We start from the raw sequence: 70,408 nt of genomic DNA on the forward strand, positions 1-70,408 counted from the left end.
AGTGCCTAACCGCCGAGAGGAGTACAAGAAGAAGACCTAACTCGATCTAGCCCGGAGGCGTTCGATGGCTTCATCACTTTCGACATATAATAATGGTGGTGTCGTGTAGAATGGTAAAATAATAAAAATTCACCTGCCGCTTCCACCCATCTCTCCCCCCCCCCCCCTCTCTGGCCCGTCCCAAAATGGCGCGTTATTGATGGTCAGTAATTAAAGGCGGACCTTCACAGAAGAAGATGCGTCCTCTGGAGGTTCATCTGTGTGTTTGTTTGTTTTTTTTTAAGCAACCCAGGTTGGAATTTCGGTAGAAACACGCATCGATCGTGCGCTTTTCTGCCCGCAACCTTATCACACACTGATCGTGACCGTTGTCCGTGGGGCAGTTAAGTGCGCGAGTGCGCCATTGCCGTTCGTTTGTATGTTAAGCTGTTGCAAAACACATCCCACTTTGCACAATCGAGCGCCCGATTTTCCGAACGTTCACCCACCAAAAAGGCGTTGCTGCTTTCGGATCGTTCGATGCAGCGGTCTAGTTTTGGTCGTATTTTGGGTGGGTTTTTCGGTGGTGATTAGGACGCGCTAATCCACGGGCTCGCAGGTTGACCCCAATCAGCTTCGCGAGTCTCGTGCAACGAAGGAGTTGGCTGTAGCCAGCAATCCCACACTCGCGGTCCCGGTTGTGGTTCATAAATCATGCACCATCCGTTTGGGACGGAGTCGCGAGCGAGGATGGTGGCGGTGCGGTGGTCACTGTTTGCGATCGATGGAAGGGATCGCTTTTCGCATTGCTAGCATTTTTGAAACAGCGCGCGCCCACCTGGCCCATTGGTCCGGTCAGGAAAGAGATAGAGAGAGAGAGAGAGATGGTAAGGGTCGTGGAAAATGTCACCACCGGATTTGAGCAAGGGTGAATTTATCAACAAAATGTGTACGAACCTTTCGAAGGGTCTTCAATCAAGTACAGTTTTTGGGAATAAAGATCTTAACCTTACCGTTGCGTTGTTTTAAGCGCACATCCAGCAACATCGACCGGTCCTCCCGGCGGCGGTCGTGATTTACATCTAGTGATAACTTCAGTTTGTAGCTATTTTGTGTTAAATAGGTACCCGGTTCCGCCGATATCCTCGGCATAGTTTATGCTCTCACGCGACAGTTTTACAGCTAGAACAGCTGCATCGGACCGTTTCGGGGTGACATTTTATTATGTGCCATGTTGTGCCACGGCTGCACTGAAGATGAGCATATGCAAGCGCACCGCACATACATTGTTCGTGCCGGAGGATCGCATTGCAGACGCAGAGGCATGATTGCGCATTGTGCAATTTGCATAGGCACATTTAGGTACGGCCAGCTCATGTTGCCGTGTACGGACGCGCGGGCTCTTCGCCGGGCGTATCATCGATCGGCACGGTAATGCTGGCCGGGGTTGAAGACTGTAAGAACGTTGCATGGCCGGCGGTACGTCCCCGGTGTCCCGTACTGACCCGGCGAGAGGATGACTTGTTGGGTGAAATTTATGAGCCAATTTAGACCATGTTCCGCGAACATGGCGTCGCTTGTACCGATGTTGTGAAGCCGGTCGTCCATCGTACCGTTTCGGTACGCGGGCGCTCCGTCCCGCTGGGTTCACAACGGCCGGGATGCATTGCATTCTCCATTTCCGGTCGACCGGTAGAAACCCAATGTCCCGATCGGGGTCGGGTCAGTTTGCACCGTAACTCCACCGGCCGTTTGTTAGGCCTCCATCCGAAAACACCGCGTGCACCCCGTAAACCGATCTGACATTTGTACCATCTAATCGCATTTACGACCCCATTGGCTGCGTTGGCAAACTTCTGCCCGCCGTGGCCGAGAACCGCACGGGTGAAGATGCTGCTGCACTCGGTTTCGACGAGGCTAGGCAAAAACGGCAAACCACACAAAGCGGTACCGAAATGTCACGATTTATGGGACAATATTTTCGGGAAATTTATGTACCAGCGGTCCTGACGCCACCGGGGTTTTTCGGTACGGGACTCGAGATGGAAGCCACGTTGGGACACGGTGTGATGGGCTGTCAAGGCGTAGGTGTCGTTAAGGTGCCTCGCTTCGATCGAGTACGGTGCGTTTTATGACGGTTCAGTTCGGTTCACTGTTAGCCTGTTTTGCGATCCGCTCGATAAACGAACGCTTGTTAATTGTAGAACCGTTTAAAGGATTGATTGAAGGTGGCTCCGGTGTGAGATGCGCAATGCGCGTGATGTAAGGCTCCCATATTTGGGCAGGCTTGGCTAGACGCAAGCAGGCAACTGGATGGTTTTGTATTGAGCGATGTGGATGAACCTCGACGTAATTAACGTGATGATGGTTTTATGAGCAGTTTATGTGAGCTTTGTACGAAGCTGCCCTCATATTGCGATCAATGCCATGATCAAGGCATGGCAGAAGGTTCTAAAAAAACGATGCTTAGAAACCTGTCAGCTGTTTGCCGCTTCCGTTGCCCGAGGTGAATCAACGTTGGGCTGTAGATGACATCTCGAAGCGCAAGGATCGAATCATTCGCGTTCGGTTAACGATCAATTAAACCATCGTTGAATCGAAAGATCAATATGCAGAAGGACGTAGAAGGTGTTTTAATGGTGTCATATTGTTCCACAGTTTCCACAATGCTAACGACATTATTCAGAAGCAAAAAATAAGGCCTCAAAAAGGATAACACAACGCATTGTTCGATGGAAGCCTGTCAAACATTATTCTCAATGAGCCATTTAAATTTATTGATTAACAAAAAAAACACACTTCTGAAAGCTTACCAAAGCAAACATAATGTCAGTCTTGTCGGTCTACTGTGCAGCATCACAAGTGAGCGTTAAATACGTGCAGCATCATTTGGCACCGCGCCGTAGTGAATTGATTTCCCCCGTACCGAAAATAATTAGCTCCTCTCGAACGATCGCCCAAAACTGTGCGGTACGACACCGCCGGATGGACCATCTAACGGGTGACCTTTAGGAAGAAGGCGGAAGAGCAAACAGGGTCCGCCTGTAATGGGGGGAGGGTTCAGTTGAAACATTATTTACTGGCTTCTGGTATTTGCTGACCGGTTCGGACGATCGGTGGTGTTGTATTCCCGGCACGGTTGCGTGGTTTTTTGGGGAATTGTAACCCATTAACGCCATCCATTTATTTATTCACTTCCGTTGTGCGAAGTGCTGACATTGTTATCCTGAGCTTTTAGGCACCGCGCTGTGCAGCGATCGTGAAGCCCGCTGATTGGGGCGCGAGTCTCATTTTTCTTTTACGCGGAAGCGAATATTTCGCATATTCCATTTGGAATGTGTTGTGGCGAAACGTGGAAGATATGCAAATGCAGTTTGCAGTTTTATTGTCGATTGTGGTGCGGAGCAACAGTAGAACGAGGAGGAAGAATAAAAAGAGCGAAAGTAATAGGAGACGGCAAACCAAAGGGACTGCACCGTTTAGTAATCATAATCGGTTTGCGATCACTGCAGGGCTGATCGCATTAATCACGCGACCGTTCCAAATAAACGCAACCCAACATCAATCAAACTGTAAGCATCATCGGTGTAGAAGATCGCACCGTTCGGACCATTCAGGCCCCGCGTGCCGGTTGTCACCTAAATTAAGTCACTATCAACCTACCGCACGGCACGTCGCGCGCACGGTTGCTCACATTCATCTTGAAACCCTTCCTCCGGTAATAGGAGAGCGATCATAAAAAAAATCATAAAGGGTTCGTCGCTTGCCAATCAATGGAGTCGTTTGTATCGTCCGATTCGAACTTCGTTTCGAATGCGCACACGAGCGATCCTTTTGGCTGGGCACACACGGGACGTCCACGTCCTGCCCACGTCCACATCGAACTTCGTGCAAATCCGAACATAAACGCCTATCCTTTACCGTACGCACAAGCGAGACACAATAGTCGCACGATCAGCCCGTATGCTCCGTACGCGTCTTTCTAATAGAAGCATATGTAAAATTCAGAGAGGATCTATTATCTTACCCCCTAGTTCCTTTCATAAACATTTTCTTTGCGTTTTGAGAGCCAGATATGATGTTCATTTTGCCTAGTCTAAAATGTGTTCATGTAATTATATTTTTCATGTAGGTTTAAGATAAACCATTGCAAATAAAGAGTTAATAAAAAAAATAATATTGTTCCAAAATATCGGGAACCGCTTCGCAATATGTTGTGGTGTTTAAACATTTCATCACAAAAAAAAACCAATGCTTTTCTTCCTAGTTCTCACAACGGTTCGATCACAACCCATCTTTTTGCAATCTATCCTTTTTACTCTACAACAGCAAGGCTGCGTAAGCGGGTAAGAACAAGTCCACTGATCTGCTCTCGAGAGAATTATTTCCGAATCCTCCTTCACTTCGTGCTTTGTGGACGTCTTGTGGACGCGTCCACGGCAGGACCCAATTTTTTTGAATTTTTGTATGACTTCGTGGATTTTGGACGTCCAGTGGACGTACGTGTGTGCCCAGCCTTTGTGTTGCACCGCACGAAAGTGAATCCGTGAAACCGGGAAGATGGAGTTCCCGTGGTAGATGTAGGGACTGATTGCTATTAAAGCGATTAGTGTTTGGTTTTGTCGCCCGGCGATCCAGCGGTTCGGAGTTAAATCCGTTCGGCTGTGAACTTAAGCAATGTTGTACCGTTGATCGTGGTTATTGTTGGCGAGGGATGGAGGGTTTTGCATATTTTTATGCTTACTCCACCACGCTCGCTTGCTCCGTTCGAGTGCACGTGCACGAGGGCTTTCGTATGGACGGGGGAGGGATAACGCGACCACACCACACCGTGCGAACTGTGCAGATCGTGTACGCGCGGCTGGCGAAGCCGAAGACGAAACCGCACAGAATCTTCACCAAATTCCTCCCATGCCTTCCCCATTCCACCCGAAACAAGCGCTAGCCGGTTGTCGGTGGTGTTGTGGCGTTCGGTCTGGTGACGTCGTCGCCGGCGTGGGTTTAGCGGGTGGGTTTGTATATAAACGGCGTTTCGGGTACGCTGGAGCATCATTCGCAAAGGAACGGAGACCGATCGTGGGCCTAGCGAAAGAGGATTTTGTGCTGTGTGTGTGCTCTATCACCGGATCGTACAGTGAAAGATGAAGCAGTTCGTGGTGTTCGCTAGTGTGTGCTGTGTCCTGCTGGCAGGACGTGTTGTGTTGTCGGCACCGGCCCCCCAGCAGGCCGGAGCAGGCGCCGGTGGGTCCAACAATGTGGAAACGTTGAAATATTACAGCGAAAACAATGGACCGGATGGTTACAGGTTCAAGTAAGTGGTGTGTGAAAGGTGTCGCGGCAAAGGGACTGCCATTGCGTCGGTTGAGGAAGTGTCCGTGCGCTGTCTGTGTGTGCCCAATAACCAAGAAGCGTGATAATAAGGATGCCATTTTCTCTCCCTTCTTCTGCCGTTCTGTACAGTTACGAGCTGAGCGATGGACAGATCCGTTCGGAAGTCGGTACCTACCGGGACGTGAAGGATGCGGAGGGCAAGGACGTGAAGGCGTTGTTCGTGCAGGGTTCGTACTCGTTCGTTGGCCCCGATGGGCAGACGTACTGGGTGAACTATACCGCCGATGAGAACGGTTACCATCCGAAGGTCGGCACCGGTCCAACGGGTGGAATTCAACCGGGACAGGAAACGCCCGTAACCAGCGCTTAGAAAAAGGGTCGGGAGGACCTGTTTCGGGCCGTTCAGCGAAACCGGGGCTGAACTGCCATCAGAAATGCACCTCTCACCTCGCGCTCGGCAGGATGTCTGCAGGGACACAGACACAGCACATACTCACACAAACACCTACCTGCGCACACAGGAAGCACAACCCCCGCATGCCGGTGCGCATGCAAAGTCAGTGGCATTCTATTTCTAGGCTTAAGGAGGATGGTCGATGTAAATACGATGCTTTGTGTGTTCCTTAGGAAAAATGTTAAGGAAGCTCAAATAAACGAAGTGTAGGAAAATGTAGCTGCTGTGTTTATTATTTGACAATGATCGAGGATGAACGAGAGATGATTTTATCTCGATATTCATTTATTCCCACTTTAAGGACTTCATAGGATATGAGTTATGCGGAAGAAGGAAAAGGAAACTGAAAATAAAATTTCTTCAAATTCTTGAATTGAAATGAATCTTTTAACTAAATAAAATACCCTGAATATTCCGAACATTCCTGAAAGGATTTTCGAGGTTTTACTTGTCTGTAATGATTCATTCCTCGTTGAGCATTGCCATTAAGTATTGGAGGATATATGAATCTTTGATGATTCACAAATCTCTTGAGAAACGTTTCATTATTTGAACAACTCTCCATTGAAGATTCATATGAGCGACTTACTCGAAAAAAAAATCATTAAGCAAACCACTTTGCATGTTTATTTTGGTCGTTTTAATTGTGCTTTGTAGTGAACAATTTTCGGGAAAATTGAATCGAGAAAGTGAGCATCCGAAATTTAAAAAAATACCTTAACGGATTCTATATTATGCAAATAATATAAATTATATATATTATATAACTATATATTTATCATAAAATGATAATAGATCAGCGTTTGAAATTTATTCGCATGAAATTAGAAGAAAATAACGATAAAGTAAATTTTGTCTTCTTCAGTTATTACGAGTTCGGAAGATAGCCAAATCAAAATAATGTCCCAGTTCCCCGTTTTTCCTCTTTTCTAGAAAGATTGCAAAGTTTCATACCATTGGAAGAAAGCCATATACAATGGCTTAAAAAAATCAGTGATTTTTTCCAGCTAAATTGTTGAACTGCTGGTAAACTCAACTGCTATTGAGAATTTGTTGACAAACCTGCCGTTTGCATCACTCCGGACGGCAGAAGTTTTACTTGTTAAAACTCTTCATATGCACAGATTATCATATTCAATAGGTTCGAGGGATGGTCCGGTGGTATATACGGTATCGGCACCAGTCTTCAAACGGCAGGACCGGTCCAGAATCCCATCCGGACCAATCACCCGTACCAAGAAAAGACTATCCGGCTACTTTGTAAAATAATTCTAGTATGCCAGAAATGGCCGGCCTAGACCTAGTAGGTCGTTACGGCAAAAAGACAAAGAGTTTCGAGGGCGAAATGGAGTGACCTATGATAGCTAAGGCCAAGAAAAAGCTTATTCAAATGCTATCATTTTTGTTTTTGGCCACGTTAACTAAGGTTCTATTTGCGGAATGATTATCGTAATTACTTACAACATTAAAATAACTTAACAATAAAACTTCCAAGCGTTCTAAACGTTTATAAACTACGGACGAATTTTTTAACTTACAAAATTAAAAATGTTTGAAATGAAGCGTTCCAGTCAAAAGGACGGATCCGGTGGTTCTAGTGTTAATCATGGATTCTAGCGAACTTTGTTGCATGCTTCAATGCAATATTAAATTTTTTTAATTAATACGTAAATAACCTTGCCGGATTGTTAACCTATTTTATGATCGTTTGTTCATTAGGATAATAATGTCATAAAATATGTAAATGCGTATTTTTGAGGATAGTTTCCACCCAATGCAGGAAGTGCTATACTACTTTTTTTCCATATGTAAAACGTCGTCATACTGGACACCGTTCCCACCGGCAACCAACGATAAGCATGAGCGATGATCAATGCCGATGCGCAAAATTAATGATTTAAACATCACACAAAGAAACGTTTTTATTCTTTCTTTTCGTTTGGCTACTTTTTTGTTTATTGCGGGATGGCGCAAATTTCCATCCATTAATCAATGCATCCACTCGGATGGGTACGCGGTGAAGCTAAGCGACGGGGCGATTCTTGCGATCGCTGCTGGAGAAGTCTAGCTTGCGATCGGTATCATAGTCGCCGGTGCCCATCCGGGCGCGATATCCATTCTCGTCTGCGATATACTCCACCCAGTAGGTACGGCCATCGTCACCGACGTACGAGTAGCGTCCTTGGACGGCAACAAACTGTACGTCTTTACCTTCGTCGTCCTTGCTGTACCGAAGCGTACCTTCCTCCTTCCGACGCTGCTCGTCACTCAGTTCGAATCTACGCGTGGGGAAAAGCAAAAAGGATGGATCGCGTTTTCACCACTGCCGTAGCTGCGGTTGCTTCCGGCCGACGGTTTGACTTACTCAAAGCTGTATCCTTCGTTCTGTGCATTGTTGTTCTCGTACTGCACGATGTACGGTGTGGCTACGGGATCAACAGGAGCTGCCCCGGTGGTGCCAATCAACGCTGCTACTGCAACCAAAGCCGTCACGTGCAGCTGCATTTTGGTGGGCGTTTGCTCTGGCGAATCTTTTACCAAATACTGACAAGTTGAACGTTAGCACCGGGAACTTTTATAGCAGAAATTTTACGGTCAAATCGGACGGGGTGTGTGTTTTGGGTGGTTGGTTTTGGTTGCATCTCCTTCAATGGAGATTAGAGATCGACGGATCGAATGTGTGCTGTATAAGTATCCATTTTGGTGGTAATGAACAGCTATTAATCAGAATTGTTGACAAATGCGCCCGTATGCTACGCGCAGCGTTGCAGACGGATTGCATTTGCATTTGCAAAAGTTGTCATCTGTCTAAAAAGGGATTATGATATTGCATCTAAAGCATGTCCAAAACAAGCCAAAACAAGCGAAGGACGTATCCTTTTTTTTTGTTTGCGGGAAAATGTTTGCAATATGTCAACTATTCAACATAAATAATCATTGATTTTGTATAGAAAATGTGGTTTTATTTATTGTTCAAATCATAGAACAACACGGCCGGGACTGTATTGGCAATGTCATGCTGCTGTTATGGTGGGATGATTTGTTTTTAAACTATTTTTTGCCAAAGTAAAAAGTTTTTTCAAAGTGGAAAGCTTGTGGTTTCACTCGCTCGACACGTTTAATGTCGGTGATAAGTTGCTTCGAATGTAAATTATTCAGAATCTCCTTGAAGCCCGTCGTTTCTGAAAGCGAAATTGGGAAGTAAAAGTTAAGAAAAGAATAAATATTAGGTGTGAAAGGTGTGTTAGTCAATAATTAACAATTAGAAACCATTTTTTCATATTTAAAATTAAAACACAATGATTTCGATTTTAGTTCACAAGGAAAACGATAAAAACGCTCCTTGAGGTATGCAATCCGCAGAGCTTTTCGAAGTGCAATCGAAATTCGAAATGAGTGAAACGTGAAACATTTCATGATTTGAAACCTTTTCAAAATGAGTTTGAAATTTTTCGAAGGGTTCAATTGAAACCATTCATAGGAATGAGAGAGGCGTTGGAAAATTAGAAATCTTTCAATTAATTTAACATTTTTTATGGAAATGAATCTTTAGATAACGTTGAACATTTAGTAAGGGGAGTATTTCATGTTATTAAAAACGAAAAATTAGTTAAACTGTGCAATTCATGAGGAAAGAACATAAAGCAATGAATAAAACAATCAACATTTTGGCAAATAAACACAATAAGCATCTACAAATATGAAAATAATTCAAGGAAACTAAATGTTCTTCAATGCAAAGCTCTTTATCTAACATTATTACAACTTCAATGGTGGATCAGTGTTGTACTTACTGTCAATTTTTTCGGTAAACTCCACAAAGTACAAGTAATCGTCGTTCGGTGAGTTGAGAACCCACTTTCCATTCACTTTCAGCGTATCACGATCCCAATCGTACACGTACTGCGAAAACTCCACAATCTTCAGTGGCAATCTGCGAGGAAAAGTAAACAAAAAAACCATCCAGTCAGCACATTGGTACGGCGGCCAGATCGCTCATGATCGCTCACTCATCACTTAGCACGTTGTTCACAAACTCCGTCTGGTTGGAGATCCGTTCCGTCACGACCTGTTTCACGGTGTAGAACGCACTGCACGGTTCTAGCTGGGCGAGGAAAACACCAACCAGCACGAGACCAATCACCGCACCGGTACCGACGTACTTGCCACCGTGGAGCTTCATGTTGACCGTTCTAACGACACCGCACCAATGAGTACGGTAGGCAGCGGTGGTACGAATTTTATATTCTTCATTCACCGAAAATGGGCAGAACCCCCCGAAAACCGAGCATGCGAATGGTAATCGGGTTTAGGAATCGATTTGCCACGTGACGGGACATCGCGGTGGTGCGACAACCTGTTCGAATTTGAGCTTCTTCTACTTCGCGTTCTTTATGATGAATCTTAACCGTAAAAAAGAGAGATTTTTTTTTTGGCGAGGGCCATCGCCCTGCTTGGCGTTTCTGCCACAAGACGGGTAGAGATGCTTTTTTTGCCGTGTGTGCGCGGAACTATTAGATCTTCTTCCAGATAGGCGGAAGGCGATCTCTGCTGAATGGAGTCAATGCGATGCGTTGCATTAAATTAAAAGACGCGCATATTTGCGGTTGGAACTGATCACATAATTTTTTTTTTAAGTGTAGCTTTGATCGTCATCTACTTTATTTTTTGCTATAAGATCAAGGTAAACGTAGCACAATGGGCGCGTTTGGCGTGGATGCAGTTCAATTGGTAATGGGTGTTTACAAGGAGTCGATAGAATTATTACAGCGCTGAAGGTTAGGCAGCTTGTCTTTTAAGTTGAGGGGAGTTGGTAAATTTGTGCTCATTTGTTTTGTGCTGTGAGCAAAACATTTTGCTAAATGAGGAAGTAACATTGTCCCACTGTACGGTACAGCGCGGTCCGAAGCTTGCTAACGTTCATGTGCCACACACTGAAGACGCAAACCTTGAAGTACCATCCAGCTGAAGAAGGAGCGCTACTTGAGCAGTGCGAGAAAAGTTCCCGAAAACAGGATTAAAGAAAGCAGATTTACGTCAATGCGTTTAATTGTTGCTGATGCAAAAACCAGTTTGAAGATAGCCCTAGCGATAAGAAGAAAATTCCACACACAGAGAGCAGAATTTATGGCGATTCGCAAGCCTTATCCGAAACTCGTGCTCGTACTCCGTTACGAAACCGAATCAGTGCATGGGTGTAGATCTTCTAGAAATTGTTCACTTTTTTCGTTCCTTCATTGCTTCAATTTTTCTTCCCGAAGCCGCTCAATTAACACCTACCGCTGCAGTAGAATTTAAAGTGTTGTCAAATATTACGTCAATATACACACCTCCGATCACCTTGCAGGTGCAGGTGGCGCAAACGTATCAAGCACTGGTGATGTTTATCTTGGAGTGGTTTGTTGGTCAATTTTTGTTCGAGCCTTTGCGCATTTACTTTCGTTTTCGTCGTTCTGGCGTTTGAAAAAACCGCTGCAGGTGCTCGTTTATTCGGTAACTATAGTTCCAAGTTCACAGTCATGAAAGCTACAGCACCCGGGAAACGGCAAAAGTATGTCACCCTCATCTGCTAGCCCAACGCTTTACGCGCTGTTTCCGAGTTGGCTCTAATGCTCCAAGAGCTGATCCGGACGGATCCCCATCAAAGCGATCGCTCACACAGACGAGATATTTCATCAGTCATTCTAAGTGGGTACGCGCCGCGAATTCCAAACCGTCCAAACCGTCCAATTGTTCGGCAAGGAATATAAATATTCATCACCGTACACAGGGACGCCGCTGTCCGTTGATCGTCCCAAAGACGGCGGGATGTTTGGAAAGTTCACCGACCATAGAACGTTCGTCTAACGGCTTTCGCGTGTGTGAGAAAGCAGAAGTGTCTTGTTATGCGCTCATCGCAAGATGATATGTGGGAGCAGCTCTGCTTAATCAGCCTGAGGGCATACTGATGTACGGCTCGTTTTCAAGGGTGATTTCATCATGTTACATCAGAAGGGTCTTACAAATGGTTGCTCCGTAGCAGATTAGAATACCAATGTAAAAGACATCCCAACGTTGGTTAGGAACATCCGTGACTAATGATCTTCGATTCTGACTACGGTTGACTTGAGAATCGGGTTGGATTCAATCATTCGTTTTGTACGAACTAGAGCGGATCAGTTCGTTCTTTGGGAGGAACTGAACGAACGGTACAGCTCTTGCGTTCTTTTGTCTCTCATATACTTTTGCTCGTTCATATAGTTCGCTCACCTTACCGTTCCAAGTCATTCACTAAATGCTCCTACATTCAACGGGTACTTCGCTTCACCTACGTTACATTTCGTTCAACTTGCGTTACGCGACAGTTCAACCTGCGTTACACGACAGTTCAACCTGCGTTACAAGCCATTCAATGTGCGTCATTCAATCTGTTTCACAGTTCGTTTAATTACTTTTACGTTTTATGCATAACACACATTGTGAAGATAGTTTAACCTGTAGACTATTTTCACGTTCACTTAAAATCACTGATCGAATCGATCGAACTGTATCGATTTAGCTCTTGTGATACAACTCCACTTATGACCTGTTTCGGTGGTTTTACCCCGAAAGCTCATTCGTTGTTTTTAGATCGTTTTGTGCAATATTAACAACACAGCATGAATGAACCGGTACGAATCTGTGTAGAAATGCGTTTGGGTTCACGTTATCCCCTACAAAAAAAAAGGAAATACACCTTAGTTCTACATTCAGCAACGCGATCAAAAGTGATCCAACCAGTTTTTTTTTCGGACTTTCGGGAGCGTTTCTGGTGCTGTCTCCCTTTTGTGTTTATTCTGAATAAATAATCGCACCGCATAAGCAGAGAACCGTGCGCATCGGTGTGTTTGGTGGACCCGTAAAACCAGTTGCCCCCGTACCATCCCTATCCGATAACCGGTAGAACCAGCTGGACAGTCCGGGACGAAGGGTTGTTGGTGGGGTGGTTGCGGTGGAGTCCGTTGCCTGAAACTGGTCACCCGGCAAATGCAGCCAGTCCCGTCAGGCTGTCTACCGGGGTTTTAGGGGTGTGTTGGCCCGGTGAGGTTGACTCAGCGATTGTGTTACAGATTTGATCTTGACACTCTTGCGCGTGCCGTCGACAGCATCCCGTTTTGTTTTGGGTGAAATTGAACTGCAGCATCATCATTACATCTCATGAGCCAATTAAGACCCCACTGCTAATCGTTGCCGTGGGACTTTTCGATGGTCCCAGTGGTCAGCAACTTTTGACCTAGGGCTAGTAGGGCCGTGGTGATGGAACCCGTCGTGGTCCAGATTTGATCTTAGCGCATCGGATGAATGTTGTGGTTGTCCCATTTAAGAGCTGTGATCTTTCCGGAGGGGAAGCGAGAGAATGGAAGCAGTAAACCGGAATCCTTCACCAGCCTTTTTGTTGGTGAAGGTCACGTTGGTTCAAGTGATGCTGTACCGGGCGCAGGGTAGTGAGATGTGAATTAAAGCTTAGCATGGGGCAGTTAATGCGTAGCGTAAGGGCATGTCGGCATGATGAGCGCATGATGATTGTTAAATGAGTGAGAAAAAATAGCATACAAACACACTTCAGAACGAGTCGCAAAGTCCTCTTCAGAAGGGGGAACCCTGGGCAGGTTGTTGCCAGATTGCCCGGGGGGGGTTTTTTTGTGCCACCTACCGAGCCGATCATGCTCTCGATCGATCTTCATCGCGATGCTTTTGCGAGATGAGGCTTTTGTTTTTCTTGCCACCAAATGCTGTGGCGAGCTGTGGCGCGTTGAAATAGACGGGGGAATTTCAGTTTGACGTAGCAGTACGAGATGGGTTTTGAAGATTGTTGTCCTTTTTTGCTCTTGCCTGTTGCTGTGTTTGAGTCTAGCACGGTTGGTGATCGTGTTGGTGATCATAATGTTTTGCAACCGGACGGATTGGTCCGGTTCATCGAAGCTTCAGCCGTACCTTCCGTTGTAGTCATGAGCGTGAAGTTGAGGAAGCTACTCGCTGCCACCAGTTGCTGGTTGGTCGTGGTGTACGGTTCGCTGGATCGTGTTGCAGGTGCCGATCATGCGGCTACCGTGGACGGTATACTCCGATCGGTCGTTGCTGTGCGGTAGGTGATGGGAAAGGAGTACGACTAGAAGGTGGTTTTGAGCGTGTCCCGTGTTTGTCTGTTGCAGATCTCAACTGGAACCGGTGGTGAAGTTGCGCTTGGCACAGCGAACGACGGCGCTACCTCCGGTGACCAGGATGGGTGGACTGTCTTGTGGTGCAACGATACGTGCCTCTGGTTTGCAACGGTTGTTCAACTGTGTTACAATGGAAAATCGTCCACCGGAGGTTGTACCGACGGTTTCCCAGTTTAATGTACAGGAGCGTACCAACGACACACCCCAATACACTGCGGTGAAGATAATCAGCGCAGATAGGAAGGGCGCCTGGTCAACGAACAGTGATGGAACGTCTTCATCCGGGCAGGATGTGGCGAAACGTCCATATCAGGAAGAACGTCCATCGAATCCTCTCGGTCTTATATTTCCTACACTGCAGCAGATAAATCAATTCAACCAATGGCAACGACCTTACCAGAGTCCCAACCAACTTCCAGCAGCGACCATTCCCACCAGCACCACAACCATCACGACGGTTCGTCCACGAGGGAATGATTTTTATTTTCCACCCAGTGGTGATGATCGCTTCACGGCCGTTAGCACTGTACGGCCTGCTCCGTATTACACCACAACGGTTCCAACGAGTGTCCCGACTGGGGAAACGGGCACACAACCGTCCAGCTGGGCAGGTTCGGACATTACAGAACATCCACCAGAGGAAGGTACTACGGAACCACCAGAAGAGGAAAGTGGTCTTGGGAATCGAATCGATAGTAAAGTGTTGCTATCTCTCGTGGGCTAAGTATGTGTGTGTGTGTGTATACGGGGATGAAGAAATGTGGGCTGTTTTTGTTAATAAACTAAGGTGAAGCTATGTTTCGGTGTTCTTTTGCAAACCATGTCTGGTTTGCTACTGCGCCGTGTTCATCGATATCAATCAATTTATTTCGACTCGCACGAATTGCCGCTGAAGAGGGACGTTTCGTGGAACCGGTTCCGAAACCGGAAAACATCTTATTCTCTCACACACGGCGAGGTGTTGTCGATGTGTGAAACAAAGCGTGACAAAAAAAAACCGCACACGATAAGATTACAGGTGGGGATGTAAATGTAGGTGCGCTGAGTGTAGGAATCGATATTCAATTAGGACGATAATGATGTATGTATCGCTTTTGGAGTATTATTTTGTAAAATTTAATGCAAAATTATATTTTTGATTAAATTTTTCCTATCGAAAAAATATAAGAATCAGTCAAAAGAAGAGGCACAAAAACCTGTATATTAATCATACCAAATGTTAAGCTCTTAACGACGCTAAACGGGAGGAACAACCCATGAATTGGTTGGGATTTTTATTGCTTTTTTCATGCAAACGTGGGAGCATAAAAAGATCTCCATCCGGTGGCCGGGCTCAGTTGCATTACGATCGCGAACGATTCACCATGGCGACTACGGTACGGTTGATGGTACTTGCTGTGTGTTTTACGGTAGCAGCGAATCTCTACTCAGCCTCGGCAAGGTGTGTATTTAGTGATGGAGCATAGCAAAATTCTCATATTGTTTTTTTCTTAACTCTCCACTTTGCCTATGTGTAGACCACAGTTCTTCTTAGCAGGAGGTGTTGGAGCACAATCCCCAATAGGAGGGTTTGGTCTAGGTGTGCCAACGGGGTTCCCGTTTAACTTTGGCCAACCACAGCAGCAACAACCACAGCAGCCACAACTACAACCATACCTACAACAGCAACAACAACCACAGCTGCAACAACAATATCAACAACCACAACAGCAACAACAATATCAACAACCACAGCAACAACAGCAGCAGTATCCGCAGCAGTATCAACATATGGGGGCAACGCCACAACAGCAACCAAATACCGAATATCCCAAAGCTCCCGCCAGCAGCAGTGAAGGATTAGGTACACGTTTCAGTGGCGATCCAGAACCTTCCGGAGTCGAAGAAAATCCGTGTCAAAATGTGGATACACCGACTGACCAAACCGGTAGTACTGACGATGGTGGTAATGCAACGGAACAACCCTGTCTCGGCATTGGAGGAGGCAATCGAATTAATCCGAAACAAGCCGCATTGCTTTCACTAGTGGGATAGATGAAAAGAGGACTGGACTTTCGCTTTGTCTTTAATGGGACAGTCACCACTTTAGCGAGGTTTTTACCATGGATGTCAAAATAAAACACATACTGTGAGTGATTCTGACCAGACCGCTGCTGTAGCTCTTTATTTCCCTTCTTTCTTACATCACTTAAGTTCAGCGAAATGCTGCTCAACGTCATGTTGACGATGCTTCGCTCTTATCATACAACGGACTCCAAACTTACACTCCCCTTCAGAAATTTTGCGAGGGTAGCAAAAGGTTCTTCGGTCGAGATTTCCTGTTCACAGGATGATAAATTTAAAGTACGGTCAAGTTAGTTTAGTCACGAATAAATTTATTATTATTAATTTCATTCAATTAAGTTTACTTCGAAGATTCCGACGCTTCCGGAGTATCCGGCCCGCACTGAGGAACGGCTTACTTCCGGAGTTTCCTTTTGCCCCACGCCCCCCCTTGCAAGACGTTCCCAAAATCGGACCAACCTGTGTGGTTGATATTGGATGAGGAATGGGTTCGGTGATTCTTCACACTCGGGTCGAATGTGATTAGAGATGGAAGGTAGTAGCAGGCGGTAGAAAGGCTCGACCGTGAATGATAAAGGTTAAAAAGCCTGGGCAAGCAATACTTTCGGTTCAATGTTGCGACTTTTTGGTACGCTTCGGACCAGCGTGCGTGTGCGGGTGAGGTCGGTTTTTAGCGTGGGCTAATATTTATTCGAAGTTAACCGACGCTGAATGGGTGGAGAAAGATGGGGTTAGATTGAGTAGATCCTTCCTCAGTGCCGATGTGACGATTTAAGCCTTCTTCTTGCCCCACGCCATCTTGAAAGTGTACGGCTATATGTTATCGCTGCTTGTAATAAATTATAATTGGATTTGTTTGTCTTTCGGTGGGGGTGTTTGGTCGGTTTTGGTCGGACGGGATTAGATGAAGATTAGACCCGGGTTCCAGGTACACCGATAGCTTCGGAGCCAGAGCCCCCAATGTCACCCATCTTTGATGTGAACGTGAAGAGGACTAGGATTTTTTTACTCGTTCCAAACTCTTAATGCGGCCACCGCTGCCACCACCGACGAGCGAAAGGAGAAGCTTCTCCTTCGCACTAACGCCACCGAACTTTGGTTCGAAAACAATCGGTTCTGTACGGGAGCGAAGCAAAGAGATTAAGAAAATAGGGACGATATCTTTCAGCCCGCAGCGTTACCTTCGAAGTCACCGGTACGTTCAAGGGTCAACAGATATTCGCCGTCCGCTGTGAGCAGGGTTATGTACTCTACGATGCGATGTCTTTTTACGGCGACAACACTATGAAGTAGTTAATAGTCAGTGGTAAGGTTGAACAAGTGGACGAGTTCCTCACACACACACACACACACACACACACACACACACACACACACACACACACACACATTACCTGTCGTGAATTTGTTTCACAATAAGATCCGTTGCTTTGGAATCTTCCCCGGTATCGTCACCATCGTCCAGGAACTCACAGCTAGTAGCCTTCGTTACATTCCTGTTCCCCGATATCACCTCGTATGCCTTACTCGGTCGTCCAATTTGTAGCAAAATGATCGACGAATCGGACACCTCCAGTTGGCTCTCTAATCGATCACAGTAACCACCGACGTCCACCGTTTCCAAGGGTACAGAAAACACCTGAAACACACGGCCCAGTGTCATACTAATGACACCGCCTATAGACAACAGCAGTAGCGCTAATATCTGCCAACGATACATCACGACCGAACCGTGGTACTGATTGATCAGCTACGGCGTGAAGTGTTATTTAAGGCAACGGAATTGCTAGGCGCTCCGTTGCATAGTTACGGTTGGTATGTAAAGGGGTTGAACTTGAAGCTAGTCCTACGACGACTATTACACACGTGTCGCGATCGTATGTGATCGTGTACGTTCGTGTGTGGGGAATTTATGAATCCCGTCAGTTCCGGCAAAGAATCAGCGTTATCAAATCGCATCTAGCGTGGCTGGTCATGATATTCAGCGGAAATAATTGTTTGGTATGAAATTCCCTACTCGAATGTTTAACTCCTACAAGATGGTTTTTTAGTTTCTTCTCAGGCTGGAAACAAGGCTATGCAAAAGAGCTAACAGAAACTGGTTTTTTTTTCGTACGTCCACAGAAGAATGCAACATGGATGGTGGAAAAGGCCATATGAGGGTGCGTGTGTGTTTGTGGTTTGGTGAATTTATTATAATACTTGATTATGATTTGCTTCCAACAGGCTTAAAGATATGGGAGATAGAGCGGGCCTCAAACGTAACGCGTTGCGTCATCGCGCTTTTTGAACTGTTAAAGTCTTAATGCGTCCTCCGCCCAGCAGTGACAGAAGAACTTTCTGCGCGTCATCTTCGCTGGGATCGAAATAGGAGACTACCTTCGGCTTGTAGCTTTTGTCTGTGAAGTGGAGGAATATTTAAAGGAATGAGTAATAATACATCACTATAAAGCTGCATAAGCTACTCTTACCAAACGCTTTCTCGGTGCTTAGTGTGAACAGAAACCCATCTTCGGTGGCGAAAAGAAAGTTCTCCAGCAGCAAGTTCTCCGTGTCGCCTTTAATGAAACGGATTTGATGCTCGTCCAAATAGATGCTGATGCTGGAAATGATTGCGGAAGTTAATATTCGCACGGGATTGGCGATTCATGCGCATAATCTTACCCAGTCGCGAGAAGATCCGTCACGATCGTACGTATGTCATCGGGATCGTGTTTCTCGATCGTACCAGCCTGCTGTGGTGCACCCAACGTCAGTGCGAACGTGAGGCAGCAAAGAAAACCAACGCCTGCTGCGGTTCGATGTTGCTGCTTCATGGTGTTTTTTTTTTTGGTGGCTGCTAAAGTCGACGCTGATTTAACTGCGAAGACAACCCGCTTCCGAGTGATGGGACGGCTTGATCGGTTGAAGTGTTTTATAAACACCGCTTCAAGTGGTTGCCAACATCTTGATGGGAGGGGGATTTTCAAGAGATGTTGACCACAAGCTAGGTTTGATAGGAATTCAAGAAAAAAGAAGTTCGAATGCCAGACACGTCCATGAGTTGGATACTGGACGAAATCGATGACGCTTTGTGGGGAATTTCTGGAAATAGAGTACTTACCGCTGGAATTGAATGAGGAAAGTTTTGGATTTTCGGTTAAAAAAAGGAACTCTGCAAACAGTTGGATAACATTCATAATAATTAACCATCAACACGACGCGTTGCAAATGTAGGTCAGGTACGGTGAACGAACAGTGGTAATGAGAGATAATTTCCAGTCAGAATATTATGTCCCTAGCGTGATGCGATGCCTTATTGGTCCCATTGCGCAGCTGTCATGCACGCAGACAGGCAAAACAAAACCCCGCCAACGGATGCAGCGGCTGTGCATCACCCCATTTGCTGACGGGGTTTCTAATCCTTTGCCCGACCCTCAAGGATGCGGAACCGCATGGTGGCTCACTCGCGCGAGGTTAATTCGATTTATGCATGCATCCGCGTACCGGGAATCCTTTGCATATGACATGTTCGGGGTTTTCTGTGCCGCAGGGCCACAGGACAGGGTAGCGCAACCCTTCAGCACTGTTGCACAATGCCTGCCGGCTCGATCAATAACCAATCAATAGGACGCACACACACACACACACGGCAGCTGTTCGTGTCTCCCAGACGTGTTACTTCCTGCTGAGGGAATTCGGTTTTTTTTTCTACTCTCCAATCCTTTAGCAACAGCATAAGCCGAACGGTTAAATCATTCAAACGGGACTGGGGTGTTTAGAATTAAAATTATGCTCGCTGCTAGCAGAACAGAACTGCCAAAAAGCGAGACGGCGGGACGAGCATCGCAAACGGGTTGCCCAAGTTAGCCGATGGTACAAATTGAAAGCACAAACACGATTGGGTTTTCGAAATTTTAAAAGAGGAAAACTCAAACGCATCTGAGCGGTGCGGTCGGGGTTTTTCGGAATCGGTTTGGTTTTCATTTTAATTTAGACAGGAAATAAACAAAGCCCCAAAGTTCTCGAAACCCACAGGCAGAACCGGGACTGGGAGGGTGAACACACACGCACCACGGACTCCGTTCGTGCTCACCATTGGTCAATGGAAAACTCAATGGAAATTTCGGGTGGTACGGTTTTTTGGAATGGAGCGAAACCCCGAAACACACCTCATCATTTCGTCCGAAAAACATACAAACACCCGGCCAAAAGCGGGCGAACGACGTGCCTCGAGGCATCCGGCAGGCCATTTCTGCAATGTTGGGTTTTCGCCACTCGTGAAACGTTTTGGGTTGGATAAGAAAATGGTTGGAAAAACAAACAGGACCACTCGAGACCAAACCGATGTCCAACGTTTGCCATGGCGGTCATGGACAGTGTCCTTCGTTGGTGAACTGGGTAGGAGCAAAACATTCCAACAAGGGAACAACAACGGAAGGTGAGTGTGTTCGGGAGGTATTTCGTGGATCAGACCACATTTAGCTGAAAAGTTTCACAAAAACCGCCCGAAGCTAGAGGGCACCCCAACGGGTGTGGGGATGAAATTTCAGCACCGTTTCTGCCTGTGGCATGTAGAGTGTGTGTGTGTGTATATTTGTGTAGAGCAGTCGACAAGGGAGACCCAAGAACTACGGGGCTTGGGGCACCCAGGGAATCGAGTCCAACATGGTCGCTGTCCGAAACTGAAAAACCTCCGGAAAACGAGAGGGCGCTTATTCGGGGGGAGGTTAAGCATGTTTCGGGATAACACAAACATGGGTCGAATAACTTGAGCTCCTACTCCAAAGCAAACATAGATGCCGGTCGACCAACAGAGACAGCGGCAGAGTTCCAGTAAAAAGGCGTCTAGGTAGTTGGTCTTGTTTTGGGAAGCGCAATGGAAAGGTTTTGCCGATTGGTGACTTATTTTTTTTTTCCTGCGGTCAAAGAAGACACTTTTAGTATGTTGGCGATGATAAGGGGCAAAAGAGGCGGGAGTAAATAGTTCTTGCCTATTGAGGAATATTGATCGGTATATAAGGGGGAGCTGAGAACTTCAAGGAGATATGCACACATACTGATGAAGTTCTATTCTTCTACTATTCTTGGGTGGATAAAACAAAGAAAGGAAGACTTATGTAATGTCCGCAGTGTACGCAATGTCAGGAGATGGGAAGCTCGTTGACCTAACCTCAAAAATTAATTCCCATGTCCCAAGACGTTCGTTAGGGGATTTTAAGCATTGGTCATCAGTAGAAGATGCCCCTTGGCAGTAAAGTCGCCCTTTCGCAACCGGGTTCCTGATCATGGCAAGACTCATAAGCTGGCAGGAATTTTAATCACTTTGATTTATCCATCGCTTTCTTGTCCTTCCCCTGTGACTGTTCTTCGTCCGCACCGGGACACACACACGCACACATGGTCATGGAAAAGAATGGAACGGGGTTTCTGGGGGTAATGTTCCGAACCTTCCGTTCTCGGTGTTCCGGTTTTTGCGCAGCGGTCTCGTAGCAACCGTACGTGCAAAAGTGACAGTGTCACCCGAAAAACGAATGACCAAAAGTCGTATCTACATTAGCATGCCCATTCCCGGGGTGCCATTTTCACTTCTTTCACCCCTGGCAGGACCTTTTGCCGTGCGGCTTGCCGAACCGAACGCAACGAACCGTTTTCAATTCGACCGGCTCCTTTGCCGACGTTCCTGCTCACCATTTGCCTTCTTCAGAGGACGGGGCTTGCAATCGTCCGAAACGGCTCGTGCGAAACCGGGCAGGTCCGGTTAGGTACACGGTTCGCCCCCGGGAAGAAATATGAAAAGTTCTTAAGTCTTTGATTTAAATTTCGGTCACCGTTTCGCTTCCTTGTCACCCCCGTTCGGTCCCGGGGACAATATTCCGCCTGACTGATTCCGTTTGCCCATGTGTGCGAACCGACGAGCCGGTTAGTCGTTCGAATGGATTTTGCAGCTCGGACCGAGAGAACCTTGGGGATAGTAGATGCTTATGGTCATGGGCTAAGTAGGTGACATTATTTAAATTCTGACTGGCGCTGGCCCGGAGTCTAGGGCCCCTATCGTTTGTGGGCCTTTTGTTCAACATGCAGCACCGGTTTGGCAGAAGGATGTGGATGTGTTGTGGATCCGAATGAAGAGTTTTCGATTTTTCAACGTATTTATTAGCTCGACCCGAAAGCCGCTGGTGGGAGAGTATTAAACACTGTACCGTCCTTGGACGGATGCTGTGATATGTGGATGTGTGTGCGAGAGAGTAGGAGGACTTTCGGAGGCAACCATGCATAAAGCGGGAACTTTCTCGGGGAAAATAGCCAATTTCGTGTTTGAAAGCATGATGAATGAGAGCGGTTTCTTTCGAGCAATCTTTTTCCAACCTTCGGCGTCGCTTCACACGGGAAGAATGTCCTGTTGAAGTTCCTGTTGAAGCTGTTGGACAGTTGGCAGTGTGTGCGCGTGTGTGTCCCAAACTGTGTATTGTAAAAGGGGTTCACCATGCTAAAGAGTTTGGCAAAACAGAAAATTAATACACACGGTCGCCTGGATTAGGGCACTATTAATAAGTCACCGACGGCGCAGGCCAATGAGGATGGATAGGAACGTTCGTTCGCAATGGATGGATGAATACGGTTTGGGAAGATAGTCTTGGGATATGTTTATGCTTCGATTAGCTGTCTTTAAACCGGGCGCCGGTCGTGAAGTCACTACCGAAATGGTTCAATTGATGGCGAGAGTGATGACGGTAAGATATGGTGAGACAGTTTCGGTCATTTTGTGATATGGATGGTTGCGTACGGCAGTGGTAATAATGCTGCGTCCTGGAAATAGACAGAACTTTCTAAGACATGCAGTACTGGTGTATGTTACAGTGGTATTTATTATAATTTTTATTTAAGACTAGTTAATCGGCCCGGTTGCAGGGCTATGCAACAGAACTACAATGCTTACGCAGCCATTTGTTTTTATTGTAATTATTGTTTTAACAGACCTTGAGCCTTAGGGCCTTCGTTTATCTTTTAGTCCAATATAGCCATTCTGCTGGTCGGGACACCAAGCGGTGTATTATAGATATTTGGTCACTACCAAACGTAGATAAGAAAAGAAAACTACCAGTGGTAACTCGTGAAAATCTGTACCAAATAACTCAATCAAATAGGGCAGAATATATTATTCGTAGTTGTTACTGAAATTAATTTCAAAAATCTCTTAAGAATACCGGTTAAAATATGTGACCACATATTGCGACAGCGTGCATCTGATACCCAAAAAAAAAACTGTAAACAAACACTCGCAAATCGCCCGTGGTATAGTTTGGATACATGAAAAATAACTTCCAATGATTAAATCACAGTACTCAACGAAAACTGCATCGTTAGCGACAGGATCTGGCAGTAGGCATTGAAAGGGGAAATTTTGCACGAAAATGTGAAATGGTGAATGCACCACACAGCAAATGATCCAAGAGTGCGGAAAAACGATGTTACCATGGGAACGTTACGGCGTTACCAACTACAATTTGTATAGTGTGACAATAATTTCGACATTTTTGGTTGGTGAACAGTTGATTTTATGTAAATTTCTTCGTAGAGTAAAATAGCCGAAATTCGTCCGCGACTTCCACACACACATTCCGTTTAGACGACTAGCTCCCCAAAAACCGAAACGCACGGGAACAGTATGAATAATATTCACCCTGGGAATTGAACGATACTCATCCGATCGTCCGACGAAGGTTTTTGAGTAATGACGTCCCGTTTTTGGGCAAGAAAAGAAATGTACAAACGTACAACTCCGAATTCTACACACTCGGACCCCTCATGTCCGAGGCATGAAAAATCAGACACTCACAGTTGTATGCATGGGCTGCCGACCATAAAACGATTTTCGGGTGTCCTACAGGCATGCCCAAAACCCGGTAGTTTGGGGAATTATTTATCGCTTTGGAAAATATAAATAATCCCACTTTCCGGCGAAGTTATTGCGTAGTGGTGCGTTTTCGGTTCTTTTATTCGACCGCTCATCCTTCATCGGGCGGGCGGGTTCCGACCATGGGAAGGAAAATGGTGTTGCTTACTGCCAAAAATTACACCAACGCTCCCGGCTCGGCTACGTGATCCGTAGCCGTACGGTGCGATTTTCCGAACGATGCGTACCGATGGGCTGGGCGTGTATATGGACGGGTACGTGTATGATTGGGAGGTTTTGAAGTTTGGTGATGAAAAATAGCACATGATAACGGTTTTGGACAGTTACCAGTTACCTCACCCCAACCATTAGGATACCCATTGGCCCCTTCCGGGATGAGGGGTGTTGTTAGCAGAGAGCACCACAACGATTCCAAGTTGCTTCCTTTTGCCACACAAACAGCAACCGACTTTCGCCTTTCGATTGCGAGTGCTGCGAGGGTGGCTTCCTATCCGGTCCGGATAGTTACCATAAATGGACGCTTGTTATCTTGACCCAAGGTGATTAGAATTCCTAATGAATTCTTCCACACTGCGGTGCTATTTGATGGTGATGGTGAGCGCTGTGCTCAGAAGTTCCACACAAGCGTTCCGTTCGTTTCGATCGATTGCCCGATTGAAGATAGAAGAATCTCCTATGCAATGACCCAACGTGAAGAGAAGAGCATCCCGAAGAAACTGACTGAGTAAAAGGACTCTTACATAACCGCAAAAACCACCGGCCTTTTCGGGATGTTGGAAAATTGACTCCCGAGTAAATGGCACCGACACACGATCCACCCGGAAAAACCGTTGATCGTCGCAATGATATGCGTTGGTAAACCGATTTAATTTTATAATAAAATAAATTCAATTTATTCCAAAACTTGCCAGCAAACCGTTGGGGCCGTTTGCTGGGAAGGAAACACAAGGTCTCTTAGACAACAATCACGTGTGCTTCCGTACTGGTTCCGGGGGAATTTTAAACGCCGGTGGTATCAGTCCATGCGAGATGTTATTATGTGCCTGTGAGGGAAAAGAGTTTTACGAGAACGGAGGTCGAGGTTGTAGAAGTTGTGATGGTACATTGTTCGGCTCGGTGGGAAGGAAGCTGGGGTTTACAGGCAGCGAGCACATCTTTAGTTTTTGGACATGCATCACAAAAGGTTCACCATTGACTGAGGATGAAATTGAGAAGATTCAGTTCGATGCACCTGAAGCGCGGTTAGTGTACGGGTTTCGGATAGTGGGTAACGTTCCGGTCATAGGGGTTGTATTCTGTTTAATTCAAATTCGTCATTGGGAATTAAAGTAGTCCTAATTGATTACTTTCGATAAAACAGACACATGCTAAGTGATAAAAGTCGTCACCCGCTAAGGAGTGTCACCTTATCAGTCGAAGTTATTAGACCTTAAAATAGATGGCGCTCAAGTCGTTTGGTTATACAGACAGTCGCTAAACTCATCAAACAATTACATTGTTTTATATATTCTATGCCAATGCTCAAAGATACAACAGTTTGGTTCGTTCCCATTGTGCAGATCCTACCGGACCGTCGACTAATGGCGTCCGGAAACGGAAGCCTGCATAGGTAAGAAACAGGAGTTGTATTGTGCTTGCTGACTGGCTTATAGGTATAAGCACAAGGTTGGTTCCCGTGCTGCAGCTCATTGTTAATGCTGGCCGGGCTTCCGTTCGGTTGTTGCTGTTGTTTTTGGATAGTAGTACGCAACAGCACAAACCGGTATGCATTTTAATAGTGAGTGCACAGGTTCGAAACACACAGCGCACGAGAGCCCGCTTGAAAGTGGATTATATTTTATGAACTGATTGAATCTATTCACCTCAGTTTTTCGCTTAAACGGAAGAGAGCAAAGTGCAGAAGGAAAAACTGATGTTTAGTGATAGAAAGCTTTTAATGGGAAAGGAAGTGGTATATTTTTTGTAATGAAAATAATATGCTATAAGCAAGTTACAACACACGGTAATACGTATCCTTATCTCCCACCCTTCATTAGCACATTAAATTTACATACTTAAGCATCTGCAAAATGTCACAACGATCCTCGCTGAAACGTAGTTGTCAATTTATGGCAGAAGAAAATGGACATTTCTTCTCACAGACACACACGCACACATCCCTAGGGAACGATCCGTTTGCGTCCATCAAAGGAGTTCGGACGTTTTCCTTCGCTCGGCAAGCCAACCATTTCCCTGGTAACGAAATAAAACGCATAAAAAAGAATGTCCGTACGATAAAGTAAAAGCATGCTGAACCCTTGTCTATTTATTTCTATTAAATAAAATATGTGTTGTCCTTCCAAATGTTTTCACCTCCCACCCCCCCATACCCCCGTTCGACCCGGGGGCAAAGAACTAGCTAACCGGGGAGGTTTAAGTTTAGTGGACCTAGTGTGGGCGAGAAGAAAATTGTTGTTCTGCCGTGTTGCTTTCCCCTAAAAGCAGGCAAAAATAGCAGAAAAAAAACATCACGTAAGAAAAATGTTCACTTTGAAAATCGAAGCTACCGGGTTTAGTCGCATGGTTGCCCTTAACAACCGCATCCGTCCAGTGTGTTTGTGCGTCGGTTCATCCCTTTTTCCGTTTGGTTCACCAATCCAATGGACTGCGCATCGTACACTGTGCGGCAGGCTGTGGTCAAGTGGAAAAAAAGATAGTAGCCCTAGAAGCTGGAGGAAGGGTAAGTAGAAAAGACACGGGGGTTTCAGAAGACAATCTCAATATTCATCCATTTCGTCCAGGGGCCAGAAATTCCCAGTATCTTGTTAGCACATGCCAACCATTTTTGCACCGCACAGGCAAACACGCACACACACACACACCCGGGTGGTTGTTCTTTCTCGAGTTTTCCCTTTTTCCACCCTCTCTCTCTCTCTTACACACACACACACACACACACTCCCTACCATCTGTCCGGCTGGACGCCCATTTTATAACCTCATACCGGCAAATATTGACACATTCGCACAAATGTACACACACGCACGGTTTGCCCAGAATCCCTTTTTTCCCAGATCCCCGGAATGTCCTCTCTAAACAAACCCTTCTTCATGCCGGGAAATGCGAACAACCCTCGGTTCGGGCCGGAAAAAGGGTCAAACACCCACCTTCTCCACCCACCCCCACACCGGCCACCGTCGGGGGTTTTTCTTCGGTAGCTTCCGTAACCCTTCAGGGGTGGGTTGTCCGGGTTTTTGTATCGTCCAGTTCGCAAAACTACCTACGGACTTACCGTAACCGTATGTACGGTTTGATGCTTCCGCTGTAGTTCTGCTCTAGGCTAACTCCCACACGTAACCACCCTGACGGCACCTCCTTGGCCAACCCGGTGCGCCATGTGCTGTGCTGTGGCCCGGCACCCGGCACGGCGGATGGTCGGTGGCGGTGTTATGTTGGAAACTGGGCACTTTTTCTTACCGGTCGTTTCAGCTTACCCATCGGAAAGGGTTTTCCTCACCACGCATTTCAACCTTCCCCCTCCTCCCTCCCCCCTTACCAAGCCTCCTCTTTCCGGGGGGCTTTTCCGGGCTCTTCGTAACAAGAAAACGAGTCAATTTTATTAGAAAATAAATGCATAACGAAGGTCCGCACGAGAACGGAAGGGTTTTTCGGACTATTGGTTTGATAGTAAAAAAGGATAGTCCCGCAACCCGGTGGGGACCAAAGGGGTGGTGGGAGGACAGTAAGAAAAACAACCCTCACTCGTATCGGCATCGTAAAGCGATCATTTTTACCCTCGTCCAGCACAGTGTATGCGGTGTCCGCATGCTACACTGCCACAACCCCTTTCGGGATGGGTTTTTCCCGAACACGGTGCGGCCCGGAATGTCAGATGGAAATCGTTCACACATTTTGCAAGGAATGTTTGGTCACTATAAAGGGACGGTGGAGGGCGAACATGGACCGAACACATTGAAACACACACACACATAAACTTATAACTAGCCAACCCACTTAAACCGAGGCTTCGAGTGCCTCGTTTACCGTTGAGTAGGAGAGGATGATGGCCAACATCGCCACCCCGGGGACCGTGAGGGTTCGTTGTTTCAACGTAACGGACGTCCCTTTTGTGTGTTCCCTTCCTGTGTTTCCTTCTCGTGTCTCCTTACTCTCTCTCTCTATGTGTGGCTGTGTGGGTTGAGCATTTCCCTTGTGTGTCCGGTCCGGGAAAAACTATTCCGTTTTTTACACTGTCCCTGTCTCGCTCGTGCCGGACATATAGCTTCCCTCCTTCATGCGCAATAGTATTCGGACGCAACTAATAAAATGGTGGACCGTTTGGTTTGCGTGCAGGCAGGCGCACGATGGCGAACGGGGAGGGACGGTACGGCGAACCGGCGTAGCTTAATGGAATGGTGATTAGAATATGTGTGATATTTAGCTCCAACCGTTGTGTGCGAGATTTGCGCACGAAAGGATTTACACATTCCGTTTGGTGAAGCGATTGTGTGAAATATTTTTGCTATGCTACGATAAACTATTTCATTGTGAGCAAAAGGAACGAACAACTTGTGTAAACAGATTGGTCTTATACGGATTTTACCATGTTGGTTTTATTTTGTTAAGGAAACTGATAAAGTAATGACGCATATTGGATGCAATTTTTGTTTGATAAAACAACGTGATGGATTATTTCATTGCTCTAGATCTTCTTGACTACTTCCACTAAACGTGCTATATAATGTGTCATGCTTTTATGCAACTGGTATCTATCAGATCTGCTATGGTTTCTTTACTAAAAACTTTCCTCTTTCCTACGGTAGAAGCATTTTCGTCAACCGAGACAAAATGAGCAAACAAACTAACTTAAAAATGCAATATATTTTCGCATTTTATGACCGGATTGAATTCTGCACTGTATCTTACCGCGAAATTATTCTTGTGTTGAGTTGACCACTTTACTATTGGAAAATCACATCTCACTGCTAGTTATTCTTTGGACAAACAAACAATAAAATGTAGTGTAACACATATTACGAAAATAAATGATACAACAGTTTTCAGTACGGTAAAATTATCAAAATCTTTTAGACAGACGTCAACAAATGGTATAAAACCATAAGTGAGGAAGAAAAATTTAATCACTTAAAATAAAACAAATTAATTTTCTGCCTATTTTAGGACTACAGAACTTGTGAGAATTTTGTGAAGCGTAGACTTAGATCAGTTAAGGGTTAAGAGATTAATGTGTATTAATTCTCAATTTATGACGTACAATGTAGTTACAATGCAGTAGAGTAGGCCATGACAGAGGAGTATTCTAGAGGAGTAGGAAAATATTCCCAATAAACTAGAACGTATAAACGTAACTTGATAAAATTTGAACCATTTGCAAAGATGAACAACTACAATTTGTATAGTGTGACAATAATTTCGACATTTTTGGTTGGTGAACAGTTGATTTTATGTAAATTTCTTCGTAGAGTAAAATAGCCGAAATTCGTCCGCGACTTCCACACACACATTCCGTTTAGACGACTAGCTCCCCAAAAACCGAAACGCACGGGAACAGTATGAATAATATTCACCCTGGGAATTGAACGATACTCATCCGATCGTCCGACGAAGGTTTTTGAGTAATGACGTCCCGTTTTTGGGCAAGAAAAGAAATGTACAAACGTACAACTCCGAATTCTACACACTCGGACCCCTCATGTCCGAGGCATGAAAAATCAGACACTCACAGTTGTATGCATGGGCTGCCGACCATAAAACGATTTTCGGGTGTCCTACAGGCATGCCCAAAACCCGGTAGTTTGGGGAATTATTTATCGCTTTGGAAAATATAAATAATCCCACTTTCCGGCGAAGTTATTGCGTAGTGGTGCGTTTTCGGTTCTTTTATTCGACCGCTCATCCTTCATCGGGCGGGCGGGTTCCGACCATGGGAAGGAAAATGGTGTTGCTTACTGCCAAAAATTACACCAACGCTCCCGGCTCGGCTACGTGATCCGTAGCCGTACGGTGCGATTTTCCGAACGATGCGTACCGATGGGCTGGGCGTGTATATGGACGGGTACGTGTATGATTGGGAGGTTTTGAAGTTTGGTGATGAAAAATAGCACATGATAACGGTTTTGGACAGTTACCAGTTACCTCACCCCGACCATTAGGATACCCATTGGCCCCTTCCGGGATGAGGGGTGTTGTTAGCAGAGAGCACCACAACGATTCCAAGTTGCTTCCTTTTGCCACACAAACAGCAACCGACTTTCGCCTTTCGATTGCGAGTGCTGCGAGGGTGGCTTCCTATCCGGTCCGGATAGTTACCATAAATGGACGCTTGTTATCTTGACCCAAGGTGATTAGAATTCCTAATGAATTCTTCCACACTGCGGTGCTATTTGATGGTGATGGTGAGCGCTGTGCTCAGAAGTTCCACACAAGCGTTCCGTTCGTTTCGATCGATTGCCCGATTGAAGATAGAAGAATCTCCTATGCAATGACCCAACGTGAAGAGAAGAGCATCCCGAAGAAACTGACTGAGTAAAAGGACTCTTACATAACCGCAAAAACCACCGGCCTTTTCGGGATGTTGGAAAATTGACTCCCGAGTAAATGGCACCGACACACGATCCACCCGGAAAAACCGTTGATCGTCGCAATGATATGCGTTGGTAAACCGATTTAATTTTATAATAAAATAAATTCAATTTATTCCAAAACTTGCCAGCAAACCGTTGGGGCCGTTTGCTGGGAAGGAAACACAAGGTCTCTTAGACAACAATCACGTGTGCTTCCGTACTGGTTCCGGGGGAATTTTAAACGCCGGTGGTATCAGTCCATGCGAGATGTTATTATGTGCCTGTGAGGGAAAAGAGTTTTACGAGAACGGAGGTCGAGGTTGTAGAAGTTGTGATGGTACATTGTTCGGCTCGGTGGGAAGGAAGCTGGGGTTTACAGGCAGCGAGCACATCTTTAGTTTTTGGACATGCATCACAAAAGGTTCACCATTGACTGAGGATGAAATTGAGAAGATTCAGTTCGATGCACCTGAAGCGCGGTTAGTGTACGGGTTTCGGATAGTGGGTAACGTTCCGGTCATAGGGGTTGTATTCTGTTTAATTCAAATTCGTCATTGGGAATTAAAGTAGTCCTAATTGATTACTTTCGATAAAACAGACACATGCTAAGTGATAAAAGTCGTCACCCGCTAAGGAGTGTCACCTTATCAGTCGAAGTTATTAGACCTTAAAATAGATGGCGCTCAAGTCGTTTGGTTATACAGACAGTCGCTAAACTCATCAAACAATTACATTGTTTTATATATTCTATGCCAATGCTCAAAGATACAACAGTTTGGTTCGTTCCCATTGTGCAGATCCTACCGGACCGTCGACTAATGGCGTCCGGAAACGGAAGCCTGCATAGGTAAGAAACAGGAGTTGTATTGTGCTTGCTGACTGGCTTATAGGTATAAGCACAAGGTTGGTTCCCGTGCTGCAGCTCATTGTTAATGCTGGCCGGGCTTCCGTTCGGTTGTTGCTGTTGTTTTTGGATAGTAGTACGCAACAGCACAAACCGGTATGCATTTTAATAGTGAGTGCACAGGTTCGAAACACACAGCGCACGAGAGCCCGCTTGAAAGTGGATTATATTTTATGAACTGATTGAATCTATTCACCTCAGTTTTTCGCTTAAACGGAAGAGAGCAAAGTGCAGAAGGAAAAACTGATGTTTAGTGATAGAAAGCTTTTAATGGGAAAGGAAGTGGTATATTTTTTGTAATGAAAATAATATGCTATAAGCAAGTTACAACACACGGTAATACGTATCCTTATCTCCCACCCTTCATTAGCACATTAAATTTACATACTTAAGCATCTGCAAAATGTCACAACGATCCTCGCTGAAACGTAGTTGTCAATTTATGGCAGAAGAAAATGGACATTTCTTCTCACAGACACACACGCACACATCCCTAGGGAACGATCCGTTTGCGTCCATCAAAGGAGTTCGGACGTTTTCCTTCGCTCGGCAAGCCAACCATTTCCCTGGTAACGAAATAAAACGCATAAAAAAGAATGTCCGTACGATAAAGTAAAAGCATGCTGAACCCTTGTCTATTTATTTCTATTAAATAAAATATGTGTTGTCCTTCCAAATGTTTTCACCTCCCACCCCCCCATACCCCCGTTCGACCCGGGGGCAAAGAACTAGCTAACCGGGGAGGTTTAAGTTTAGTGGACCTAGTGTGGGCGAGAAGAAAATTGTTGTTCTGCCGTGTTGCTTTCCCCTAAAAGCAGGCAAAAATAGCAGAAAAAAAACATCACGTAAGAAAAATGTTCACTTTGAAAATCGAAGCTACCGGGTTTAGTCGCATGGTTGCCCTTAACAACCGCATCCGTCCAGTGTGTTTGTGCGTCGGTTCATCCCTTTTTCCGTTTGGTTCACCAATCCAATGGACTGCGCATCGTACACTGTGCGGCAGGCTGTGGTCAAGTGGAAAAAAAGATAGTAGCCCTAGAAGCTGGAGGAAGGGTAAGTAGAAAAGACACGGGGGTTTCAGAAGACAATCTCAATATTCATCCATTTCGTCCAGGGGCCAGAAATTCCCAGTATCTTGTTAGCACATGCCAACCATTTTTGCACCGCACAGGCAAACACGCACACACACACACACCCGGGTGGTTGTTCTTTCTCGAGTTTTCCCTTTTTCCACCCTCTCTCTCTCTCTTACACACACACACACACACACACTCCCTACCATCTGTCCGGCTGGACGCCCATTTTATAACCTCATACCGGCAAATATTGACACATTCGCACAAATGTACACACACGCACGGTTTGCCCAGAATCCCTTTTTTCCCAGATCCCCGGAATGTCCTCTCTAAACAAACCCTTCTTCATGCCGGGAAATGCGAACAACCCTCGGTTCGGGCCGGAAAAAGGGTCAAACACCCACCTTCTCCACCCACCCCCACACCGGCCACCGTCGGGGGTTTTTCTTCGGTAGCTTCCGTAACCCTTCAGGGGTGGGTTGTCCGGGTTTTTGTATCGTCCAGTTCGCAAAACTACCTACGGACTTACCGTAACCGTATGTACGGTTTGATGCTTCCGCTGTAGTTCTGCTCTAGGCTAACTCCCACACGTAACCACCCTGACGGCACCTCCTTGGCCAACCCGGTGCGCCATGTGCTGTGCTGTGGCCCGGCACCCGGCACGGCGGATGGTCGGTGGCGGTGTTATGTTGGAAACTGGGCACTTTTTCTTACCGGTCGTTTCAGCTTACCCATCGGAAAGGGTTTTCCTCACCACGCATTTCAACCTTCCCCCTCCTCCCTCCCCCCTTACCAAGCCTCCTCTTTCCGGGGGGCTTTTCCGGGCTCTTCGTAACAAGAAAACGAGTCAATTTTATTAGAAAATAAATGCATAACGAAGGTCCGCACGAGAACGGAAGGGTTTTTCGGACTATTGGTTTGATAGTAAAAAAGGATAGTCCCGCAACCCGGTGGGGACCAAAGGGGTGGTGGGAGGACAGTAAGAAAAACAACCCTCACTCGTATCGGCATCGTAAAGCGATCATTTTTACCCTCGTCCAGCACAGTGTATGCGGTGTCCGCATGCTACACTGCCACAACCCCTTTCGGGATGGGTTTTTCCCGAACACGGTGCGGCCCGGAATGTCAGATGGAAATCGTTCACACATTTTGCAAGGAATGTTTGGTCACTATAAAGGGACGGTGGAGGGCGAACATGGACCGAACACATTGAAACACACACACACATAAACTTATAACTAGCCAACCCACTTAAACCGAGGCTTCGAGTGCCTCGTTTACCGTTGAGTAGGAGAGGATGATGGCCAACATCGCCACCCCGGGGACCGTGAGGGTTCGTTGTTTCAACGTAACGGACGTCCCTTTTGTGTGTTCCCTTCCTGTGTTTCCTTCTCGTGTCTCCTTACTCTCTCTCTCTATGTGTGGCTGTGTGGGTTGAGCATTTCCCTTGTGTGTCCGGTCCGGGAAAAACTATTCCGTTTTTTACACTGTCCCTGTCTCGCTCGTGCCGGACATATAGCTTCCCTCCTTCATGCGCAATAGTATTCGGACGCAACTAATAAAATGGTGGACCGTTTGGTTTGCGTGCAGGCAGGCGCACGATGGCGAACGGGGAGGGACGGTACGGCGAACCGGCGTAGCTTAATGGAATGGTGATTAGAATATGTGTGATATTTAGCTCCAACCGTTGTGTGCGAGATTTGCGCACGAAAGGATTTACACATTCCGTTTGGTGAAGCGATTGTGTGAAATATTTTTGCTATGCTACGATAAACTATTTCATTGTGAGCAAAAGGAACGAACAACTTGTGTAAACAGATTGGTCTTATACGGATTTTACCATGTTGGTTTTATTTTGTTAAGGAAACTGATAAAGTAATGACGCATATTGGATGCAATTTTTGTTTGATAAAACAACGTGATGGATTATTTCATTGCTCTAGATCTTCTTGACTACTTCCACTAAACGTGCTATATAATGTGTCATGCTTTTATGCAACTGGTATCTATCAGATCTGCTATGGTTTCTTTACTAAAAACTTTCCTCTTTCCTACGGTAGAAGCATTTTCGTCAACCGAGACAAAATGAGCAAACAAACTAACTTAAAAATGCAATATATTTTCGCATTTTATGACCGGATTGAATTCTGCACTGTATCTTACCGCGAAATTATTCTTGTGTTGAGTTGACCACTTTACTATTGGAAAATCACATCTCACTGCTAGTTATTCTTTGGACAAACAAACAATAAAATGTAGTGTAACACATATTACGAAAATAAATGATACAACAGTTTTCAGTACGGTAAAATTATCAAAATCTTTTAGACAGACGTCAACAAATGGTATAAAACCATAAGTGAGGAAGAAAAATTTAATCACTTAAAATAAAACAAATTAATTTTCTGCCTATTTTAGGACTACAGAACTTGTGAGAATTTTGTGAAGCGTAGACTTAGATCAGTTAAGGGTTAAGAGATTAATGTGTATTAATTCTCAATTTATGACGTACAATGTAGTTACAATGCAGTAGAGTAGGCCATGACAGAGGAGTATTCTAGAGGAGTAGGAAAATATTCCCAATAAACTAGAACGTATAAACGTAACTTGATAAAATTTGAACCATTTGCAAAGATGAACGTTGAGTTATTTACATTGGTTATTGTCAATTATTGCCAATTATTATTGGTTTAGTTATTATTCGTTTTAGTTACTGAATGTTTAATTTTAAGTTACTTTAACTCATTCAATCATGTTTGTTTTGGTTGAACTTTTTATTACTTAATGTTGGCCTGTTCCTGTGTTTTATTCACTTTACTTTTGCTTTTGCTATTCCTTGTGCGACACTTTCTGTTGCTGTTTTACTCACATAACTTTTTATTATAAATCACTTCATTCATTTACTTGTTTTAAGTGTGAAGGATGTAGTTTAACACTGAAATCAATAAATTTTCATTCCAAATAGAATCACATAATCGCATTCAAATCACTAATCACCAAACACAAACACCGATTTTGGATTCCCAGCACAAATTCCTTAACCCCAACACTGCTCGTTGCAAACTTCGTGATCCTGCTACCGATCGTGGCTGTTGTATGACTAAACCCAGAACGACCTGGACAACACCACTCCGGCTGTGCGCAACACATCACACGCGAACATAAGGTTGTTTCCGTGCTCAGGTATTCCCGGACGGTTGAATGACGAGTACGCTTTTTTGACGCAATTACCTTTACCCGTTCGTACTCCTTTTTCTTACACCTCATCAAGCACCCGGGGGCTGTACCGGTGCAAAAGGGTCGAAGTTGAGGATCTTTTGTTGTGCAAGGTCTTGTCGTTTTGGATAAGAAAAGCAAACGAGGGGCTGTTTTTTTTGGTAAGCGCTTAGTTCTTTTGATTAATTCTTAAGGAAGCCAACGGAATGGTTCAGAAAAGAATTAAATTTATGCGGAGTGGGAACAAACAATTGGAGGAATAAAACGTAGAATAATAGAACGGGCATGTTTGCTTTGTTTTCTTTTACGATCATTAGTATGATCTCTGCGTCTGACTTGTATTATTTCAACACAAATTTGTTTAAAAGTTAAGTGCTTTACAGGGCTTTAATTAAACAGATAATTTATTAAATGAAGCAACAAGCGTTCATTACATCAGTATACATCTCGATTCATACCACTTTCACTCTTATTTTATTGGACCATCTGCATAGGGAGCTTGTTGCACTTCCTAGCCTCACCTGCGTAATGTCAATCGAGGCAACCGGAAGCAGCAAAGCTTTTGTTTCACTATTTGTCCCGAAACGTCAACCCATTTAACTTCCGGTGCTTGTAGGATTCGGTGACAAAAAAGGAGGTACTGGCATCAACCAAGTCGTATTGGATTTTTTATGTTGAGGCAGATGCAACAAGCTCTTCCATAGCCTAGCATAACTGCAGAGAAATGCAATGATTTGCTTTTGAAATTTCAATTCCGTTTAAAGGATTGATTTTTTTTTGCGTTGTTGTCTTTGCTTGCGTACCATATTTTTGTTTTCACAACCCAATGTGTCACTTAGAAGAGGGAAAACTTTGATTGAGTGCAGGCTGATGAGAGCGGGGCAGAAAGGGGCCCAGCCCTGGCACGGAGTCGGTCTTTGTTTGGTTGACAAATATGTTCCATTTTCTGATGCCGTACAGGACCGATCTTGACAAGTTGCCGTGTGCGCCACACAAAGCCTAACGCCGACGACGCCGAACACACGAAAGGTAAGGGTTGACTTCACAATTATTGGGCAGCTTTTATCGGTTGTAAAGGTAGTTAGGGAGAAAGTTAAAACCGCTCTCCAGGATACTCCGGCACTCGAAAGAAACTGAACAGGGACGAATAGGGATGTGACAGCACGTGACTGTGGTCAACAAAACTGGCCCCTTAACGATGCAATGTCTGGGCAGGTCAAAAGGAGTATTTCTTAACGATTTTCTTGTACAATTGTGTCTGGTCACCGGTTGGTACCGATGTCTAAGGTTGTGGACAAAATAGTGCCGCTTGTACTACGTGCACGAACGAACTGAACTGGTCGGAAACCTTTGGCGAGAGACACACATGTCAGTACACTGCCAGATTTCCATCGCACGAGCAGAAGGATGCATTTCCCCCCTCTGTTTTTCGATCGCAGAAAGGTTAGTGACATTCAGTCCGCGTTCGGGTCGTATTCTAATCGAGCGAACATTTACATCCTTTAGGGACCTGAAAAGGCGTGCCCTTGGAGGGGTAAAACAGGAATGCACACAAAAGGTGCACCAGAGGGTCCCATTGCGGAATTAGGATATTTATTCATCGTATAAAAAAACATTATATCTATAAATTACCAAGTGCCGGCATTGGACGGGAACACTTTCGCCCGGCCAAAGTGTGCCAACCGTCCTTTGCTAGTGACACACACACTCACACATGGCCCGGACCAAATGAAGCGCCCCAGGAATGGGATTCTAAAAGGTGTTAAGCGACCAAGCGCAACAGGGACGGACCGCGCAGGTAGACATCCCGAAAATCGACGGTTTTAAATTTCATCGGGCCCGAACATTTGCCTAAGCCCATCGTCGCTAAGGGGCCGCGAGATTCGATGCGCAACAACCGTACAGGGGTTTTTTTGTAGTGAGTGCAGAAATTTCGGTTCGGTTGGCTGAAATTACCATAACACACTGTACATGCAAACGCAATGTGGCTGCTTCGTGATTGAACGTGTGGCAGATGTGCAGATGCGTGTTGTTTGGTGGCCGTTTTTGAGAGATCGAGTGAACGTTGATCGGGGTCTTGATTTTAGTTTTTTTTTTTTGTGTAACACGAAAGTGAAAGGTCCCTGGCACGATGAAAGCATTTCACAATCATCGCACCACGGACGGATTATTTATCAATCGCATTTAATTTGTTTGAGAAACTTTATTTGTTTAATTTAAAGTTTAAAATTTATTCTTAACTGCTTCAACACAGTATTTGTTGTGAATTTTAAATGCCTTGGGTTCTTCAGTACCTTCGATCACTCAGTATAAACATACTTTCCCGCTCATGTTAGTATGACAGTCGATTGCAACTGTCAAACGTGGTGTACTAAGAGGAGTTATCGTGCTTAGTTAGTACAGATATGTACTAAAAATTCAAATTCTACCAGACGTGCTTGCTGTACTATCATTTTACACCATTAAATTTTCATTAGATATTGATAACAGGTAGACAATAATGCTGACTATAAATACTTAAAAGCACCTACGCTTTATTCGTGTTGCTTACGTTCAAGACACACATCAAAGCGCTTAGTGGCATCGCTGCGATTTGACCGTACATCCTTAGCTAATCGACCATATAACGGTCTATTTCACCACAATCGCGGTAAGGTGTGTATAGCCAGCAATGAATAAAACATATGTGAACATTATCACACAGCCTGCAGCAAACACACACGCGCACCACCGTGTACCATGGACGGGGGCTTAGGCTTTGGCAGCCGGTAACGAGATCGAACGGAGCAGAAAATCCTTCAACCGAAGCGTGTACCGGTCGCAGCCACACCGGCGTATCGATTGTAATTCAAATTTAAAACTAATCCTCTTTTTGTGGCGATCGTTCGTTCACGATATGTTACCCGGTGCCCGGAAGAGCACGGCTTTGCGTTTGGAAACCGCACGAAGCGAAAAGGATGCTTTCACTTGCCCGCTTCCGGCACGCGGGAAATACCCCGGACCGACGCATCGACGCACCAGGATTATCCGGGATGGGATGGTTTATGAAGTGCAAAATAAATTGCAATACGTCGTGGGCATTGATGCGCAAATGGAAGCGAAATCCTTGCATGCTACGGGAAGAGTTCGGCATTTTTTGGGGCGAAAGGGGTTACGACAAATGATACCCCGGCCGTGGGAAAACTGCGAGAAAGGAAAAGCGCAGAAAGGATAGCGCAAGAAGCACCAGCTGCATTACGAAACTGGGCACCGGTACCGTTACGTCCTAACGGAGGGATGCGCTAAGGGATCCCGCTCGCCCGGTATGAACGCTAACCGTTGATTTCTTCGACGTCCTCGGGCGCAGGTATAAGGTACGAACTGTGCATCCCAGTGCCAAAAGAAAACTTTGTAATTATGTGGCTCGTTTCGTTCCTTCCGTTTACGCTTTTCGAACCTTTTCTCCGTCGTGTAATGTTTTGTGAGGTAACGTCCCGCTGTTTGGATGGTGTAACGGATCGGTACACGTCCCAGAATGTCCCACGGATGAACGGATTGTTGCACAGTTACCTGTGATGGCGTCATCATAATTCAGTTCCTTTTGTGCCTCAATTTACGGAGTACCTACCTGGAAATAAAAATTGAAGATCCGATCTGTGTGGATCCATTTTTCATGGGAAAATTGTTAACCCTTCGACAGCGTAGATCGGGAACCCTTCACGGATTTCAGGACTCGCTGCAGGATGTAACTGCGAACTCATCGCTTCCCGTTTCGTACGGGCATGCAGTGTTGTTTTTTACCACTCGAATCTGATGTTTGGCACCGATAGTACTCGTTCCGATCGCATCGTACCGATCAGTTCGAAGTGGATCCCGTCGGGATGGACTCTTCCAGTGATTGACCTGAACGAAACGCGCTCATGAAACACTTGATTTGATGCCTCAATTCAGGGAGATGGGCACGTCGGATTAAACCTGCCGGAAGTCAACAGGCACTCCGGGTGTGGATTCACACCGATAGCTGATCCGCTGCGGTCTCAGCACCCCGGGTGGTAATGAACGGAAAGTGGTCGAACGGTGAAGGACCATAAAATTAATCTTTCACGTGTCGATGGTGAGGAACCCCTCGATGATGGGAAAAATCAAACGCCAAAAAAAAAAATAGTTCCAAAAAGACCTTTTTTCCCCCAAAAATTCCCGAGCGCAACGTTACGTACACGGAAGCGGAACTCAATAGCTAATAAAAATAGCAAACAGCAGTGCCTACAATTGGATCGATTCGGGTGCGAACAAAAGGCACCGGCAAAAGTACTAACCTAATCGGATGTTTTGTCTGCATTTAGTGTAAATATTGTTGCGTTTTGTAATTGCCTTTCCAGTTCGTTCCCTTTTTTTCTGTTGGTTTGGTGAATTGCCATCAAAGGGCATCCAGAAGCTCTTCTCACATTTTTCTCACTCGACAGAAGTGACTTTTTTGCTGTTGCGTTTTGCTCTTGCGTGTCTGAATGTGGAAGGTATCACGTTCTTTTTTTTTTGTTTTGGACCGAATTTTGAACTCAAACAGTGTTGTTTTGGGTGATTGTCATTGGAGGGAAGGAAAATTTAAGGGTGAAAAGTAGATTTTTTGCACCCAAAAACGATACGATTGTGATGTGTCGGTAACGGTTAATGAATGAGCTGTTCAAAGGGTGTCACTGTTTGACCTTTTATTGGGAAGAATTCGTAACGGGTGAACGGGCTGTAGTGAGCTGCTTCGCATGAAATTTGTCACATTGAAACAGAACTGTTTGCTGGAAGTGGGGAAAGCGTGAGATTTTCTATGGATATTGGTAGGTGAAGTTCAAGTAGGCCTTTGTTGTACTAAATTTTGAACCCAACAGTCTGCTTCTAACGCTGAAAGCTACGTAATAATTCTTACATTTTTCTATAATACTCAGTACATGCCACGCTTGGATAACAAGGAGTCTCCGATTTGACCTCCCTTACAACCGAAGCAACAAACATCAAAGCAAAGCTTTTCCTTCGTAAGCATTGGAGTCGTCTTCTTTTCCATCTGTAATCTGTACCACCCATATCACACATCACGATACCGTGCTAAGGCAACGGATACTTCGTCCAATCCCCGGATATATTAGCCAGTTCCCTCCGTCGGACTTACGGCAAGCCTTCAGCCACCCAAACAGCCGTGCGACCTGGGCGAAGGAAACCGACCATGAACCCATAGGATATTGGAAATTACGATTCTGCGCCACCGATGTGGATGCGGTGGCGAGCGCTCATCGATATTGGGGGATCAATGGCGTACGGCGTTTGGGAATCACATTAACATCGTCGTACCGCACGATACGCCGCCCCGGGTTTTCCGGTCCGGTTTCGAGTATTGCTCTCCTTCCGAGTGGAAGAGGAAAATAACAAACTACGGTGGAGATTCTGGTCGCGCAAAATCTCGTCTCAAGAAATGTAAAAAAAAACTCCTCCTGGTGTGTGGTTGTTGCGTACCGCCTAGCCGAACTTCACACAAAAGGTTGCGGAAACGTGGAAGTACTCTTGGCAGTATTAGCCGCCTTCGCCACCGCCGCCGCGTACCGGGAAAGCCTCTAGGAGGCGGAAGAAAATGAGAAAGAAAAAGGAGATGATTCGCCGAGGATAATAAAAATAAATCCCACGTACTTATCTTTTGATATATATTTATACATTCACTGTCCATTCGGGGGCGCACTCGGGGGGACGCCTCATGTCGGGAGGCATCGACTTTTTTAGTTTTTTTTCTCCCTCGTTCGGCAGCTAAGCAGTCTTGCTACGATTACGAGGGCTGTCTGTTTTGGCCAAAGGGATGGCCTTCCGTACGCGAACCGGACCAGGACTGTGCTGGACTCGCAAGAATGCACGGGTGCCAAGGGTGGGTAAATCCCAATGTTATAAGCAACATAAAAAGAGACCCGAATGCCAATTCCAATCAAACGAATATATCCTTTCGGTACCCCGTTCGTATGTGTGTGTGTGTGCATCCAGCTGGCCACAAGACGCTGAAGCTGGAAGGATATTGGCTTCCTTGTACAGTCACCCTGCACGGGTGCGCCCTGCTTTTTAGTGGGACTGTTTGTGTCTGCGGTGACAGCAGACTGTCCTAGCAACGCAAAGGAACTACAATTCCGTTCCCCCGGTCGGGTAGCTGCTGGAGATGAGCAGGGCAAGGGACGAAAAGAAAAGGGATGATACGGAATGAGAACAGAAAAGGAGCAAAAAAAAGGGAGCTGAAATGGTTGAAGTCGTTGGCGGACATCCCCTGTGTCATTGGAAAATAGCGAACGCGAAAAACGAGTACAAAGCTTATAACGTTCTTAGAAGTTGCCATCGTTTCCTAAATCCCTTGCAAATCCTTGCATCTCTACGTTGGACATTCTTGGTGCGGAACCGGGAATGGGGTGGGGCAGGGAACCAGAACTCTCCGTTGTCCTGGTTGCCGTTTGTACAGCACTACAACGCTCTTCTGGCCCGTTTGGGCACAGCTCACCATAGCTCCCCGGGAACGATATGTATCGACAGCGGAATTCCCAAAGTCGTCGCCGACTTCGATTAGCGATCGATGAAAACGTGTGCTCGACAATGTGGTCTTTCAACCTCCTCCGGCTGGAGCATTGTTTATCTTGGGTGGTTGGATTCTTGCTTTGGGTATCGTATCGCGTGCATGGATGAGTATCGCATATTATGACCGTTTGTGCCGCGAGTTCACCCTTGCGGCGATGGTAGTTGTGGGGTTATTAGTTGCGCATAGCGAAGCAAACAAGGTAAACGGCCATCCTGTCGGAGGGATTTTGTAGTCTGGTGTCGTTTTGTGTTATTTAGTTTCGTGTTATTTTTTGGCTGTTGAATTGGAAATTTTGCATCCGTTCGGAGAAATCATATTTCACTCTTACCATGGAACAATTTTCTTTGGGGTTCTTTATTAAGTTTATTTTACTACAAAAAGTTCTGGATGATAAATCGATTGTTTTAGGGGTTTAGTCGTTGTTTGGTTGAAAAAATACTAACGTCTTTTGAATTATAGTACAACTATATTTGAACTTATTGTTATAATGTTTAATTCTTTTACAAAGGTATAAATTACACTTAGAATAGTTTTGCTGTGATACTACTGTTCTAGATTATAAAACTTTAATCTTCCGCTCAGATTTACCACTCAGATTTACATTCCTTCAGTTGAGTTCAAAATTTGCGTGGAATTGAAAAAAAAACCGAAACATGAAAACAGAGACAACGGAATCATGGTAACAAGAAATACCATCATAAATAAAACTCATGAAAAGTTCTGAAATCATATTGCAACTTCCCCTGGCCAAACGGACACCGAACCGTACCGCATGTCACCACATGTACATTTGTATTTCCCCCGGGGACTCGTAAGCTATGCATAGGAAACCGTGTCCCGCTGTACCCGTATGGGGGTGGGAAGGGGCAGATAGGCTGGGGTGACGAAAGGAGTGGAAGGAGGGGGGGAAGGAGGGCTCGCAACCGTACACGTGGGCCGGAATTGGAATTCGATTTGCTAGCCAATGGTGGTATCCCATCCCACGTGCACATCAGGTCCCACGTGTGGATATTTGCTTTTATGGACCCCATCGAGAGGTCGATCCCTCAGCCAGCGATACGCGAGGCAATTCGATTCGTTCGATCACTTCTTTGTGCCGTTCGTTACGGTTTTATGACAAATCGAGCAGGGATTTGGGCATCCCGGCAAACCCAATGGTGTCCCGCTCTTCGCTGCCCTAAAACCGGCCGTTGCGAGAGGAAGGATTCGCTTTGTGTGCCCATTTCGGTCAGTTGTAGCCGTAGGTGGAAAGCTTCGGAACCGGTTCGGGCACACTGCTAATCCTTTGCACGCGCGTCACCAACACAGAGTGTCCGTAAAATGAGTTTCGCCCCGGTTTTTTTTTGCTCTTTTTTCTTCACCGAGAGCAAACATCAGTCTTTCGGTGGGTCGGATGTGTGCGAGCAGCGTGGACAAGGGTAATCCTTGAGGAAATTAAATTTGCTACCCCAAATTCGAGTGGGAGTCGATTTTATTAGGTGAACCGCAATGCAAATTTGGTCATCACCAAGGGCTTCCGAGATCGAACCGTATTACCCCTTATGGAGCATCGTTGTTGGGGTGAGGTTTTCAAGTTGAAGATGAGGATAAAGGAAAGCCGAAATAAATCCATGTTGGATAATGTGCTTTTATTTTTTCTCTTTTCCGCTGTTGTCACAAGAAACAACACCCACTGCAATCGATTTGGTGGTATTCTGGGCAACCGAGCATAACAAAGCGGACGTTGCTGTTTGCCGACTTCGCTGGCCGATGTTGTTGATAAATAACACCAATGTGACACGAAATTATGATGATGATCAAACCCTCACGCTTGCCGTTTGGCAATTTCCAAGATGTTATTCCTCTGCCGAGATTGAACGGAAAAGAGGGTGACGTTGTAGCGTGGGGGCGCGTTGTGGCACGAGGAGATGGAAGGAACTCAATATTGACCATATGTGTCACCAACGTCTTTTTACACAACGTTTTTTTTTGTTGCTGTATCGTTTATTCGAGTTTGTGGGTTGAATGTGGCTTGTTATAAAACTCCTCTTCATATGTTCCGAGAACCGCCATTACGTTGCGCGAAGTTCTGTTTGCTTCGGTTTGTACCAAACTCCTGCCCGCTCGCTCGCTGACCGTTTGAATGAAAGGGGTTGTAATGCTGGACCAACCAAATGCGTCGAATTAACCATCCATTGGAAGGTGAAAAATAAATGGGAACGGGAAAAACTACCCCTTACCGGAAAGTGGAAAAGAAAAATCCCTTTTGCGTGGCAATAAATACGAACGCACCGTTTTGTTCCGCATCGGCAAACAATGCAAACTCGCTGGAAGGCTAAATGCAACGTGGATTCGGGTCGGGTGTGGCCATTCGTCGCGTAAAATTTGCTGCCTCGGTGGTGGAGATTGTGCGAGGGATTGGAATTTTTGTTTGCTTGTTGGTGTGCACCACGAGTTTCATTTGTGTGAGCGTTTCGGCGGGAGATTGTTTTGGTTTTGCAAAATGGCTGACATCAATGGATGATGATGTATGATGGCCTGATGGCTTTGTAATAAGGCTCAATGTTAGTTACGGATTTTGGACATTTGTTTTGTACCCACAGAACGATAAATAGCTGTACGAAAAAAGAAATTTAGGGATAATAGCTTAATCAGGATACATTTAATATAAACAAAATACACCAGGTTAAAATTATAGCTCAGAGACAAAGTTCCTGTTTTCAGTGCATTATCTGAGATGTACTGCTTGAGATTTACTACAATTTATTTGATGTCTGATGTCTGCTGTTTACAGTTTTACTACACAGGGTTTTGTCACGGCTGATAATTTTGTTTCATTCCCTTACAAACATCCAAGCCGACTTTTTTAAAGAGGATATTCCAAGCCGACATTTTTATAGAGGATTTTCAGTATTAGAGAGTTGTTATTATTTCATTTAGCAAAATTCTACAATAAAGCAGCAAAGACAAATTTTACTAAAATGTTTTAGAATAGTGAGAAAGCCGTGTAACTCTGAATCTGCGTACCTGTGGACGTAAAGACTTAGCATTACAATATAAACCTTGGGTTGGTCTACTCCACAATGTTTGTATCATTACATTTCATCCGTTCTAGCTTTACTTTTTAGTATGTTGCAGGAGAAAAGAGCAAAAGTATGTGTGTGAGTTACTTCTGTTAAATGCAGCAAACTTCTATTCACTGAAATCGTTTGTCTACAATGCAGGATGAATGGATGCTCACCTACTGACGGGTTAATACTAATGATACTAATTCACTCATTGTGTCCTACCTACCTGAGAGTTTAATATGGACTCACCCGATTTTGTGCTTTAGCTTTAAATATATTATCTGTAGACCACTATTGCTGACTTCTCTTGCATTAGCACAATGATTCTAACTGTTTAAAGAGCTCTGTATTCACTCACTGTCGCAAGAAACACGTCTAGCTCCATTGGTGGTTCGCGGATTTCTTATTTAATGTACAATTAGGTTGTAGTTAAGCTTAGGATTTTTTTAATAGAGACTTATTCTCATTATTATCCATACGCTCATGCTGCTGTTTATAGTAATTTTGTTCTAGCGCTGTTTGCCTTTACAGCAATCCAACAGGCGCAAACACTTCCGCTTGGTTCCACAGTATCAGAACGAATATTTTGAAGCTCTTCCTCAAATCCTGCCTTAGCTCCTGATCGGCTATCATCGTCATCACAATATGCTAACCTTAATTCCTCACCACTTCAACCCTTTTGGCGGAAGCTCGTACGTGCAAAAGTTGGGAAAACTATCCTGCAACATAAATCAACCCATTAGGATCCGCTTTTAAAGGAAACCCCTTTTTTCCATTGTGTGGAAATCAAAACGTAGAAAAAGCAACAGAGAACACCATCAAAGGCAGGTATAAAAATTTTCGCAACACAAAATCATAACTGTTGTGAAGCACATCTGTAAGAGTCTGAGAAGGGCTACAAATGCATCACTCACCCGGGCTGGAGGATAAGTTTCCAGGTTCACGGTACACAAATATAACCGTTGGGATGGACTAATAAATAAAAATTTTACACTTCTCACACGCTGCACGCTGGCTGTGCGATTTGTGGCACGTAGCGCAATCGGGTGCTATCGCGTCAAACAACGACGGGGGAAGTATTTGCCAAGAAGGAGAGGACAGACACAAAAAAACGCCACCTAAACCAGACACACCAGCTCGAGAGCGAAATGGGAATCGATATACAATTCCTATCGAAATCGAAACACACCGTTACAAAACCATGACAAGTCATTTTTTCCCCGTACCCGACCCGACCCGTAAAAGCGGATGGTAAGCGAGGGGATGTTTCAGTTTTAAAATTCGTGACAATGTTTCACAGACGACACTCCATAAAAGGACAAAAAAAACACACATACCCGAAGAACTGCTAGACAACTGAACTAGTCGCAAAAATATATAAAAAAAGCACACGACCCTGGATGGGAAGGATCGAATCGTACCGGATTACCTTACCACCGGTGGCCAGTGTCTGCCGTCAGTAGTTTAGCACCCCTGGGGTGAACATATTAACCCCTTTCTCTGTCAATATTTCCAATCGAACTTCTGGCCCGCGACCCTTGGCCGGGATGAAACAAATACAAGGAAAAAAATCGCCTTTACTTTAGTCCTGCCGGAATCCGGGAGTCGTGTCCCAGTTTAAAGTTCAGGGCTCATCTCACAACTGGAAGGCCACCAGAGTCGATTCGTGTATGTGTGTGTGTGTTTCCGTGCCTGATAAATGGAATTGATGCAGGCAAACCAGGGGCACTTTGGCCCAAGTAAAAAAAGGGTTCAATTATTGATTAATGTCATTCCGTGACAGGGAACAATCGAGTTTGCTGGTTGTGGCCGAATGTGCCACAAAAAAGCAGGGAAAGGAAGCATCGAAAGGAAGCAACACTCCGGGAAAAGAAGGACCGATTCCCAACATAACGCGTGGAATGGAAGACAAACAACAGCAAACAAAAAAAAAAAAGAACACGTCCAGAGAATAGAAATTTGGAAGAATGTTTCGTGTGTGAAAACTGGTGGGGTGTTTTATTTTGCAACCAAGTTAGTATTTATGGGCTTTTTCCTTCGGAGCAGATTTTCTTTTGCGACCGGGGCCCCGATTGGTAAGAAACACACAAGGTAAAATGAGGGTGCTGGGTGCTCGGGGGATTTTTTTTTCACCCCCACACCCATACACAGTGTCCGAGGCTTCCGACGCGAAGCAGAACCAGCGCACACATATGTGTCCATCGGATCGGACTGGCCGGTCCGCCTCGTCCCCCCCTTTTAAGCAGTAATTCATCCCTTATTCGTCGAAGGAAGAATATGCTAATTTTATGTTCTTTCATAAATTCTCATGCATAACAATCGAAGGAAATTGAAACATATTCCAGCCTCCGGGCAAACTAACCATGGCGCTGGGTGTGGGACGGGGGGGTAGTGGGGGTGCTAACAGGGAAAGAGAAAAAAACAACTTTTGGCCAGGCAAGGGAAATCTAGTGGATGAGATGAGGGGAGAAAAAAGAAATTTTCCCATTCAACGCCCAACGGTCCCGGAATGGCCGGAACCGAATGTGGCGTCCATTTCCACCGTCCATCGGGCGAATCGTACATGTACTATGTGGTTTGGGGTGGATCCGGTCCCCATGTGTTGAAATCACGATGCAAATGGCTATTGCCACTCACAGCCTTGCCCATACGGTTCCTTGTTTCTGGGGGCCACTCGGCCCTATCCCTGGGTTCAGCGAACAACAAACGAATTTTCCTTCCCCCACAGTGTGGCCTTCACGCGTTTCGTCTTGCCAACAACAACCGCCAAGGTTTGGAGCGAGCTCGTACCGGGGCGAGAGAATAGAATTTGTGCTTTGTTATGTTTTCCCGCACATGGGTTATTCCCGCTTTTCCCACTCTGGTGGGAGTTTTGCGTTTAGTTTTTGGGGAAATTGGACACAGTTGTGGCTCCACCGGTACGAAGGCGATCTGACGCATGGATGGACGCATGGAACATTGGCAAGAGGGGGTGGAAAATTTATCCATTCTCTCACAAGCGTACCTTCCCCGGTACCGGGTGGTTCCCCACCCAATGCTTGAGAACATTTGTCCTGCCTCGTGTTCGGACCGTCCGTTTTTTGCTGTTGTGTGGTTCGCTAGCATGGGTAAGACGACCACACACAAAAATAAACAGACAGGGTCTACACAGTCAGGGATTGGGGAGTAAACTGTGGGTTGGGGCATGCCATTATCATCATCCGTGTGTGTATGTTGCCTTTTTCGTTGCCCGTCCTCCGGACGGAAAACCGGACTCCGCACATCATGGCTGCTTTTGGGGATGCTTGGAGATATCTTATCCACCACCACCGTGAAACTGGGTGGTGGAACCCGTGCGGAGCGTTTGCGCCCGAGCCGAACCCAAAATCGTTATGTTTCGTTATTTATTCAGTAGCGAAACGAAAACATATGCGGTGAATTAAGGGAACACAACCCCACGTGCACGTGTGTGTGTTTGTGGGGGTCTTGTAGTCGTTGCTAACAAACCTCTCCGATGGTGTGCATAGGTACGGCCACATGTGTCCATTCTCGGCCGTGGGGGCGTTTGGAGAGCTTTCTCGGTGGGTTCTCACCCAGTCTCCATCGTTTCCAAGATGGTACGATGAAGCTTTGATGATTTCAAGACAAGTAGAACAAGTGGCGTTGGCGATCAATGGCGGTTTGGGAAGAAGCTGGGCTGGGAAGGAGAGGAGAGGGAAAATCTAATTGTGACGAGCGTTCAGGGGTAGTAAATCATTTGAATTCGGGTATGCTCGTCTACTGTCGGTTGAATAATTCATCCGACCGAAAATAAATGATTTCAAACTGTGTTTGTCCATTTACTTTTTTGTTTTGCTAATGGCGGAAAATATTTTCACACTGTAAAGAAAATGTTTCAGCTGGGCACCGAATCGCCGTCAGGTCTAATTTTGTCGAAATAAGGATGGTGATCTGGCTCTCAGCAAGAGGTCTTCGCGATAGGGTCAGTTTTTTAATATTACGGGTATTCCGGTGTTGAATAAGGTATACAAAATGTTCTCCCTTATATTACAAGATCGGGGTGGCTCGGTGGTGTTAGTAATGGTGCCAATCTTCACACGACAGGATCGATCCAAAACCCTATCCCGTCGAATACTTCGTACGCAGGACTGACTCCGTACGCAGGACTGACTATCCGGCTACGGGAAAATAACGTCAAAGAAAGTTAGAAATGGTAGGCCTAGACCTCTTGAGGTTGTTGTGCTGATAAAAAAGATACTACAAGATCGTATTGTCCCATACGTTGGAAAGGCGGTTGGAAACTATCAGAGGGGATTCCGAAACGGAAAATCAACCACTGATTAGACCTTCACTTCAGTTAGAATTAAAAAATGCTAAACTAACTGTGTATTAAACATTGTTGTTGAAACATGCTCAAATTAATTCATTTCATTGTTTAATGAAATGTGTTTACAATAGTCCTTGTGTTTTTGATGCGTCACCAACAACTACAAGCTTCCATTGAGTCAACTGTGTCCCCAATTGGCCAGCCGACAATAACTCATGTCACCAGCACCGATGGCTCCGACATCGCGTTACCCCTTTTGATTGGCTGAGAAATGTCCGCCCGGTGTACTGGCCGTGTAAGTATGAACTTTTTGCACACCTCTTGTGCACCATTGCACACCACCAACCCAGCAAAAGCCGTTCCCCAAGCCATTGCACGGTACCAAGGCAATAAGAGAAATTTATGGGTACGGATGTTTGGTCCATTTACGACGAACAAACGCAGTTACATGCAACCCGCACAATAAAGACCGGCAGGGCGAAGAAATGGGTGCGGGTGGGTGGAAACACGCACCAGAAGCTCAACACACAAAAACCCAAACCAGGGAAAAACCTTGCGGACGGCCGAATTGGACGGCCAATAAATAACAATAACCGTGCTGCCAATTTCACTCGTTCGGGAAACTTTTTTTGCTTTCCCCCACACGCGCCAAGAATGATGGCCATTGCAGCCAGAGGAAGATTTCGGTTCGGTTCCCTCTTTTACGGTGTGCTAGTGAGTGGCCATTTTTACGATTCCGGTGTACGGGTGGAAGCCAGCCAGTGGGACCGGTCTATTTTTCCGCTGCTTCCGGTACAAAGGCGAGACAACAAAAGCAACAAAAAGCAAAAGTTTGGTGTGTCTGTGTGTGACTGTTTTGTGAGGAAAATTTGCCAATAACGATGCGCACATGCGAGATGGCGAGCGCCCATCGAGGCGACACAGCCCAAATAATAAGCAATAGTTCAAACGAGCAACTTTCGCCGTTCCGTCGCTGGTCAGGGTGCAAACGGAGAAAGCAAAATGAGAATAAAAATGAAAAAAATCCTTCGTCTTGTGGCGTGCGTCATCTATGCTTCCCTTCCCCCTGTACTGTGTACCCGGAAAAATTGACTTTCCCGGCTGGCCGGGGTTCGATGACTGCCGGAAACCGTTTGCTGGTCTCCATTTTCGGTTATTTTTAGTTTATTTGTCGATTTCCGGACAATAAATAACCGTTCCTCCAACCGGTTAGTTGTAGGGGCAGGCAGGCGAACAAACTTTCCATTTCGTACGACCTTCGGTTTTTGGGCACAAACATGTCGGCTGGCCGTCATTTCCGGCAGAATCGATCGGCGATAGATTGGGGAGGGCTGTGTGGGACGGGGTAAGATCGGTCATGAAAGGGAATTACTTTCTCATGGTTCGTTGTGCGTTCTGTGGCAGGCCAGATCGGGGGTGGCACGAAGAAACTGAATGGAATTCGGCAGTCCGTCCATTATTGGAAGTTTGAAGATGGACTTCGATGCTCTACCAGCACGAGACGGTCTGCTTTCACATATGTGCGAAAAACTTTTTTTCATGTCGCTAATTTCCTGTTACAACATGCGGAACCACAGGACCATGCAATTACTTCCGATCTGACGGCGCGGAGTACGGTCGTACAATGTTCATACGAAGCTATACGAAGGGATATTCGATGACATGGGAGGAGTTCCAATGGAATAATAAAAAAAATCCCAGCAAAATGGTTGGGAGAAATTGATTTTGATTTACGATTCTGAAAGAATCTTTGATCCGAATCAATAATTCTGAATATCTTTTATGAAGATTCATTCATGATTCAGGATTCACCGAATTAAAATCGCCAGGTTCTGACTGGGGGACTGATCATGCAAAATGTTTATATGATGTGTATAGTAAGAAAGGCAATGCAAAGTGCTAATAGAATATCGAACTTTAAACTACAATAGTTGCTAACAATTTAGGAGCATCTGAACTGGTTAATGTCATCATTGGTTTAGGATTCTTTTATCTGTATGAAAGAGCATGGATAAAAATTTAAACATGTATCGAAATCATGAATACTTATATTATATATATATATATATATATATATATATATATATATATATATTATTTGATATATTATTCCTCCTCCTTACCGGCACAACTACCTCAAGAGGTCTGACTTCTGGTCTGATTTATGTCTGTTTGTTATGTTTGGCTTAATTTAATCTTGGCTGGATAGAAGCTAGCGTTGTGACCGGAGCCGTTACCAAACACATTACCGACATGCCCCAGGGAGACAACGTTGCTGAAAGAATTAAAGAATCCTTAATGCTTAAATTTAGATGCATCTGAAGAGAGATCCTTAATAATTCAGATTTAAAGAAATCCTTAAAGTTTAATGAATCTTTGTAACTTCGAATCATGATTCGAATAATTCTAAAGATTCATATCAGTAGCAGACTCTTCTTACAAGATTCATAACCAAACCACTACTAAGAACAATTACAATTATATAGATAATTTTAACTAGAACATTGCAATGTTCGAATGTTCGAATGAAGGTTTTAGCCTATGGACTTTTTCTTGAAGTCTTAAACATTATGAGGATTTGTGTGTCTTTGATATCCTTGAATTTCATTTATTAAACATCAGAGCTTAGCTCTAGCGTTCTAAGAACGGTTGTATTTGTTCAATAGTACCTTTGTGTCCGTTTAAACCTGGCTCTAGTCGTATTGAGTCGAATTGCACCGACTTTAAATTTGGAGAAACGACATTGAGCAATTTTTTGGCAAATTTCACACATAATCCTTCTCGTAGACAGACGGTTCCCCTTCGGTAGTGAACGGTAGGACAGAAAATTATGCGCCCGTGTGCAATTTTGTGCCTCATGAAGTCCGCGAACCGACACTGATGCCGATCGACTTTTGCCGAACGGCAGAAAATGTCGCATCCCAATCATATCGACAAACGAACCCATCAGGCGCGCTTCATTTACCCGTGACCATCTTTCTTTAAAAAAATACACATTAAGCCCCCATCAGAGTGCAGAACTAGGGTTTAGGGGAAGCGGGAATAACGGGGGAAATCGCGTGGAAGTGCCGGGTACGGAAAAGTGACTTCCTTTTTGTTGTAACCCTTTTGTGTATTACGGATTTTGGTTCTGTTCGGGATAATAATTCGCCACATTGAAAACAGACACACACACACACACGCGCGTTCAGTCGGTTCCGTTGATTCCGTCGTTTGATGATGTGGTGGAAAATCGGTAGCATCCTTCTGTCGATATTTCCGATCGGTTTCCGTGTTTTGGGATGGGATGTTTTTTGTTGTTGTTGTTGATGCTGTTCCGGACACTGTAAGGAATGCAGAAGGGAACGGCAATCGGCCAATGTGCCTGGAACGCGACAGATAAAGAGGAAAATCGGGAAAATTATGTAATTTATAGCTTAGCCATGTAAGCCAGCACGACGCACCCGAAAATGCAATCGTTCCCTGCACGAAGCAAGGGATCGACGGAGTCTACGACCGGATCGATGGTCTGGCTATTGACACATGAATTATGAAAGGGTTGTTGTTTGGCAGCCTGACAGTGCACTGGCAAGGTCCAGTGCAAATAACGAGCCAGCATTTAGACGAGATTGGGCCATAGAAAACAATGACAGTAGCGGGGATTGGCAGAGATTTTAAAGTAAAAAAAAATTGGTTTCAATGCAAGAATGAAAAAGCACCATCAAAATCGATCCTATCGTACAGATGAATTTCAACGATCGATTGGAAAAGTGCACCGTAGCAGTAGTTACCGATTAATCTAGCTAAGAGCGTAAAAAAAAGTTTTTGAGTCCTTAAAACTGGCATCCGGGCCGGGGAAAATAAAAAGAACAGGGAAGGAAAATCGCACGCCGGCGAGGACGGACCGAGTCGTAAATCCTTCGACAGTTCGAACTGCCCTTTATGATAAGCGTCGCAGTGCGAAGGAGGATGCTGTGTACATGCAAAGAGCATACGCATAAAACCGAGCACCAAAGATGTAAATTCATTCAATTTCAATTTATCAATTTCGATCCATTTCGTGCGATGGGAAGCGACCCGGCGGAAGTGTATGTGCCGGTACGTCTCCTCACTGCAGCCCACACATTCAATCAGCATGATGAAGAGCTGGGTGTTCGGTTGTATTGTAACAGAAAGGGGTTGTGGTTGGAAAACGTTGCAAAGCGGCCTTAAGAAAGGGCGATAAAAAAAAACGAACCTTAGCAAAGGATCAACCGTACTGCTGGTACCGGACCAAGCGAGATAACGATGGCCACTGGAGAGAAAATAGGGCCGGCCCTGTTTGTGACCGACCGAGCATGATTGCGGTCGTCAACTGGACGGAGGATCGGTGCGTTCTTATGGAACATTCGTGTTGGTTGTTGGTGTGCGTTCCTTGCGAAAGGGGGAAAATGTAAAAAGTATTGAATTTCATTTTTAACATTGAACTTCTTCATCTCCATTCACGTACAACGCGTGTCTGGGGAATTGAAAACCATAAGTCTTTCACGAGGTGGTCCTTTTCCGGGGAGGGGGTTGTACTGTTTTGAAGAATATTGCGTTAAGAGGAAGTTACCGTTAAGAAGAATATTTGAGGCTATGGACAGTAGTACGAATCATAATTTTTGCCTTTAGTTTTGCAACATTATTAAGAACACAAGAATTGATTCTTATCTGGATGAAAGTTGTTAAAACCCGTTTGATTGTTGCAACGATTCCACTTCCCGGAGTGTTGTCCCCGGACTTCCCGGAGTCCAATTGCAAAACCCTCTTTCCTACGACGGACACCGTCCCATCGCCGGTCCGTGAATTGTTCCCGATCCCGGAACATAAAAGATCTGACCCCGTTGTCGTTTCATCCCCGCAGCCCCGTCCACGCACACGGACGGCCACAGCTGCGTGGCGAGGAGATAAAATTCCACCATATAAAAACATCGTTCCCGGGCAAATGGGGTCGATAATGCTACCCAGGAGAGCAGTTTGACACTCGTTCTCGCAGAATAAATGTTCCCGGTCCAACGGCTTCCCGGCATGCCGGGTTTCGGTTGTTGGGGAGGGGGCCCGTAAAAATCCGTCCCAAGCAACGGGTGGTTGAACTGTGGGTGAGTGTGTGTGTGTGTGTTACAGTTTGTGTAAGTGCGAACTACGTGCCCTTAAGGACTGGACGGTGAGGCCTGATCGTGCAGGGCCTTTTTGGGCAGCGTAAGATGGTTGAGTGCAAAACGCATAAATTTTATATGCGAGCGCCTCCTGCTGGACACACCAACCCTTGCTCTATATTCCTTGCCCCCATCTGCATCTCCATGGTTACTGAGTTTTCAATTTTCCGCACACCTATTCACGCACCATCGGGAAACACATTGCGGCATGATGTGTCCATTAAAATGTACTCCCACATGGCCCCACGGGGCGGACAAAAAAAAACGACACTTTCGCTTTGTCCGTCTTCTTAAAGCAGTCGCAAATACGAAGAATCGTGAATGGTAGCGCAAGTGCGATGCGTAATTAAAATCCGTTTTAAACTTGCCCGTTTACGGTAGAGGATGCCAGTGCAGAACGTCACGCGAATGATTAATGGATGGGTTTAGCCAGCTCTGGACGGGATGTTTCCGGGGGACTGTCGGGACCGCAGACTGGTCGCCGCAGCAAACACACTGTCAATTGCTAATCGTTCGTCCTAATTGCGTACCGCCTCTATCGTGTTTCGCCGTATGCACGCAATGCGATCGGACACTTCGAAGTCGGTTTTGCAAAACCGGTGAGGGAAGGAAAAAAAAAAACCATTCCATAAATCAAATCACAATTTGATGTAAAATTGCTCCAAATTTCTAACCCCGATTTTCGGGTACCGTTTGATTGATATTGATGATGATGGGCATCAATGGGAACCCGGGGAAGAAATGTTTAGAACTACCTTCTTTATGTAGGAATGAAAGATTCAATTTCAGTGTAATTTAATCCTTTTAGTTAGTCTTGGACCACTTTTTGATGCTTGGTAATGATCGAGAGCTGTGTGTGTGATCTGATGCGCCATTTTCACGTTCGACCAATAACTTGAGTAGCATTCGAATAAATTAGCAGTTTTTCAAGTATTTCGGAGTGTTCGAACCGTTCCATAAATCATTCAAAATCTAGCTGACTTCCACTTTGCATAAAACAGCACATGGGACGGCAACTAAACGGACGCCATGTGAGGAGCGCCTGTTCGGTGAAGGACGCCTGAGCTGATTCTAGTATTAAAACCGTTGTTGCTGCAGTTAATCTCATAGAGTGGGGCGATACTGTTGGACACGGACGAGCGAAATATGACAACACACAAGCACATAAGACACACTGCTAAAACGACAGCGATGGGCGATGACGATGTCGATCCGGCCAGCCTCGGAGACCGCGTGTCGGAATACGACGGCTCGTATCCACTGATAAGGATGATGTATGCTACCGTCATACAATAAACTTAATTTATTGAATATAATACGGACGACGCAGGACACTGGTGTGGACGGAATGCCAGAAAGGACGAGCGTTCGCACCGCAGTGGCCACAGTGAAAGAAATCTGCTGCATAACCAAATGAGACACATACATAATGTGACCACGCTCCTTACACACACACACACACATGCCGCAAAGAAACACACTGTTCTTGAAGAAAAGCGAGTGCCCAGGAGATGGTATAACGAGAAAAAAAGAAAGAAAGAAGCAAAATAATAAATAAAACCGGAGGCTCGAAGTCTGACAACTACACAGACCGAATGGTCGCCATCGTCCAACCACCCTCTCACAGTGTAACCATTTCCATTCTAGTTTTTTTCCCGCCCGTTCCATCCTACTCCCAACGCCATTGTGTCAGTAAAATGGATGGGAATTGAAATGGAAACTCGATGTTTGGATGGAAAAACGGAATGCAACGGAAAAAAAGCCCCCGTGTCCGGGAGGAAAAGGCCGACCAAAAGAAAAGAAAAGGGGAAGAAGAAGTAGAAAAAAGACCCCCCCCCCCACATACGAAATGAAAAAAGATAACATTCGTTTCATCAAAATTCAAAACCATTTTCCATACATCATCGCCAGGGCGCCCGGATGCCACGGCCGAATGTGATGTGGTTCCGTTCGCACATAAATCCTTGGCAACTCATCTTTTCCTTCTTTTTTTTCGCTCGGCTCGCGTTCGCGGAGCAAGGCCGTTGTCCTTTGGTGTGGGATGAGTTTTATTTTGGGGGTTTGTCCTTTTTTCCTCCCCCTCCCGGGACCTCCCATTCGTGACTCGGTAACATGTCTCCGTGTCATCTTGTGCTGATGTGTGGAGACCATTTGCCGGAAGGAAGGTAACTTCCGGTAGGCGGCGGAAGCTATTTTCGCCCTGTTCGTCCGAAAAGTATTTACGATTTGTGTTTTGCACTTTTGTGTCGTTGGTCCAAGTAGGCCCTTGCGTGGCGGAAGGCTAAAGAAAGCTTTTTTCGCCACTCACAGCTGCCCAAAGCCCTCGCCATGTGAGAGGCCTACTGTGTGGTTGGGGGTTATGTTTCTGGCAGCACTGTCCCTTTTTGGAGCGATTCGGTGTGCTTGTAAAAAATGGCTCGCCATGGTAACCGTGACGCAGCATGGATGAGCTTTCGAATGAGGTTACCGTAACCGCAAATGCAAAACGATGACGGTCGCATATATTCGTGGGTATTTTGGGCTGGTACGCGATGGCTACTTTATTGATGGGCCGCATTTGCACACCTTGCAGGATAGATGAGCATTTAGGGAATGCTGTGTCTTGTATAGTTTTTTTGAAGATATTGCTACTATATAAGAAAAGTTTCTAAAGTTATCGATTTTAAACAAAACTGATCCATTGATTGTACTTTTTCAGTAGATTTCCTAGTAAATGGGAAGGTAATTTTAGCATCAAGGTAAAGAACCAAATATTCTCCCAATGCCACCACTTTTCTGTACAACGACTCGCTTCTTTCACAAAAGAAAAGGACACCCTAAAACGGATGAGGCTCGTTTCACTATTCATCCGTTTCCTTCCGCTAAATTAACGCATTCCTGTAAGCCGAAGATAATTCAGTGACTATTCATGTTTGTGTACCCTTCTGCGGGGCGTCGGTGTCTTTTTTTTACCCCGTTATACGTGCTCCCCATTCCTGATGGCACACCATTTGCTTATGGGCCAGCGTCTAGAAATGGACCGGAGGCCTCCCCCCCCCATCCAAAATCGAGCCCGGTGTGTCCTGCACTGGGAAAGATATTTGAATCTTTACCTTTACGCCGTTCGGTTTTCACCCTTCATACAGGGAGAATGGGCAGATATACACACATACACACTGGCTCTAGGACATTTATGCTTTGTGCACCGTCATCGTTATCGTTTTGGAGGGCCCCGTGTAGTATCATTACTTCCTTAAGCCCTTCACATCACATTCGGCAAAGGCCAGCAGCCAGCCGGTTCCGTTCGTGTGGAAACTGTTTCCAAACATTTATTTTTAATAAACTGTGACAACGAACAATGACGCAGCAGAGGAATGTGACACTCGGGCAGGGTTGTTTTTATGTAAACTTTACGCCCTGCGTGTGTGTGTTTTTTTCAATTTTATAACAAATTTAATGTACAAGTACTTTCGGAGTCCTTATTGTCTCTCAACTAGAATAATATTATATCTAAATTTGTAGGAAAATTGAAATCATAATAGTAATTCTGTTGGAATGTTGTCATGCTAAATACAGCACTATCAATAGTGTCATCTTAAATTCTCCCATAAAAAAATCTCTAAAACCCTCCTAATAAATAGCACTCACCGTAAGTTCTAAACTTACAACCGCAAAACTTACAACCCAGTTCCGGGTGCAAAGCTTTGGCCCAATATTTCCAGATTTCCCGCAGGTCCATTTCGACCAATCAATCGAAAATATCTTTCTCCCAAAAGTTCTCTCTCGGGGTAGATTCGCACACACACATACACAGACACACATACAACGCGCCCTTTCAAGGCAAACGGTTGGAACCGGAATCCGTTCGAATGGCGCGATGATGTATCGAAGCGTGCGGATTAATTTTCCTGGAAGGAAAATTAATTGATTGAAAAACTCCCGACGGTCGGTTCTGCCCTTCCGCGGAGCGTACCGAGCCCCGTTCCCCCGATGCACATCAGGCAAAGTGGTACCATATTCAAAAACCACCCAAGAACGGAATGATGCCGAAAGTTCCGGACACGGACGGGACAAAGGCGGGAAACAAGAGAGACACAAAGTTGGACATTTGGTGAGCCGTGGGGCCGAAGTTTTGGTGGGACGGCAGAACAAAACAAACTTTTGCCCAATTTCCATCCGTTTGCTGACTCCGGTTTTTGTCCGGGTCGGGTTTCGGATGAGGTCTCGGTAGTATTGCCCTCCCGCGCTTGGTAGTGCGATTCTTGGGAAGCGAAATCCGAAGCCGTTGAAGAAGGACGATTCTTGTGCAAAGTTGTGTCAACCCATTCTGCTGCTCTTGTCGGCTGTGGAAGGTATTTTTGAACCAGCGCTGTAGGGCCGCACTGAAGATCGTTTCCCCACTCGCTGAGTTGACCGAAGTGGACGGAAAGTTTTTGTTTGGTGCCTGGGTGCACTGAGAAAAAGACCCTTTTTCGGTAAAAGTAAATATCATACACGGTAGTGGAATGAGTGGATGAGGGACTTCCCATTACGGGTGGTTATATAGTTTTGGGTTCCGTGATTGGGTGTGGGAAGTTTGGTACTATCTGGGAATCCGGAATCCAAATACGGTTGTGAATTTTTGTGAACTAATTTTAGCTTCAGCTTGGTTGAGGATATTAGCAGGAAGTAGGGTACTAAAAATTCGAGGTAGTGGTTAAGGACACTCTGTTATCCATTTTGGGCGAACGGTTGTGGGTTCTTGTGTCCGTCTTCCAACACATGGCAACAGAAGCACGTCGTAACAGCCATGATGGTACCCGTCTCCTAATGTAAATGGGGCTGACATTGTCCTTTGTATGTGCCAGAGTGCAGAAAAAGAAGCAATCTATCGAGAATCGGGGAGCAGAACAAACGGACGCCACTTACGCTGCCTGGCGCCACCACATTCTTGGTGGAAGCCACTGCCGGAGATGGTCGTGCACTTAAAAATTACTCGAAAATGAAAGACAACCGAGTGGGTGCGGTGGCGTTCAGCTGTGACCGTCGCACATATGCGACCCGGCATTAGGCCTTAGACGAGCTGGGGCCGTCATAATCTTCGTCCGTCCGTTTGCGTACAACGCTCTTATGGGAGCTGAACGACGGTTAGCACAGTTTCATAATACAACCATTACACGGGTCGGGCAAAACGTTGCCGCAATGTCCGCGTATGTCCACACACACATCCCGGGATACACGTCTGTATGTGTCTTTTGCAGGTCTGTTTCTTTTTTTTATCTTTGTGCTTTCATATTTTTTATTACACTCACCCCGCTGGTGTGCGAGGAAGGAAAACTCGTGCACAAGCATGAAATACGGGGACAAGTTATCCGGTAGGCGAATCAAAACAAAAAAAAAAAATGAAAGGAAAAGCTAAAACCGTGCGAGGGTTGAGTTGTATGAAATGAAAGGAAGGAAAAAACAACAACAACACACCCAACAATATTTATGATGGTAACTCTGGACAAAAGAGAAGAGAGCAGCAAGTGGGGAAAAACTCCATCTCGCTCTGTTCATCGTTTTTTTTCTTCTTGTCGAGGGCGAAATCCACACTCTAGGGGTGGAAGAGTAGGAGTGGACACATTCCTACCGAGGGTGTCTGTATGTGTGTGAGTCTTTTTTTTTCGTTGTTATGCTTCGCATTTCTCTATTCCACACCCCTCATGAGTGTGTTGTCCATTATGAATTTTCCTTGTCCTTTTTTTTTTTGGTCCGTTCATCGCCTTTTCCAACATTGCTACGTTTGACCAGGATCGATTTTGCGCCGGGATGTGCCCTGTGGGAGACGGACACGCGTTGGTTGGTTTTTTTTGTTGGCTGTTGGTATGGGTGTGTCCATGGCTACCAAACAGGATTGGATGTAATGGCGGACATGGTTCGCATTCATCCCTGCCCAGTGTCCAGGGATGCGACGTGGAGTGCGCCTGTGTCCTGGACATGGACGGTTTTTTTGGTGTGTTGGTTCATCGATATTCTATGCCCACTCATACATGCGTTCCGGAAAGGGTGGAATCTGTTATCAGGCCTTTTGCTTCTAGTTTACTCATGGGTTTTATGTTGGTAGATTAGCTTTAAACGTTATATTATATAAATTAAAAACATTGTTTCAGTATGTTCAAAAGGGCAAAAAGTTGAAAGTAAAAGAAAGGTAAACATGAAGCCTTTGTCATACGTATTGCCTACCTTTAGGCGAATTTACATAGGAATTTAAAACGAGGCACTCAAATCGTTACTTCTGAAGAAAGATTTTATCGTTTTAGAACCGAACGAAAGTATTTATACATTTAAATGTTCTACACTATTTAAATTCTTTGATACAGTTTATTAAATTTAGTTTAAACTTAAACTTATTAAATTTAGTTAAAAATTAAATTTAGATTTAAACAGAAGAATAAAGCAAACTAAATGGTTAAACTTTATGGCAAAATAAAATCATTTATAAATCAAAATAAGAACTCAGTGGCATGAATGAAATTTCCTAACAATTGCACGCTGTTTTATGGTAATGCCTCTTATTGCGTATTAACTTCACTAACAAAATAAATTAACAATATTATTGTGGGTTTTTTCCGATTGTTTCTCACGCTTGTTAAATGACGAACGACCGACCGGCTGCTCATTTAAATCAACGAACCTCAACCAATATTGAACCGCAAGGCAACAAGAGCCACGCATAAAAAAAACACAGAAACAACATTCACCCGGATGCAAATCACCCCACAAAGTAATCGGTTGTGAAGATAACGGGCCCCGTTCCCGTTTCGAGCAATATTAGCGAGGATAAGAAAAAAAAAACACGAGGGGTAACGGAACAAAAAAAAATAAATAAAGAGAGTAACCGAAAAACACATTATCCAAAATTGACCGTCATGAGGCAGCTTTCGTTGACACCCACAGAAGTGTCACCGTGTCCCGCATGCAAAGCAGCCGAACAGCACGTGCCTATCGAATTGGTCTTGGTCCTTTTGCTGCTGGGGGGGTTTAAAAAAAGATAGCGGACGAGTCCATGGTGACGATGACGAGTCGTGGTGATGGTAGGCGATTTTTTTATCTCTCTATCCCTCGTCTTGCCCACGCACGTTCACCCCGCCACGGGTGGGTGAGTGTTGAAGGGGAGAGCAGAAAAAGAAAGTTTATTAAATTTACATGCCAACAAACCCGATCAAAGGGATCGGAGTCCACCTTCTTTCATGCACTTGGTTGATTAGCGAACATATGCGATCAATCGGAGATGGGTTTGGAAGTGGTTTTCGGTGGCGTACATTGAGTTCGTTTCGTTGCGCTGATGAAGTTCTAGAGTTTCCTGTGAAACTGTTACACCGGGTAGTATGAAGGAAGTAATCGATGAAGTTTCGAATTCTTTTGGAGGAATCACGAATACCTGCAGTTGTTTGACACATATTCCCTTTCTATCACAGACAGATTGATAGTCATGTTTGAAAAGGCAAGTAAAAAGAAGCCTTTGCCTTCCGTGTTGCCTACATTTAGGCGAATTTACAGACGAAGTATCAATCCTTCATGCACAGATCGTAAGTTTTCAAGAGTATAACGATTGCCATGGAAGTGTAAGGAACTTGTCAGAAATGTTTATTGATTATTTTCCTTACTCAGGAGGAGATGTTTTCCGCAGACAGGAAGATACCTCAATTCCTCTTTGTAACCAAAGTGTTCTAAACTAAATGACTGTGTGTGTGTGTGTTTTGCGGGCGCAGGAACTTTAAGGTTTGTCAGTGAATGACGGTACCAACCATGGCTACAAACATTCATATATACTGCTGTTTGATTTGGTTTTCCACAACAAGAGCGATGCACGAAACACCGTCCGAAACACGTCACGTTTAGGTTTTCTACCAAACGGGACCACTTGAAGATGATTCGTCCTGCCAGCGTTCCAGCCACGCGTTGTCTCACCACTGCGAGGCGGACGCATCGCTTGAAGTACAATCCATCGTCCACTCAGGCTGGCACTGAACGGTGAACGGTAGGAATCTCGGAAATCTCAACGGGAACGCATGAACGCACGGTAACGGCACCTGCCATCAGGATGAAGTTTTCCATTTTCCCGGTTGATTGTCGGTTTTGCGAGCGAGGGAGCGGTACCACTGGATGGGCACAGGAAAACAGGCCTTCGCTGTTCGGCAAGGTGAAGCGAAGTGTGGCATGAGGGGGGAAAAAAGGACCGGCAAATAAATTTGTAAGTCCATGCAAATAAAATTGGACTCCGTTGGACTCGATGGAGTGTCCGTACCGTGCGCCCGGCTGGGAAATAGTTCCCGATACGTGGATGGATGATTGCCGTACGGTGATGCGTGCGTACGAGAAGCTGTGCCTTGATTGTACGTTCAGCAGCGAGTACCGGTATGCTTGCAGTGCGACTCGATTGACTTGAAGCATGTCGTATTGGATTTTTATTACATTTACTGGTCGGTAACTGGTAGCTCCAGTGGGGGGATTCGTGTGGACGTGAATGTCACCCGGCGATTGATCTTTGTCGGTCCGGTATGTCGCATCAACTTTCCAATCATTCAATTAAGCACGAACCTACCCACGGTTAGTACCCTCCCGGAACCTGGTTGCCTTCGTGACATTTTATATGTGTGTGTGTGTGGCGACAGTAGCACAGTGGAAAATGGAATGGAAAACACAACTCCATTATCGGTATCATTCAATACTTTGCAAATAATCCGCTCCTTCTTTTTTGCTCGGAGTGGCCGCCTCCGTGCAGCAACACTCTCGAAATGGAAGTTTTGGGTAAAAAAATTGCCAAGCAAACCTCACGAGAAAAACCAGCACCAGCTCTGACACCAGTGCAAAGGTTTGATATTTTCCATTCGGCCACTTCCAAAAAGAACCGAAAAGAAGCAGGAAAGAAACACATTCCGCTAATGGGGGTGGGCCGTGAACTGTTCGCGACATTCATCAAACAGTGTGTTTTCACCACAGAGTGTGGAGTTTTTAGTTTCGGCTGTAAGCAGCGTTCTATTTTTCCCTATTTTCCACGAAGGCTTTTCCCCAACCCAAAACAGCGACCGGTTTTAGTGCTCGACCATCGGTGTTTGGGGTCGGTGGGTCGGATGTTTGTTTACCTTTTGGTCTCCCCCCTGCGGTATGTGTCATGTAGATGGCAACTTTGACAATGGCTACCGAATTGAAGCTACGAAAGAAGGACGGAAATGGTGAGGAAGTGGAAGGCAGGACGGAAAAGCAAGCGACGCATCAAATATTTGTACATTTTTCCGCTACTTTGCGGTCCGGTTTCTCGTTCCCGCACGGCCAAGGGACGAGGAAGCTAGTCGTTCGATTGTGTCTCGGGGAGTCGGCTGCTCGGTTGGGAGAGGAGAGTATACATTTGGATGCTACCCATTCTCGTTTGTTGTTGCCACACATTTGCTTTCCGATTCCGATGGTTGAACCGTGGTGGACGAAATTTGATAATGCAAAAGAATGGAATTTTTCACGTTTTTCTAGTGATGTCGGTGTCTACCAGCGCACAGGGAAGGTACACCGAAAATGGCAATGTGATAGACAGGATGGCCACCAGGATTGGGCAACGGTACGTATGTTTATATTATGGATGTAGGGCTTGTCGCTTACACGAGTTATGTGGGAAATGGTTTCTATTTCCGGGTCCCGGGACAAAAACCCGAATAATGTTGGCCAAAGTCGATGATGTAGAGAAAAACAGGTACTGAAAATGTGATTTTTCTTGAAAAATAGTATATTTTGGATGAAAGTTATTAATAGCGAAAGAATAAAAAATAAGAAAACAATTTTGTTTTGTGGTTTGCATAACTTTAGGCGCTTATGGTTCTATGTAATGTTATTTACTGTATTTGTTTGAAAGTGATTATTTTTAGGGCATTCATTCGCGAGTATCAAGCATAAATGCCCCAAACTAAAAAAAGTCATTGTTTAACCTTCTTTTCCGTACTTGACCTTATTACGAAACGGCCAAAAATTAATGCTTAATGCGAAAAGTATTGATCGCCGGGAGTAGAAGGTTGGTCTTTAAAAACAAAAGCGAAAAGCGAATAAAAAAACCACCCGGAACACAACGAATTGCCCAGAAAACTCAACTCACCGAAACATTAAAGCAGGTTTTAATTATTTCCCGTGCTTTAAAGATTGCATGGCAAAATTGGGGGAGCAGAAAAACCCGCCAAACGGAATGAATTGTCCCTAACGCAGTCAGTTGACGGTCTCTGTCTCCGCCTTGAAGCAGATAGAATAATGCGTTTTTTTCCCGGCTTTCTTCTTTCTGCTACTGCTGCTGCTGCTGCTTTGTTTCGTCTTTAGCATGTGCCCAAAAAACACACCCCTCGGCACTGGCCCATTTTCGGAACCGGTGTCTGGCGTGGCGTGAGCGTATCGATTTTTATCCTCATTACCCTACCGTCGGGAGATCTCGGAGTTTGGCGAAAGGCGAAAGGAACGCGGGTATACCGTGTCTCGAACGCTCAGACGCACACAGCTTCATTCAACGGGGATTTTTTTTGCACCAACCGTCGGTTGTGGGTTTATAATGTTTTTTTTCCTTTCGCTCTCAATCCGCCGCCTTATACTTGAAGCAGTGAAACAACGTGAAAAGCTCTCCCAGGAGACGGCAGACCAATGGAATACCCGAATGAAAAAGTTTTAAAGAAGCAAGAAAAAAAAACAGAAGGCAAAAGAAGAGCAGTAAGCAAAGCGTTTCACTTTTATTTTTAAATTTTCCCGATGCGTCCCATTTTCTTCGTTTGCCGACGGAAGAAGCGGAAGCGATGCGGTGCGAAAAATGGCGCGAACTGCGAACAAAACATCCGACACTTGTGCCACGGTTGCGCGCGGTGGCAAACCCGGACTACAGCTTCATCAGCTGATGGCTGCAATCATAAATTAAAATACATAAATACATAGTGTAAGGGAAGGAACAGACCCTTCGCCCCCCTCCACCCGGGGACGTTCTTCCCCTTTTCGTCCGAGACGGAGCTCAATTTCTCGGAAGTGGCAAACGATAAGGAAGGAATAAAAAATCGCGAAGCACGTCGTGTGCCGTGCCGCTTTCATCTTGCTACTTTCGCGCGAGTTTTTCTTTCTGCGTCGCGCGGCATTTTCGCGTTCTTGCGGCGGGACGGGTTGGTAAGTAAGGCGGGCCAGTACTTTATGACCGGCACCAGTTCAAGGACGCACGGGCGATGACGACAAACGGTGGCGGGTGCCGGTGTGCTTTCACTCGCGGGCTTTTATGCATTGTTTACATCATTTGCATAGCGAAAGTGCGACTTGTGGCCGCACGAGCGTCCTGGAGTCGGGACGAAACATAAAAACCAGCGCGCGAAACGTGCCAGCGTGGTTTTTTATTCGCAAAGTTTAGTGAATTGGGTTTTTTTTGCTATTTAGCTGCAGTCGTGTGCCACGATGTGGTGGGCGACGTAGAATTTGCGAGGAACAAAGGTTGGTCGTAGTAAACCGAGGTGTACGGAAAACGTAAAATAAAACGGTTGCTTTGATCGCGTGCCGCGGTTGCAAACGGGGCGCAACTTTAAAGCTCCGTGTTGTTGCTCCTCATTCATTGGTGGTGATCGTTGAATTTTCTTTAGAAAAAAAGGACGGGAAGGAGATTTAAAAAGTGTTTGCCAAATTGAAATTACACTGTCGCTTGTCGTTGGTGTACTTAAAGGATTACGCCGTTGAAATAACGCTTCTAAACGTGGTACAAAAAATAAAAGGAACGTAAATGCGTTGATGTGCTCTTGTCGCAATTGACAGTACCATCCTTAAATTGTAGATAATGTTTTGCCCGTTTATTAACCTTTTAAAGAATATTTCTAACGTTATTAACTCACCCAATGCTCTTTGTCACATTCCAGAACGAAACGTCCCGATCCGGCTAGACGGCCCTTCTATCCGCGGCACACAACCCAACACAACACACAACACTCCTGCCGGTAACGTTGTACCCTAGCGCTAACGATAACGGAACGGCGTTTCGGGTTTCGGGAAAATAAAATGAAGGATTTCTTCCCCTCTGCCAGCGGCCAGACAGGCAGCATAATTCGCATCCTGTTCTCGGGAGGGGAAATTAGGGGAATTAGGATTTAGGAGTTTTCTCCTGCTAATGGGAAATCCTATTGGAATTGGTAACCACGCCAAATGATATACGGTGTTGGGCGTCGGTACTAAACTTGGTTGGCATTAGAAAAATAGAATTCTATCGTGGCTGTGAAGTGAAAGTTAAGTTTTAAATAAAGTTAGTTAGTAACAGACGTTAAAAGAAAGAATGAAAAAAAATTATTATTTGTATTTTTGTTCATAATGAGAGAAGTAAAGGATTTTGTGATTATATTGAAAAAAAAGTAACAATCTGTTCTCATGTTCTCAAACTTTGGGAATATTAAATAACTTTAAAACTTAAGTAAATTAAATACATATTTTATTGTTCAAGACCCAACATTTGTGTTTTTTCTTTATTCATTTTAAATTTTATCATGATTTAAAACATATACTAAACTTATCAATAGGTTTAAAAGAAATAAAAAACAATTTCATTGCACTGGGTTATTTGTTTTTGTTTGCCAGTGTTGATACTATGGAAAAAATGGGTAATTGTTTTTCATCAACAAGGATAGTAATATTTATGCACTAAAAAATAATAATTTTATTGAAACAAATTAAACACGTTAACTTGAGTAGCTTTAGGGTTCTGCAAAAATTGCCCAGACCTGCGGTGTAGTTGGTAACGGCGACGGTTCCACATGTCAAGGCCGATACAAAATCCCATCCGAACCGATTTTCCCATAGCAAGTACTGTGACTATCCGATTACGTGGTAAAATATATCGACAATGCCTGGTCGTTTTAATAAAAAAATTGTTTTAGTTAAGTTTATTAGATGTTCAATTTTAAATTATTGAATAATTTTACAGAGTAGTATTAAACTTCGTCTTTCATACACTACACAAACCGCAGAAGAAAAGAAAAATTTAATTTATGCTACATAACAATATATTTCACATTCTCAGAGCATTCCAGATTCCAGATTGTCAGAATGCAGAGAACGCTACATGCACGAATGAAAGTTAAAATAAAAGTTACAACGATCAATCACTTGTGTAAGCGAATTAGCGTAGTTTTACTTTGATTTTTGCGCTCGGAGTTCTTGTGGCGGAAGTTCAAACGCTCGCGAGCCTTTAATCGGCTTCGATTGATGTTTCGCTAAGCGTGCATTCGATTGATGTTTTCGTAAGGTTTGCAAATGTTTGAATGTTTCTTTTTTTATGCACTACACTCTTGAAACTATTGCCTTGGGTAAATGATGGAACAATGACTTCATATGAGTCTACGGTTTCTCTCGCCGCTGTTTCTTCTGCTTGCCTTGCACACAGCACCCACCAATGGGGGACGGTCTTTGTGAAGGGTTAATGTAGATGATTTAAGTCCCGTGATCAGGTGCTTTATTACGATTTTAATTTCACCTCTACCGCGGTAACCCCCAACCGGCGGTGCCACAAGCAGGCCATGGACAGCCGGAAAACAATGCCGGCAAACATGGCAATGGCCGGCCATGGCAGAGATTTCCCGGGCGCAGTCTCGCAGCAAAACCCGAAGCATAAATCATTTTTAATGTCTGTCGGTTGCCCCTTTTCGGGTGGGCGCCGACTCCCGTTCGAATGGTGGCCATTGGCAAGGCGAACGGATTTACCAATCCTGCCGCCAGGCGCACTATTAGACAATGCCCGGACACAACCAACCGCAAGGACCGCTGCCACTTATCAAAAATGTCGTCCGGAAATGACATTCGGGGTAAAAACTGGCGGGGCCTTGCGTGGTTTGGCCCGCGAACCGTTGGACAATGCGCCGCTGGTGTGAGCGATTAGTTCATGCTAAGCTACTTCGATCATTACGGTAACATTCGGTTGCCTCACCGTCGACGCATGGAAATTGGCCAAGGCCAAGGGTAGTGAGGTGAATATGGCCAGCGAATGGATTTGCTTTGAATAAATTATATCCCGAAGCGAACGGAGGTGATAAAGAGTAAGCGAGGTAGGTCCAAATAATCGCTGCTTGCGAAGGAAAAGAATGCACCTCGCCTACCGTATCCGACCAACGCGGGGCGCATAGTATTTAGCGAGGTTTGGAGGGATTTGAATGTCCCTGCTGAAATCAAAACAGAGCAGCAACACACAATCCCATCGAACGGAACGTCAAGCGGCGCCATTCACTTCCTGTTAGATTTGTTTGGTTGTATTGTTTTAGAAACCCACTCCTACAGGTCGGCTTTTCAGGGGCCCGTGATTATTGTGAGGACCTTAGTGCATTCATCTCGCTTCCACTCCCGATTGTACGAGCCTGTTTTGTGTGTTAATGCTGTAGGGGAGTCCTTTTCGCAGCGTAGAGCTATGGGACTGGAGTAAAACATGTGAAGTTGGGTATTCTATCAGCCTGAACCTGTTCTTGAGCGGGATGGAAGGAGTCTTACGGCGATGCTGGAAAAGGTTTTGTAATATATGAATATGGTTTGGTTGGTAGCACGCGTGGTGGTGGAGATATAAGCAAGACCAGCGAATGGTTGGGGAAAAGAATTTCCTGTATGCGTCCCGTGTGTGGTGAAGTTGTTTTAAAACTTACCCGTTGATCTTGTGCGCGGTAGGCCATGAGATTAAAAATTATTCCGACAATGTTCTACATGACATGGATTGGTGTGCTGTGTGCTTGTTAGATTACTTGATAAATATAGACCTATAAAGCATCTTTATAAGTTATTATTTATTTAAAAATCCAATACGGTGATATGGTCTAGCTAAAAGTCCTTCTGCATGTGTAAACAATCTTCATAATCTTCAATATATCGTCATAAACTATTACGGCATGATGACCTCGACGAAACAGAATTCAACATAAAGCATTGTTCACATCATCTGACTCTTTCCTGTTCTTCAGGTAATCCGATACACGACGTACAAGTGTGCAAGATGAGCCGTATAACTCTGCTGCTTTATCTTGCGAATAGCTTGATTTTGAACGGCACAGATCAACGGGGAAAGAAACGGGAAACGTCGGTCGTCTTCATGTCTACGGAACAATGTGAGCAAAACTATATTGGAAAATTTTTCTCTTCCCATATATTCATTCGTTTTGTCCGGATGAAAAGAATGAGCCAATAATGGTAGTAATAAAAACGGACCTCAATTTGTGTGAATTCTCCATTATGATGCGTTGCTGGTAGCTCCAAAGGCTACGATTTGGTTGGCGTAGAAGCTAATATCTCCACCGAACAAGAAAGGAATTGAAATTATGTGGAAGATAAAGTATTTTTATGTTACTTTACTACTGGAACTACCGGACCAGTCATTTAATCACCTTAATTTTAGCAGTTAAACAAGTCTTCCGGAGTTGATGCATGACTTATACACATCCATTCTGTAGAATGAACATGAAAAATATTAAAACTTAATCCAGAGCTTTTTTGATTGTTTATAAAATCCTTGAAAGGTTGGCTAGTTCTAATGTTGAGGATATACAGATTGTTGTGGATCAATCGCTCAATCGTGTCAACACAGTCGAATGTCTGAAAGTCGAATGTAGTGAGTTTTATAGAATTAGGTACATTATAACTATGCTGTTCATATAATACCTATTGCGTTTTATACGATGACTATAATTACGACGAGTTCTCCCTTGCTACGACC

General features: G+C 45.0%; 7 protein-coding genes across 7 annotated transcripts; 3 read left to right on the forward strand and 4 right to left on the reverse strand.

Moving 5' to 3' along the window:
- Nucleotides 1-5,120: 5,120 nt before the first annotated feature.
- Nucleotides 5,121-5,680, forward strand: LOC128719560 (larval cuticle protein 65Ag1-like). Its single transcript, XM_053813186.1, has 2 exons — nucleotides 5,121-5,290; nucleotides 5,440-5,680. Exons 1-2 carry the CDS (start codon nucleotides 5,121-5,123, stop codon nucleotides 5,678-5,680), a joined length of 411 nt encoding a protein of 136 aa, XP_053669161.1.
- Nucleotides 5,681-7,787: 2,107 nt separating this feature from the next.
- On the reverse strand, nucleotides 7,788-8,269 carry LOC128708234 (endocuticle structural glycoprotein SgAbd-5-like). Its single transcript, XM_053803194.1, has 2 exons — nucleotides 8,130-8,269; nucleotides 7,788-8,043 (listed from the first exon to the last, which is right to left on the reverse strand). Exons 1-2 carry the CDS (start codon nucleotides 8,267-8,269, stop codon nucleotides 7,788-7,790), a joined length of 396 nt encoding a protein of 131 aa, XP_053659169.1.
- A 546-nt stretch (nucleotides 8,270-8,815) lies between these two features.
- LOC128709209 (uncharacterized) lies at nucleotides 8,816-9,947 on the reverse strand. The gene is made up of 3 exons (XM_053804192.1): nucleotides 9,775-9,947; nucleotides 9,559-9,698; nucleotides 8,816-8,946 (listed from the first exon to the last, which is right to left on the reverse strand). The coding sequence occupies exons 1-3, from the start codon at nucleotides 9,945-9,947 to the stop codon at nucleotides 8,816-8,818; spliced, it is 444 nt and encodes a 147-aa protein (XP_053660167.1).
- A 1,336-nt stretch (nucleotides 9,948-11,283) lies between these two features.
- LOC128717822 (uncharacterized) lies at nucleotides 11,284-14,668 on the forward strand. Its single transcript, XM_053811495.1, has 4 exons — nucleotides 11,284-11,315; nucleotides 12,839-12,906; nucleotides 13,706-13,868; nucleotides 13,936-14,668. Exons 1-4 carry the CDS (start codon nucleotides 11,284-11,286, stop codon nucleotides 14,666-14,668), a joined length of 996 nt encoding a protein of 331 aa, XP_053667470.1.
- Nucleotides 14,669-15,216: 548 nt separating this feature from the next.
- LOC128709202 (ras-interacting protein RIP3-like) lies at nucleotides 15,217-15,978 on the forward strand (the record flags this gene model as incomplete). The annotated part of the gene is given in 3 exon segments (XM_053804186.1): nucleotides 15,217-15,247; nucleotides 15,250-15,385; nucleotides 15,462-15,978. Coding segments are annotated over 3 exon segments (684 nt in total), but the record flags the coding sequence as incomplete, so codon positions are not given.
- A 1,024-nt stretch (nucleotides 15,979-17,002) lies between these two features.
- On the reverse strand, nucleotides 17,003-17,728 carry LOC128717823 (uncharacterized). Its single transcript, XM_053811496.1, has 3 exons — nucleotides 17,403-17,728; nucleotides 17,190-17,290; nucleotides 17,003-17,124 (listed from the first exon to the last, which is right to left on the reverse strand). Exons 1-3 carry the CDS (start codon nucleotides 17,726-17,728, stop codon nucleotides 17,003-17,005), a joined length of 549 nt encoding a protein of 182 aa, XP_053667471.1.
- A 554-nt stretch (nucleotides 17,729-18,282) lies between these two features.
- On the reverse strand, nucleotides 18,283-18,824 carry LOC128709205 (uncharacterized). The gene is made up of 3 exons (XM_053804189.1): nucleotides 18,673-18,824; nucleotides 18,480-18,610; nucleotides 18,283-18,407 (listed from the first exon to the last, which is right to left on the reverse strand). The coding sequence occupies exons 1-3, from the start codon at nucleotides 18,822-18,824 to the stop codon at nucleotides 18,283-18,285; spliced, it is 408 nt and encodes a 135-aa protein (XP_053660164.1).
- Nucleotides 18,825-70,408: the final 51,584 nt, after the last annotated feature.

The sequence above is a fragment of the Anopheles marshallii genome, chromosome 2 (assembly GCF_943734725.1).
Source record: "Anopheles marshallii chromosome 2, idAnoMarsDA_429_01, whole genome shotgun sequence".
NCBI classification, from domain to species: domain Eukaryota; kingdom Metazoa; phylum Arthropoda; class Insecta; order Diptera; family Culicidae; genus Anopheles; species Anopheles marshallii.

Bases quoted from the DNA above. Each gene is read 5' to 3' on its own strand.
- LOC128717822 (XM_053811495.1), top strand. From the start codon at position 11,284: ATGAAAGCTACAGCACCCGGGAAACGGCAAAA. The intron at 11,316-12,838 runs GTATGTCACCCT...AGGTTGACTCAG, and splicing joins GCACCCGGGAAACGGCAAAA to CGATTGTGTTACAGATTTGA. The intron at 12,907-13,705 runs GTGAAATTGAAC...GGTTCATCGAAG, and splicing joins AGCATCCCGTTTTGTTTTGG to CTTCAGCCGTACCTTCCGTT.
- LOC128708234 (XM_053803194.1), bottom strand. From the start codon at position 8,269: ATGCAGCTGCACGTGACGGCTTTGGTTGCAGTAGCAGCGTTGATTGGC. The intron at 8,044-8,129 runs GTAAGTCAAACC...CCCCACGCGTAG, and splicing joins AACGAAGGATACAGCTTTGA to ATTCGAACTGAGTGACGAGC.
- LOC128709209 (XM_053804192.1), bottom strand. From the start codon at position 9,947: ATGAAGCTCCACGGTGGCAAGTACGTCGGTACCGGTGCGGTGATTGGT. The intron at 9,699-9,774 runs GTGAGCGATCAT...TTTTCCTCGCAG, and splicing joins AACAACGTGCTAAGTGATGA to ATTGCCACTGAAGATTGTGG. The intron at 8,947-9,558 runs GTAAGTACAACA...TTTCGCTTTCAG, and splicing joins GTTTACCGAAAAAATTGACA to AAACGACGGGCTTCAAGGAG.
- LOC128709205 (XM_053804189.1), bottom strand. From the start codon at position 18,824: ATGAAGCAGCAACATCGAACCGCAGCAGGCGTTGGTTTTCTTTGCTGC. The intron at 18,611-18,672 runs GTAAGATTATGC...AATCATTTCCAG, and splicing joins ACGGATCTTCTCGCGACTGG to CATCAGCATCTATTTGGACG. The intron at 18,408-18,479 runs GTAAGAGTAGCT...TCCACTTCACAG, and splicing joins AAGCACCGAGAAAGCGTTTG to ACAAAAGCTACAAGCCGAAG.
- LOC128719560 (XM_053813186.1), top strand. From the start codon at position 5,121: ATGAAGCAGTTCGTGGTGTTCGCTAGTGTGTGCTGTGTCCTGCTGGCA. The intron at 5,291-5,439 runs GTAAGTGGTGTG...CGTTCTGTACAG, and splicing joins CCGGATGGTTACAGGTTCAA to TTACGAGCTGAGCGATGGAC.
- LOC128717823 (XM_053811496.1), bottom strand. From the start codon at position 17,728: ATGTATCGTTGGCAGATATTAGCGCTACTGCTGTTGTCTATAGGCGGT. The intron at 17,291-17,402 runs GTAATGTGTGTG...ACTACTTCATAG, and splicing joins GTGAAACAAATTCACGACAG to TGTTGTCGCCGTAAAAAGAC. The intron at 17,125-17,189 runs GTAACGCTGCGG...GCTCCCGTACAG, and splicing joins ACGTACCGGTGACTTCGAAG to AACCGATTGTTTTCGAACCA.